At 41.6% G+C, this 72,089-nt stretch overlaps 1 protein-coding gene across 2 annotated transcripts; it reads right to left on the bottom strand.

The window, feature by feature from the left end:
* Nucleotides 1-32,181: 32,181 nt before the first annotated feature.
* On the bottom strand, nucleotides 32,182-56,043 carry PGSIP6 (plant glycogenin-like starch initiation protein 6). Of its 2 annotated transcripts, none has more exons than XM_086788216.1 (11): nucleotides 55,605-56,043; nucleotides 55,105-55,225; nucleotides 54,821-55,006; nucleotides 54,570-54,733; nucleotides 53,308-53,415; nucleotides 53,023-53,160; nucleotides 52,738-52,872; nucleotides 34,765-34,899; nucleotides 33,316-33,475; nucleotides 33,037-33,160; nucleotides 32,182-32,673 (listed from the first exon to the last, which is right to left on the bottom strand). In XM_086788216.1, exons 1-11 carry the CDS (start codon nucleotides 55,923-55,925, stop codon nucleotides 32,532-32,534), a joined length of 1,734 nt encoding a protein of 577 aa, XP_086644342.1. In that variant the 5' UTR covers nucleotides 55,926-56,043; the 3' UTR covers nucleotides 32,182-32,531. The 2 variants fall into 2 exon arrangements, with proteins under 2 accessions (XP_086644342.1, XP_086644343.1); XM_086788217.1 differs by having other exon boundaries at nucleotides 55,105-55,230; nucleotides 55,605-56,032.
* Between the last annotated feature and the right edge of the window lie 16,046 nt (nucleotides 56,044-72,089).

Genomic DNA, 72,089 nt, shown 5'->3' with positions numbered 1-72,089 from the left:
GTCATAAAGAAAGTGGGCGATCTAGCCTATAAACTTCTTCTGCCTCCCCATCTCAAGGTACATGATGTATTCCATGTCAGTTTGCTTAAGAGAACATTGTTTGAATATGTGGAATGATGGGGAAGTGTCGTAAGACTTTAGTAGGGACCCTTTTTCTTTGGACAATTTGGACAAGATTTGGACCAGTTTGGCTCCCTTTTTTATTTAGTTTGATCTAGGAGAGAGCAGAGATAAAAATATCACATTTTTTTGAATTAAAAAACCCAACCACACATGTGAAAAAGTCACCTACCTCAAAGGTCCCTCTCTTCTTACCAAGGTGTCAAAAATGCATCATTTTCTCCAAAATATCTTTTTTTTTAGTAATATCTCTTATTTCTAACTAATAAACCTTGTACTCAGTCAACTCTTCATCTTATGTGAGCATTTACTCATTTTTGGGTATTTTATTTTATTCACTGGATTTCTCTCATCCCAACACTTGGATTAATCCAATTGGCCCATTGGAACCTTAATTGGATCATAATCCAAAAATTTTTGAAAATCTGGACCATTAGGCTAAGGTCCCTTATATCATTTTCAATTAATTCCTAATGCACATTAGAAAGTTCATTTTGAACTTCTGTTTTAGGGGAATCCATTGTAGACACTAGGAGAATTTTTGTATCCAAAGATATCTCAATTTTGAATTATCTCTCTCTAGACATTCTCTCTCTAGGCCAAAACAGGTTAAAACAAGATCTTTCTTCTATTTCAGAGAGGGGAATAATGACAAGAACAGAAAGGGAGGTTCTTACACTTTTATATCTCAAAATTTGGAGGGAGGAATCTTACAGTACTATTGCTGAAAGAGAATACAATTCTTCGGACAAGCATGGTGTGTGTTATAGTCCATCCCTATGGAGTGCAACATTGATTTTTCTCGAGCAAGGTCCGAAGTCATATCATTTTCTTTTGGTAGATAAGAGACACATACCCTATAAGTTTTTTAATGCTTGTATCAGACCACCCATATATTGATTGCAAGTTCAATATGGAGAGGCAAGTGCGTAAAACTGAAACACGTGCTCCATGATAAAGTGGTAGACGAGCAAGCCTACAAAGCTCTTTCTCCTCTTGAGAAGCATGCTCCACACATCATTTGATGTCTTCTACTTCTTGGGTTGTTTCATTCTCCACATCATGATCGTTTACTCCATGGCTTTTGTGGTATAGGGCATCTATCATGTTGTCCATGTCATGTTCTAGAACTTGATCTGAGTCCGTCAAAGCTTGCTCGGGTTCCAATCCCACACCAAGGTTGTCTTTTCCCTTGATCTTTTGCTCCGTTCAGGTTGGATATCCATGTGATCAACCATTTGATTATTTTTTGGGTGCACATTGAGGCCACTAAGTAGATGTTGTGCTTCACTGGAAATATGCCCCATTTTTTGGAATGCTCGTTTGCAAATTCTTCGACGTCGGGTGATTTGGTACTTGAAAATGACCACATGGGTACAACGTTTCTCCTCTAAATTGATAAAATTTGAAATGTTCATAACACTCATGGGCTCCATGATATTGAATATGCATGCGAATTTGGGTTTAAATGAGGGGAGGTGGAGCTTTTTTATAGTTCATGCATGGCCAAATTGGTATATTCTAATTTTTAATGGAAAGATGTCGACCGCTAGAAAATTCAAATTTTGAATGAGAATCTACATGTAAAAGTGATAGGTAGTGGGTGCCAAAATAAGCTACGAAAATTGAAGACTTGCTTCTCGACATTATTTTTGATGCTACTTATCCTTATGTAAATGCATATATATGTGGGTAAAGAGTCTATATTTGCACATACATGTGTACATGGTACTACCTATACATATGAACAACATCTATCTATCTCTAGACATACATAAGTACAAACATAGCATACCTATACCTATACACACACATTTACTTATTTCACCCTCTCTTTGTCGGGTTTAAATAGATGTGTAAGAGGAGGATCTATGGATTTATTAAATAAAGAAGGGGCTAGCATTTGCAAGGCAATTTTGTGAGGTTGGGGAATTTGAACGTTGGGGAGGAAAATTTTTAATAAAAAAATGAAGGGTCCCTATGATTATCAGCTCCATCATGCTTGAGCCGTGCCATGCGATAGTGGATCTAGACAATATGTTTGGAGGTTAGAGCATTGCTCTAGGGGAGCGATGGTGGTTGTCCTTGCCTTGGTGTGTCCGCTTTCTTGCAAAACCCCCTGAGTTGCTCCACCATGATGGCCAATAACATCCCTATGAACACCTTGCTCTTCTTATGCTAGCTGTTGAGCTTGCCACCATGACCTCCCCTTCTTTGTTATTGCAATGCCCCTCCACCACCACAATGGCTATCTCCTTTGCTATAGAGCTTCCTATCCCAGTTGCATAGCCTGTATCCACATGGCCTGTGCTTTACTGAACACCATATCAGATAATTTGGGAAAAATCCCATTCCCATTTGAAAAATGGGAGCATGGGGATGAACTTGTCTAAAAGTTTGTCAAAACCCCCTCATGTGACATATCATTGGAAAGATCTTGAAGAGTAGAATCTAAATCTATGATCTCCGACAAATTTGGAGTTAGTATGTTTAAGATATGTCCAAAACTATATGGAGTAATTGATTCCCAAAATGTGAGATTTTTTCCAAATTACCTAATATTGACTTATTGCCTGTTGACGTAGCACTCACCCTCTCCCTCTGCTTTGCTTTCTGCACTACAGCCACCTACGAGGATAGAGCATCTTCTCTTGTGTTGTAATGCAAATAGAGAGAGAGAGAGAGAGAGAGAGAGAAAGAGAGAGAGAATACCTATCTAAGAGAGTTACATGTGCACAATTTGAATTAGTCTTTTAGAGCTGCAACATAGCCCCCCATATGCACTTTAATTTGAATTTTAAACTCTTTCCCTATAAATAAAGGACCTTTCTCCTCTCCCTTATCATTTGCGTGTGGAACCAAGAAAAGTGAAACAAAGATCTTGCTATTAACTAGTAAATGTCTTGCTAGTAGATGCCTAAAAAACTCACCACATGGTAGTACGAAAAGTCAACATGGCTTTTGAGCACATTCGGACTCGCTTCCCATGCATGTTGTTCACCTTTCTTATTTGATTTAAGTGGTTGAATGACTATGGTCAAATGGCAAAGGTAGTCATATCTATTTTTTGAAAATTTGCAAATTATTGAGCTAAAATATACCTAAAATGCCATGAATTTCAAAGATTTTAGCTCTCCACCAGTGCAGGCTCCTCATCCTCTGCTTCGACCGCTATGTTGACGACTGGCCAGTGGAGGTGAGGGGGACCGCCTGAGGTCTCAGTATATGGAGGTAATTAGATACACTGAAATCATCAAACCAACCTCGGCTATTGTTGCCGTTGCGTTGTACTCTCGCCATGCTGACCTCCAGCTCCACGAATGCAGGCAACTTGGTTGCAAAGCGGGCGGATGGTTCTGCTCTGCACCGTGCGCTGGAGAGTAGGCGCATCGAGGCCCTTGGAGGGTACGTTGATGGCAATGGTTACCTCAACGGAGAGCTCAGCATCGCACGATCGCTGCAAAACGTGCAGGCCTGCGCACATAGCCGTGTAGTGGGCCTTCTTGGAGACGGACACAATGTTCGAGCCGGGGCTTGTGGTCCTTGGACATGTCCACCGCCTTGCCACGCCGGCACAACACAGCCCGATAGTCCCCGGCGTTGCCCCCGCCTCAACACCACAGGCATGATGGCTGTGGCTCCGAAGGAAAGGCTGCCCAGTATTATCTCTAGCTCCGTTGCGCAATGAGCAAAACAAGTAGGCAACCGAAGCTCTTAGATTAAAGCAAAAAAAGAAACAATCAAACGACGCTGCGCAGACCAATATTAGTAAGGCTAATCGCGCGCACCTTGAGAACGAAGTATGGCCTCCAGCTATGACCAGTTTAGTGCCCATCTACTTGAGCCCTACTACACAGGGTGTAGCAGCAAGCCCTCCTGCTCAACACGTAGGCTAATCGTGCGCATCCTGAGAAGGTCAGGTGTAAGTATGGCCTCCAACTACGACCAGCTTAGCGCCCCTCTACTCGAACCCTACTCCACGGGGTGGAGCAACAAGCCCTCTTGCTCACCACGTAGAAAAAATAACAAAATTGAGCTTCAACGACAGATGAGAGAGAGAGAGAGAGAGAGAGAGAGAGAGCGCGCATACTTATTAATCAGAATAGCCCTTCAACTTGCACCTGCACACAAAGGGCGATAGGAATGAAAGAGAGGAGAGAGGGAGGGAGTAGAGAGCTGCAAACACATGCCACACACATTAGAAAGACGGAGAGAGGGGGCCCGCCATGTCTTTTTACTGCCATAGCCGCTTGGGTAAGGCAATTTGAAAAAAGGAAAGAGCCCTCAAGTATTTTATTAATAATAATCCAAGCTCTCGCTCACTCACAGGGGCGGCTCTAGCCTGCAGGGGAATTAAAACACCATTCCAATTTCAGATGCTTGGAAAGAGAGAGAAACTAAGGGCGTCTCTAAAACTCAATGCCGTAGAAAGAAAAGTTAACCTTTTTTCCTGTTATATATTATAAATAAATCTTTGTAAAACAATTTTGACATATTGTTTCATTTTGATTGTCTTGCACCAATTAACCACTGTTACACCCCTCTACAGAAGCGTGTCCCAACTAACCACTGTTACAACCCTCAACAGAAGCGTGTCGTCCCAAGGGTGACCGATGAGCAGCCGGATGCAGGTTTGAGTGCTATGGGAAAGGGTACTTGATTCATACACACAGCGTCCACAAGCAAAGCAATCAAACGTGACCGAGCATGCCAACAACGCGGCCACCTTCCGGCAACGATGCGATATATTATTATATTATAACAAGACAAGAGATACAAATCAATCGAAAACCCTTGCGTAGAGCATCAGCACACAGCACACCCTGACCTGCTGTTTAAAACAAACATTCGACACGACAGTAGACACGGCTTATTAGGAATGTGCGCTAGGAGGGAGCGCAATAAGCACCGCAGCGGAATTGGCAATCGAATCGGCACACAAACCTCCCTCGTCCTTGCAAGTGGCGCCCGTTCTGCCGAGCAACCGCTCCGCCGCCGCCACCCCCTCCTCCTCCTCCTCCAGACCTTCTTCCTCCACCACCGCCTCCGCCACCCCCTCCGCGACCTTGCCCATTGCAGATGCCGATGCAGATGTTGCCACCACCACCTCCTCCACCACCGCCTCCACTGCTTCCACCACCCCCACCTCCACCACCCCCACTGTTGCCACCTCCGCCCCCTCCACCTCCTCCACTGTTACCTCCGCCACCACCTCCGCCGCCGCCGCCAGTATTGCCTCCGCCTCCTCCCCCACCTCCGCCCCCGGTGTTGCCTCCTCCACCGCCTCCACCCCCACCACCGCCCGTGTTCCCTCCGCCCCCGCCTCCGCCTCCACCACCGCCGGTGTTCCCTCCGCCCCCGCCTCCGCCTCCACCACCGCCAGTATTCCCTCCGCCACCGCCTCCCCCCCCTCCTCCACCGGTATTTCCTCCGCCGCCGCCACCCCCTCCCCCACCGGTATTTCCTCCGCCGCCACCCCCTCCTCCCCCACCAGTGTTACCTCCACCGCCGCCTCCGCCCCCACCACCACCACCGCCTCCTCCACCTCCCCCTCCTCCCCCCCTGCCGCTGCAGAAAAGCGGACATATCAGTGGAGCCCCCCTGCACCGACCGAATTGGCAAACCTGGATCTTCGACCCTCCGAACTGCTGTGCCCGAGCTCTGTCATCATCATCTCGCCTCTTGTCTGGCTCAGCTCCACAAGCAAGTAGGAAATACGACACCAGCAACAAGGCAAGCCAAAACTGCCTGCACGCCATGCGCCTCGATGCTCGGCGAAGTAAAGAGAAAAAGGCAGTGCTATACAAAAGCAGCAACAAACTTCACCTTCAAGCTTAACGAATAACAAAGCACGTCATTGCAAGTTAAGCCCCAAGCTTTAGAGAAAAGCAGGGAACACGAAGGAAGCTCAAGACTAAAGAGTCAGGGATATCATCGATATAGGCCTTGAATTAGAGCGAAACATGACTGATGAATCATGGAATGGCAAAGATGGCAGAGGAGCTTTATATAGGTGGGGAGCAGTAGTCAGCGATCAGATAAGGGCTGACCAGGTTCCGTGATAACTGGTCGCATCATGCAGGGTTAAAAAGAGTAAAGCCGCATGTTAACGTCGTATGCATTGGAAGCGTGTTCGACTATCAACTTCCTGCACAGTCACGACTCACGAGTTACGGCTCGCGGCCATATAAGTCTTTATCGCGAAGCGTAGGCTGCTAAATTCTAACCTCCAGGGGTCACGTGCAGTAGCATAATACGATTTTTATACCTGAAGGCTTAAACCTTTCTCAGACTTTACTTAATAGTGTGCACTGTGCACCAAATTTCGAATTAGTTTGTAAAGCTAAAAATCGAGGATCAGCTTTCGCATGATCACGATTTACATGACACATACTCACACCTTGTGTCATGGGATTGGTGACCTTGCAAATTGCAAAGGCATGCAGCATTGCAGATTCCAGAATGCATTGCGATGTTGCATGATCGCAGAGTGCAGCATCCAAGTCAATGAGCAGCATTAAAGGCTCGGCTCGTAGCGTTTCGGTTACATGAGTCAATGACAGACGCGTCCAGCTGTCACTTGTCTTTGTCATTTAAGGCGAACGCGCATTAGTTCACCGGCCCCTAGCGGCCGTATTACTGTCACTGTTGTGTGCACAGTGTACACTGTCTCGTAGATTTGGAGGTCTTGAGGTATGCCGTGTCCACGACTCATGAAGCACTGGAATTTGACGGTTGACGGCCAACCGTCGAATGCATGCGAATGAGAGGTTACACACTTGGCCGCTGGCGACCCGGGCCGCTGGATTTTTGCAAGTATTTTAAGGCCCAAATGTTCTGGTATTTTACACATGGTCCATGGACATGATCATGCAACGAGCTTTCCCAGTGTCGAACATAAACCGTCCTTTAGCATAATTTTCTTAGCTCAAATTGAGAAAAACCGATTGTAATTTCACCTATCCTTGAATTTAAAGACTCAAAGTTTTGTAATTTTAGTTATCTATATCTATTCTTCATTTTTCACTATTTGCATATCTTACATGTAGCAGGTTTGAGAGAGAAAGAATTACATGTGGGTTCACCAGAGACAGAAAGAGCTTTTGTATATATACCAAGAATTCTTTTTTTTCCATTTAAATGATTGAATTCCAAATATGATGGGAATTCCTCTTTCATCATTTAAATCTATTCATGCATAAAATAATTTTAACTAAAATTTCTCTTAAAAATTACATTAAAATATCCATTAACCCTAATATGACAAGAACACTTTTTCCATTTAAATGATTGAATTCCAAATATGATGGAAATTCCTCTTTTATCATTTAAATTTTTCCTATGCATAAAAATAATTTATCTAAAATTCTTCTTTAATTTTAAATAAAATATCCATTATTTTAGTATTCTAAATTTTCTCTTTCTACATTGGAATACATGGATCTCCATTATCATGGGAATTCCTCTTTTATCATAAAAATGAATTTACTAAAAATTTATCTTTTTCTCTAATTAACTATTTATACATAAACATTAAAAATCAATTTTCCATGGACATGATGAGAATGCTATTTCCAAAGTTGGTTCTTCATTTATAGCACATGCGCGACCAACTGCTCCACGACCTCTGCCACGTCCACCACCTCTTGAACCTTGGTGGATGGGGAATCCACGGTCCTGATTCGCTCAACCACTTTGAGGAAAGGATGTTGCAAGCTTAGGAAAATTGGCTTTAAAATGTCCGGGCTCATTGCACTGGAAACACACAAGGGCCTCTCTGAGAAGCATTATACTTGCTCTATATTTATGGGGAGCAAAGAGATTTATTGGTCGACCTCGGTTGTAGTTGGGAGAGTTTGGTTGGGGCTTCTTGTAAGATTGGTCCTTAGGATTTGATTTAGGGTAAGATCTCTTATGGGGCCTAGCTTTGCCAGACTTCAGCTCTTTCACAAGGGGTCTGGCTTGTATAAGAGCGTCTTGCAATGTTCTCGGCCTCATTGCTTTGAGGTGGGAATCCAAAGGTTCATTCAAGTCTTGGCAGAAGTGGGCCACCTGCTAGAAGGTAGTCATGGGTGGGACATACTTCTTAAGAGTGATGAACTTAGAGTAGTACTAAATAACTACTTGAGATGAGATGTTTGAGGCTAAAGAACTCATTCATCTTAATAGATCATGAGATGGGGGAACATACCGCTCCTTCACAGCTTGATGTCATTCTATCATTCTAGGTTTGGGAGTGTTCAGCAACTTCTTTATCGCAACACCATTGCTTCTACTAGAGCTTAGTGTCCCCAGTGAGGCAAAACCGTGCAAACATGGATTGATTTTGTAGCTCCAGTATCAATTGAGAAGTAATCTTCCATTGCTTCAATCCATACTTTGGCATCCTTCTCAATTTTTGAACCTTCCCCTTTAAAGGAGGGAGGTTACATTTGTTTGAGTAGGAGCTTCTTCTCCTGGGTGTCTGTGTATAGCACATTGGGGGGAGAAGATTGATCGTCCTGTGGCCATTATTGCAAGATAAAATTTAGGATCACGAAACTTATACTTTACATTATGCTCATGATATAAAAGTAAAACTTATACTTTACATTATGCTCATGATATAAAAGTAAAACCTTGAAATCATTTTATTTCTCAATTCAAATATTTATAAGGACAAGATTAATTATAAGGATTTGAGACTAATGTATTTAGTCTTATTCATCATAAAAGAGACTCCTAGGTTTAGCTAGGACATAAGACTCGAGCGGTTCACGTAGGTGAAATAAGGGGTTCCACCATGGTTTATAAGATACAGAAAATCGATGTAGGGGAAGTAGACTATGGATTGTATTATGTTCCATACCAACTACCTAGTCGGCAGGCAAGTTTTGCATTACTTGGTCATACACCCAATGGTTCTGTGGTATATGGTTTCCTTCTATGGTCATGTAACTGTCTGGTCTAAGGGTACCCATAAACCAAAATAAGCGAACCATCTTCAACTTCTCGATCCAACGAACTTGCTTCAAATCAATGGTGAGATTCCCAATTCGGTCTTCTCGGACGATGAAGAACCTCGGCCCACGATTCCAAAAGTATTATCTACCCCATCCTCTTTGCATATGGGAGGGATGAGGGCGGGACAACTTCTCGAGTATTTGCATCATCATATTGCAAAATTTGAAATTTAAGGAGTGATAAGATGTCTAGAAGGCTAGGAATCTAGAGTAAGCATCTTCCTCCTCCTCAAATCATTCAATCACTAAATCAAGTTATAATAGTAAGGTATTTTTTCAAAAGCAACATCTAACTGAGGTAAAAAATACACTTTAAAACAACAGCTCTCATCACAGCTACCAAAGGTATTGCTCCAAAATCAAAGAGAGAAAGAGATGGAAATTTCCATGTACCACCTCCTTGCTTGCCTTGTTCTTGCCTCTTGCTTGCCTCTTTAGCTTTCACACAAACCAGAGGTCTATTACCATAAAGAGACTGTGGGGGAGAGGAAGAGCTTGAGTTCCTTTGCAAGCAAACACACACACAAAAGAGAGCAAGACACAAGAAAAATGGATGGCTGAATTTTCTTCTATCTTCTTCTCTTCTCTATAACCATTAGCATAAAGAGATAAAAGTATATACTATAAGGGAAAGTACTCTCTTACTATAACTTATAATGGTCAATCCATAGTGTGAAGCCAACTACATGAGATGGTGCAATAACTATTCCATAGTACTCCAAATGTGACTGTCACATAGCCTGTCATCCACCACTGGTGGCAATAACTATTCCATAGTACTCCAAATGTGACTGTCACATAGCCTGTCATCCACCACTGGTGGCATATCAACCATAATCTCACTAACCATGCTAGTGACATAAGTGTAGATGCTATCACCGAGGTAGTTGCTTGGCTGCTTCTTCTTATTGCTCCAACTCATAGTAGCAGCACTCCCAAATGAGAACATAATACCACTGGTAAATCTCCTGTCTACAACACTACCAGCCCAATCAGCATTTGTGTACCCATGTAGCTGTATCTCTATACCAGCCTCATAAAAAAGTCCAAAATCAACTGTGGACTTTATGTACTAGTTAGAGTATCCGTCTAGCCGCATCCAAGTGCCAAGTCCTGAAAGTTGGGAACATTCTCTCTAACTACAAATGGAGGTCTTGAATAGCTTGTACTCTTTGCCAAACCCATTCAAATAAACACTAACCAAATCATCATCTTCCACCGATACATTGATAGACCCAAGGGATTCAATAATGCCCTTGATCTTTAAAGCATACTCATTGATAGGCATGCTCTTCTTTTCCACTATATGCGGATCTTGTTTTAGCTACAATTAACTTGCCTTTGTATTAGTTTGGAACATCTGCACCAAGTTCTGCCATCAGTTGCTAGAGTGTTGGCATCTTGTATATGTCCTATCATTATGTTTGTGACACTAAAAGGAAAGACATGACTTTCCTTGCACCCTAATTCCAATCCTTAAATGCCTTTATATCTTTTAGAGTGTCATTCTCTTTGGATAACTTTGGAGGCTTCTCATTATCTCCTTCACCATAGTCCAAAAATCCTTTACCCCCATTAGAAAATTAATCATTATGAACTTCCAAGCATGGAAGTTGTTCTTGTCCAGCTTCTCACTAATAATCTTATTGAGTCCATCATACATATTAGCCTGCTAATAATCAAAAACTTGCAAACATGTAATTTGCAACCTCTAACACAGCAATATGTTCTGTGCTGTACATCGGTACTTTAGCACAACCTATATGTCACAAGATCTGACCAAAGTACATGTATATACACTCAATATCAATAATACATGTGTAAACACTGTCTACACTCCCAAAATACACTGCTATACTGTAATAACCAGAGACAATTCTCTACCCGAAACTTCCCAAAACTACCAAAAATATCTTGCAATGACCAAACAGACACCAAAATGGACCCAAAATACGAATCTAGATGCAAAACTTATGTGTGTACAAATAACTACATACCACACATGCACCTGCAAGCCTGCGAAGACAGCTCCTCAATTGGAGATGTGTAGCTCCTGGAGCTACTAAGGGGGTGTTGTATCTAAACAAGGAGGGGAAGAGATGATGATGCCCATACCCGTGTACCACTTCCTTCCTTACTTATTCTTGCCTCTTGCTTGCCTCCTTAGCTCTCACACAAACCGAGGCTCTGATACCATAAAGAGAATGCGGGGGCAAGAGAGATCCTGAGTTTCTTGCAAGCACGCACACACACACACACAAGAGAGTGCAAGACACAAGAGAGAGAGATGGATGGCTAAATTCTCTTCTATCTTCTTCTCTTCTCTACAACCATGTAACTAAACGATAAGAGGACATATACATAAAGGGAAAGTACTCTCCTAGAATAACATACAATAGTTGGTCTATAGTGTGATACCATAAAGAGAATGCGGGGGAAGAGATGATGATGCCCATACCTGTGTACCACTTCCTTCCTTACTTATTCTTGCCTCTTGCTTGCCTCCTTGGCTCTCACACGAACCGAGGCTCTGATACCATAAAGAGAATGCGGGGGCAAGAGAGATCCTGAGTTTCTTGCAAGCACGCACACACACACACACACAAGAGAGTGCAAGACACAAGAGAGAGAGAGAGAGAGAGAGATGGATGGCTAAATTTTCTTCTATCTTCTTCTCTTCTCTACAACCATATAACTAAAAGATAAGAGGACATATACATAAAGGGAAAGTACTCTCCTAGAATAACATACAATAGTTGGTCTATAGTGTGAACCTGATTATACGAGTTGGCACTATAACTATTTATTAATGTAAGTAGCACTAGTAGAGCTTGATATTTCAATTGATTGGCATGTGGGGTACACACACACAGACACACAGGAGGAGGGGGGGCTGGGGGTTCACGAGGGTGGTCACAAATGAGGTGAGAGGTGAAGGAGAGAGAGGGAAAGAGATAAGGATGACGAGAGACAGGGAGAAGGAGAGAGATGGAAAGGGGTCTGGTGGTCACAAACAGGGTGAGAGAGAGGGAAAGAGATAAGGAGAGAGAGAGAGAGAGAGAGAGAGAGAGAGAGAGAGAGAGAGAGAGAGAGAGAGAGGAAAAAGGGTTGGATGGTCAATGGGGTGAGGTGAAGGAGAGAGAGGGAGAGAGATAAGGGAGAGAGAGAGAGAGAGAGAGAGAGAGAGAGGGAGGGAGAGAGAAATGAGTTGGGTGTCGATGGGGTGAGAGGTGAGTGCTTTTTTGTAATAAAAAAGAAAAGATAAAAAGGAATAAAATATTCTTAACTTTTAAAAAATGGTAACAATAATAATCACAGAGAGAGAAAAAACACAAGGAGACAGAGTTTTTCTTTTTTGTTTTAAATAATAATTTCATTAAGAAAATGAAAGAAGAATTAAAAAAAGATAAATAAATTTAAAAAATATAAAATTGAAAATAAAAAAAAAGGAAAGATAAGAATGATAGAATCAAGGGGATTTTTGTATTAATTCCATTTAAAAAATATTAAGTACATGGAAAAAAATTTAAAAGCAAAGATAGAGAAAAGGGGGGATCTTCTTTTTTTTAAGCAAAAGAAAAACATAGAATAATAAAGAAAGCGAGATAAAATTAAAAATCAAATTTAGAAAAAGAAAGAAACCGGGGGGATGCATATCCATGAAAATAGAGGGGAGAGCTAGGGAAGAGGATACAGTGGGAATGGGCCATGGAGAAATGGGGGAAGAAAGAGAAAGGGATCCTTGGTGGGGGGGAGCAATTGAGAAAGATGAGAGAATTTTAGAGAGAGAAGGAGGAAGACAAAGGTGGAGAGCGAAGGGCCGGTGGGACGGGGTGCCACCTTAGTACGAAAGTGAAAAGAACTAGGGCTAGAGTCTGAGCCACTGGGACATTGGAGCCTCCTGGCCTCTCAGTCTTTCAGAGCTCCAAAGCCCCAAATCTCCAGGCCTCACAAAGCGCTAAGGAAGTAAATAAGAAAAATCTATAAGGGAGACCCAAAAGGAAATGGAATTTAAATGGTAAAAACAAGTCCCACGCCCCCATCACACTTGGAGAGATTACTCATTGAAAGTGAACTTGTAGATGCCCATAGCTCCATTGGGGCTCTAATTGTTGAATAGGCTTGGCATAGAGTATGACCAGTTGTGGTCATCTATCCAAACTCAAGAAAACTTCCCAAATGTTAATGATCTTAAAACCCTTCTTATCACACTCAAGAGATGAATGTCAAGAGTAAATCATCTTTTGAGAATATGTAAGTGAGCAGGCCTTCTAACACAAACACAAGTAGAGGTAGAAGTATTTCATCATCTAGAGGCCAAGGTGCAAGATGTTTTGAAAAAAAATAACAATAACATGAATCTAATGTAAGAGGAAGACTCCACTCTAGAAGTGAGTAGCTTTTTGTGATGCAATATATGCATAGTTCTATGACTTGTAGATGCAAGGAACCCTAAAGAGTATGGTATGTTGATTCGGGTGCTTCTAACCAATCATGACCCAATCATGAAGAGTGATCTAGAGCTATGAAAAATTTAAAAAAACTAGGGTAAGTGGAAACATGTGATGATACTATGCATCCTACTATACGTGTTGGTAGGATGCCACTGTCTAGGATGGAAAAATGAAGTACCTAGTTGATGTACTTCATGCAAAAATTACAAAGAGCCTGGTGTATGTTGGGAAGAAATAGTTAAGCAGGGCTTACAAGTGAGGTTTAACCGTCATGGCTATTATATAGAAGATTTCAATAACCACAATTGTGTGGTTATAAAGGGAAACAGAATTGGCAAAATGTTTATGTGTAAGCATGCCTAAAGTGAAGGCTATAATGTTTACACATGGTATATGTGTGATTACAGACATTGACAATTGGCATAAGCATATTGGTCATGTCAAGATAATGCATGTATGGGCATACACATGCATAGATATTAATAGAATTCACATCAAAATGGTTTCACCCTAAACAAGCCTAAGCTAATTCAAAAGCATGTCTAACTTAAAGCATAACAGTTTAAATCACACTCTGGAACCTAAAATGGCCTACGACACCTCTCTCTCATCCTCCATTGCAATTAAGAATTTGGGGAAAGACCATGGGATGGCTAAATTCACATGCCCTTGTATAAGACTCCATTATTTCCCTACTAATATAATCCTATAAAAGGGATCCCTTATCACACTTGAATTAATTATTGCCCTACTACTATAATCCTATAAAAGAGATACCTTATCACACTTGAATTCATACACATGTATTTGTCCCACTTACATAAGCATATACGTGCATTAGCATCACTCACATAAGCATATACATGCATTAGCATCGCTCACATATACATGCATTAGCATAACTCACATAGGCATATACATGCATTAGCATGGTTCAAGAGATAATCATAATCATAATCAAGAGATAACCATGCATTAGCATGGTTCAAGAGATAATCACATAGGCATATACATGCATTAGCATGGTTCAAGAGATAATCATAATTAAAACATGGAAAATTCCACTCACAACGAATTCAACTAATAATAAATCCAAGTTCTCACTTCTCTCATCTATATAATTTGAATTAAGGAGGGAAAATCGTGGATGGATCAATTCCCCATGCCCTCATACATACCATATAGCCTTACTTTAGGTTACCCATGCACTTGAGAGCAATAATTAAACACTTAGGACATGAATTAATTTAAGAAAAACCTAATTTCATACCAATTTGTTAACACAAATCGATTTGATTAGGTATATAGAGATTTCAAGAGCTAGAGGTAGGGGCACCTTGATAAATTTGGGGTAGATGGCTTGGTGTTGAGAAGAAGTAGATGGCTTGATTTGATGTAACAAAAAGTATCACAAGTGTTCAATCTTTACCTTGATGAAGAAAAACTTACCCTCAATTTACGTTATGCTTAAGGATTCCCCCCCTCTTATGCTAATTGGGAAGCACCACACATGTAATTGGGCAAGATTAGAGAGAGGGTAATTCACTGATTTTGCTATAGATCTTGTGGCTGATTAGGAGTGCTCTAATTAAAATTAATTGGGCAAGATTAGAGAGAGGGTAATTCACTGATTTTGCTTTAGATCTTGTGGCTGATTAGGAGTGCTCTAATTAAAATTAATTGGGCCACTTAGAAATGTTAATTATAGCATATAAATAAAGCAATCAATTGGGTAAATCAATTAGCATAAGAAGAGCTTGAGCAAGGCACTGAGGAGGGGATTGTAGGCGAAAAATTACAGTTTTCACCCAATCTTTAAAATGTATCTTTATTGGATACTTCCTTGAGTAGAAATGTTATAGATGCTAGCAGAGATATTATTTTTTATGAGATGAGTAGCAGCACCACTAAAGGATTCTATAAAGGCCTATCTAAACAACAATGTGGCTATAGGCAAATGGAGAGCAACAATCTCATGTGCTTAGTGGACCTAGAGAGTCCTCTAGCTCTGGCTCTATTTAGACCTTTGTTAGGAAGGTTGAGGTAGAATTATAAGAATTCTGACTCATCATTTGGTGGTATTACAAGTGCTAAAACTTTAGCAAATTCACATGTATCACATGTTTCATAATGCCTAATGTGTTTTTGCAGGCCATTCATTTGTTAATGGGGATAGCGACTCAAATTAGAGCAGCATTGATGAGGAGTTTGGGATCTTGAGTGTTTTTACACCAGATACAAAGAGCTAAAGAACACTTGGCAGTGATTCGAAGTGTACATTGGTCTACGAGGGTTATATATCTAGTGGAAAATTTGAGATATAATGGATATACAACCCATCATTATGCTTACATGGTCAAAGCAATACAAGAAATAGAACCCACATTACCATGGATGAAAAGATGGTTGCATTGGATGTAAATGAGACGTGGGAGTTAGTGCCTTTGCTTAATGAGAAAAAGGTAATTAGATACAAGTGGATCTATAAAAGTAAAGCAGAATTCAAATGGGTCTATGACTAGGTACAAAGAAAGATTGGTAGTAACCAAGGGATATACACAAACCTATGGCATTGATAGTAGTCATTACTATGGCTACAGCTAAGAAGTTCTCTTTACCTTGGATGGATTCAAAGAATATATTTCTACATGGTGATTTATAGGAGGAGCTCTACGTGGTGCAGTAGCCACCAAGATACACATCTAAATTTTCTTTACACGTTGTGTAAAGCCTTGTGTGGCTTAAAACAAGCACCTAGAGCATGGCTAAACAAGATAGGAGAGTATCTTGTCACTATTGGATATTATATATCTACATCTTGTCACTATTGGATTTCATGTATCTACATCATATTTTTCACTTTATATGAAAAATACTAACAAGGGGGCATTTTTCTAGTTGTCATCTATGTTTATGACTTTTGATTATCATCACAGGGGACATTGATGGTGAGACTCCATGAGAGATAAAGATGCTCCTTAAGAGGAAGTTTAAACTGGATTTGGGTAAGACGTGATACTTCCTAGGTATAGAGGTGATAAGATCACATGATGAGATTTTGCTATTATAGAGGTAGTGAGCTTTGTACATGTTGTCCAAGTATAGGATAATAGGTTGTAACACAATCTCAATGCCATTGGAGCAAAACACACAATTGTCTATAGATACAGGTGATCTTTTAGAGGACCTACTATGTATAGGGACATTGTAAGGAGTTTAATTTACATGACTATCACCAAGCCATATTTGAGCTACGATGTTGGGTTGGTGAGCCAATTCATGCATGCCCAAGGAAGCCACACTTGGATGCAACTAGGAGGGTACTCAAGTAGATTAATTCTACACAGTAGACGAGTACAAGTATAGGTATGTGGTGGATATACAGATACATTGGGCTTGTAGTGTCTCAAACATGAGATCTACTAGTAGCTTTATGTTTTCTTTTGGAAGTGTTGATGTTAGCTAGAGTAATCCAACAGTTTCTTTGTTGAGTACAAAGGCTGAGTACAGGGGTGTTGCTATATCAGTATGTGAGGTAGTTGTTTGCAAAAGCTACTAGAAGATATGGGTGAGCCCATGGATAGGGCTATTGTCATTTATTGTGACAACATTATAGGTGGTAAGTAACCCATTTATCATGCTACGATGACAAAGCACATTGAGGTGCATTATCACTTTGTGAGGGAGAAGATTCTAGCAAGAGATATCATATGTAGCACAGAAGATTAGGCAGTTGACATCTTCACAAAGGTGTTGGTGGGTACATATAAGCTCCATAGAGGATCAGGTAGCTCACATCTTCACAAAGGCATTAGGTACATAGAAGGTCCATAAAAGAGGATTAGGCAAGTCGACATCTTCACAAAGGTGTTGGTGGGTACATATAAGCTCCATAGAGGATCGGGAAGCTAACATCTTCACAAAGACGTAAGGTACATAGAAGGTCCATAAAAGATTAGGCAATTAACATCTTCACAAAGGTATTAGATACATGGAATCTCCACAAGTTAGGAGCTTACTTAGAGTGCAGGGTATCGAGTTGAGCTCAATGGGGAGTGTTGAGATATCAAGATCAACTAGTGCATATATGGGTGACATGCCAAGATAACTCTGCACTTACGCCACTAGCATGGGTGGTGCGATTATGGGTGAGATGTCACCACGTTTACAGGCTGCGTGATAGCCATTTTGGCTTACTAGGGCTATGGCATGGTTATAATGTTAGCTCATGTAGTCGAGTTCACACTATGGACCGGCCTTTGTATGTTATAGTAGGAGATTACTTTTCTATATAGTATATAGTCTTACCTTTATGTTATGGTTGTAGAGAAGAGAAGAGATAGAAGAAAATTCAGCCCATCAATCTGTCTTGTGTGCTTGCCTACTCTTGTGTGTGTGGATGTTTTTCGTGCAAGGAGCTCGAGCTCGCCCTCTTGCCTACATGCTTCTCAACTTGGACTAGAGGGGTAGGATGTGTGTCATTTGTGGATCATGGGCATATGTGAATGTTGCCTAAGGTATAGGATGAGGGGTTTGGGCATAAGTGGCTATATTTGAGGCCAAGTAACTCTGGCAGTATAGCAACCAAAGCAAAGTGGTGTTCCAGGAAGGATACCACCAAGCTTACCCACTCGTACTACTTACTGAGTAAGTAAGTAGTGGGGGCATATGTAGACCTCCTCGTAATCCCATGAGACACCCTAGTGGTGGTTGGAGACACCCTAGACCCTAGTGGTGTGGTGGTTGGAGACACCATCATGTAGTCTTATGCAAAGGGATTTAGAGGGGTAGCTCTTTGGTGGAACTGTTGTGCATTAGCCAAAGACAGTTGGTATAATAGCATTCCTTGATCATAATCCCACTAGACACCCTACTAGTGGTGGTTGGGAAACCCTAGTGGTGTGGTGGTTGGAGACACCATCATGTAGTCTTATGCAAAGGGATTTAGAGGGGTAGCTCTTTGGTGAAGTTGTTGTGCATTAGCCAAGACAGTTGGTATAATAGCATTCCTTGTCTGTGTGGCCACCTTTTCTAACAAATGAGCAAACAACCATTCCTTGTCCATATGGCCACCTTTCTAGCAAACGAGCAATACTTCTTGGAAGAAGGACACTCATTTCAAGAGATGGCCTTAAGAGTTGCACACCATGTAGCTTTGGTATCTTTGGTCTTGAGTTCTTTAATATCTTTCCTAAGGGTTGCCCATGACTACATTGTCTTGTTAAGATCTCTTATAGTCTTTAAGCTCTTTCTTGAGCTTATCTAGGGAGGTTGACGTAGAAGCTACCATAGGAGCTAGTAGGACAACGGGTGGAGCCGAGGGGCAGACCGAGGATAATGGGAGGCCATGAGAGGTACTATGCTCTACTATGATTGAGCATTTTCTAGTTGAGTGGTTTGATCTTGAAAGTCTTGCAAGGTGCCTTGTAGAGGGAAGGTCTCTCTCAACTTCTACTTTGTTTGATCGAGGAGAGCTCTAAGTAACCATTGTTGTTACAACATATAGTTGCTACCAGAACCTTTACCCAAGAATTTTTTACTTGAGTGGCCTAATCTTGAAAGTCCTACAAGGTGCCTTACAAAGGGAAGATATGTCTCAACTTCCACTTTGTCTATGTGGGGAAGGCTATGAGCAACCATTGTTCTTTTACAGCATGTAGTTGCTAGGGCCTTGAGAGGTAGCCTAACTACCATAACCTTTGCCCGAGTGATGAGCATGGGCCATTGACTTATTGTCCTTGATAGAAATTTGATTCAGCTCTTGGGTGATAAGGTCATAGTAGTTCCCTAGCTGGAATGAATCCAAGAACTATTACCTTAGAAAATCCCAATCTAGAAAGTGGTTTTGGTAGGGAGCTGACTATACCACCAATTTGCACTTTCTTCCAAGGTAGTTGGAAACGAGAGAAGTCATGCATCATCTTGATTGAGCCCATGGGAGTTACACCACTATGAGAAGTTGATGCACGTGATCTTCAACATCTTCCATGACAACCCCATCGAAAGCCCTAACAGCTTCACTTGCACACAACTAAGCACTACGGCCTTGAGCAACCATAGGGATAGGATAAGTAGTCGAGGAAGAGTAAGGGAGAGGGGCAAGACCCTTACAATTAGTTTGGAGAGGAGGAAATAGAGGTGGATACCACCAAAATCTCTAATTTTTAGGGCCATACACTACCCTCATTCAACACTATCCTACCCTCGGCACTATCCTCACTCGATACTATCGGTGAGGGCAAAAGGACAAAAGGACCTGATTGTTATATATACATTATGTGTGCTATGTTATATACACATTATGTGTGCATATACTAGGAGGCTAACCCACATTAGGCTTGTGAGCATGGGAGCATGGGAACAAGCTCTAGTGAAGCATGGGTTAGGACTAACCTTAAGGGTTAAGGTTAGGGTCAGGCATACAAGGGTCACACATGAGAAATGGAAAGTCAAGAGTCACTTGAGGGCCTTCCTATATAATAGGGGCATGGGGCACACTCAAGGGAGCTGGGGAGGCTTGGAGGCTTATGCTATGGTCTCTTGTGTAGAGGTCCATATCTACTCATCTATCATTTTTAGCTACATGCTATTGGATTGGAGTTATACCTCTTGATGGTATGGGACATCAAGGTAGAGGTATGATGTATTTCATTATTATTCATGTGTGCATCCCTTGGGCTCGGGGGTGGTTGGGTGGTTGAGTTTATGCCTGATTTATGCATGTTTATGCATAACAATTATCTAGAGAGATCTTAGGGTTTTAACAGTGGTATCAGAGCAATCTCTATTTAATTGTTATTTTTTTTTAGTAAATTTTAATATTTACTAATAAAATGTTATTTTTTGTTGATTTGTGTTGATGAATTGCACATGGATCATCGATATGGTGATTGGAACGTGTGTAACTACAATTCAATGGACGAATCGACGTTGCGGGGGAATACCGTGAGTTAATGCTATTTTTCTCTATTTTTTATGGTTAAAATCGAGCATTAATGGAATTTTTTACAAAAATACCATAAAGTTTATGGTGGATATTTTTGTAGAATGGATTCCCTGAATTTCTTGAATTTTCAAAAAAAAAATTCTAATTTTTTAGGAATTTTTTGAGCATTTTTATGATTAAAAATATATTTTTGTACATTTTTGCGAGTTTTTTCCGCGGGAATGCGATCAAATTTCTGTCAATTTCTACTGAAATTCAGTAGGGGACAGCGTGTTGATGCATGAATTGCTCTCCCATGTGCGTGGGGTTCTCTCCGCCTCTCAAATCTGATTTTTCTTTCTCTTTTCCGGGTGAAAAATCTCTTTAAAATGATTTTTTTAACATTAATCATAATTAATGATAATTATGATTAAGATATGTTAATTAAAAAGTTAATCAAAGGATTAAGTTAATCTATGATTAACAGAGAAGGGAGGAGGAAAGAGAATGGAAAGAAGAGGGAGAGGAAAGAAGGGAGAAGAAGGAGAGGAGGGAGAGGGGGGCTGCGCGTTGCAGAGCCAGGCGAAAAAAAACGCCCCCTAGAAAAAATCAAAATGGATATGAGCTAATTAAAGCTTTTTTCACTTTTTTTTCATTAAAAAAATGAGTTTTTTATTTCAAAAAAAAGAAGCTTTTGAATTTATTTCAAAAAAAGCTTAGAAAATGCCTGAAAAATTCAGAAAAATTAGAATTTGAGGTTAAAAAATCTCTGAAAAATTCCTGGAATTTTCTTAATGAAATTTTTTTGGCTTTTCATCTTCCGGAAAACCTTTGGCTTTCCGTTTTCCCGAAACCTTTTGGCTTTCCGAATTCCGAAAAAACTTTTGACCTTCCGTATTCCGGAAACCTTTGACCTTTCACATTCCGAATTTTTTTTATCTTTTCGTTTTCCCAAAACTTTTGGCTTTCCGTATTCCGGGAAAACCGTTGGAATTCTGAAATTTTTTGACCATTCGTATTCTAAATGCGTTCGGGATAATTTAAAATTTTCAAAAAAATCTTGAAAATTGGACAAAGGTTATTTTAAATTTCGGGAAAATGTGGGGTTAGTGTTTGGCATGTGGTGTGTCCATTCAGGCACCCGTGACCATTCAAATTCCTTTAAAAATATATTTTTTGATATAAATTTAAAAAATCCATTAAAATTAAAAATTTTCATTGGATTTGAGAATTGTCGAGCGAAATTGGAAATTTCGTGAATGATGGAATTCTTGGGAAAAATTAGGAATATTCTAGATATTATTTTTAGAAATCCTAAAAACTGATATTTTTTAAAATATCAATGGTATTTTGGCAAATTTAATTGCTAAAAATTTTCTGGAAAAATATAGGTTTGGACTGCCATAAGATAGGTTTGGTGGAATTCAAAATTGTTATATTTTGAGGCCCTAGAAAAATAGGGAAAATTTGAAAAAAATCATGATAATTATTTTTCTCAAGAATTTAATATTTTTGAGGGTTATTTAATGTTGAAGTACGTTTTCTCGTGCTGACATTAGATAGATGCAGGTTATTCGCATATTATTAATACGATTATATCTCGTATTAATGGATATTTATGTTTGGATTAATTCTAAACGATGTATTCATGATTTTTTACCATTGTTTAGCCATTCTTTTTGGACATGTTCCTTAATTTCTTTTGATGGCTATAATTTACGTTCAAAGTGTGTTTCACCTTTGACACTTTTTCATGATAATTTATTTTACACTTATTTAAGTGTGGATTGTGCTTAATTTCTTAAGCCTAAGACAAATTCTATCATGGGTTAGTTGATCGGTTTGTTTTGGTGGATTTTTATTGGATATTTTTCAAGTTTTATATGGACTCGTCAGGTTATGCCTAGATCACTTATGTCTAGGGTTTTCTTATTGAGTGCTACACACATGTGTTTCACTTTCTTACTTTGGAGTTTTATTTGAACAACACAACGTTCATATACTCTGGATTGATGAGTTGGCCACCAATTTTAATGCTTCTTTTAGCATGATTACTGTCCATTAGATGGTATGCATTGATTTTTATGATCAACTATGGTGTTTATGGATTCGAGGAGCTTCTATGCTTTTATCCATGGTTTATAAAGGATCTTTTGATCTTTTGAATAATTACATGTGCTTTGAAGGTAGCATTTGCCTTCATTTTTTACACATAATTTTGGAGTATATTTCTTATACTCTTGTATATATTCCAACTTAGATACCTAGTTGCTTATATATCTAGGTGAGTTATATATCTAGTTGCTTATATATCTAGGTGAGTTATTTTTCTACCCTAACTTTATTGTGTTTTGGGTAGTTATCATTAGAAAGGCGTCAATAATACAATTTCTTTTCTAATGATGTACTCAGAAGGAGTTATTCCTTGATGTAGTCTCAAGTATATAGAGACAGGTTTAGTATGTGAAAGTCTGGATAAGGCCATCTTATTCCTTTTACACAGGATTTTATTCATATGAGCATGCACATACGCTCATGCGTGCACATATGCTCAAGGAAAAAAAACCACATGAAGAGAAAAAAAGTACCCTAATCCATTATTAGCCTATGTCCACACCTTACCATATAAATGGCTACAAATCCCCCCTACAGAGTGAATGATGTGATTATATACAAGGATCATGTGGTTGATCAATCCCCAAATGCCAATAAGCCCAAAGATTTGTGAAAAGCTTCAAACTTCTCTCAATGAGTGAGCCTTCATGAACATATCTACCACATTGTCATGTGTGTAAAGACATAAGCTAGGCTAATCTCTCCAACAATGAGCCTCTCCTTGACATAATGATAATGCACCTCAATGTTCTTTGTGTGAGCATGAAACACTAGGTTCCTTGCAAAACGGCTCATGCACTCTGGTTGTCAATGAAGATGGAGATGGGGGACTGTTGTCCTAACACCAAGATGGAGGTGGGGGTCTACTATCCCCAAAAGTTATTTGAGCTATACACACTCCACAGTCACTGTAAAAGCTACCTTATACTCAGATTCACAGCTCAAAGTGGCCACTATCGGTTGCTTCTTTCTGAGCCATAATATACATGAATCACTAAGAAAAAAGGAAAAGCTACTTGACACTCACGTGTCATAACATACAGCCCAATCGGAATCATTTGATGAATGAAGCTAAATATCACCTCCCTTAGCATAGAATAGGCCAAGGGACTAAGTGCCCTATAAGTATATGAATACTTGCCTAGCATCTTGCTAATGCTTACTTTTGGGACTATGCATAAACATGCTCAACTTGGGGACTATAAAATGAATGTCTAGCCTCATATTACATAGATAGATGAGGCATCTAACAACCTACTGATAAAGTGATGCATCAAATGGTTCACCTGCATGCTGGAGACTAAGCCTAGAACCTATCTCTACTGGTGTAGAAATAGCCTTATGATCTTCAAGACTAAGCTATGTAAGTAGTCTTTGGATGTACTTTGATTGTAACATCATAATATCATCATCATGTTGCATAAACTGTATGTTAGGCACCCAACATCACTTCCACACTCGAGGGCCATATCAACACTAAGTGAAGGGAGTGAAAGAAGTCATCATCAAGTAATAAAGAATGAACGAAGCTAAACAAACCTATGCAATCATGATCATGTAGGCTATGAAGTAGCTATATGGAATCAAGGCACCATGTCCCATGTGTACATGATGTTTGCTTAAGCAAGATATGATTAACTCAAGGCAGCATATCCCATGTGTACATGCTTGCTCAAGCAAGATAAGATTAACTCTATTGCATTATAATCTTGCCTAAGCAAGATAGGATTCACTCTATTGAATTGTAATCTTGCATAAATTTCACTTTAAGTTATAACTTGAGGGATGGCTAGGCCTTATGTGAAGCAAGCATCCCGTGCACCCACACTTTTGTGTCTACGTTAGATATAAATTAGACTAAGGTCTACTTGGGCACCCAAAAGTTAATGAGTTTGTGATGCCTCTAAGACTAATAAATGACTTATATATAAGTGAACTTATCTAATAAGAAAGGGTAATTCCCTTGGGTTAGATTGAGAACTAAGATCTTGCCTCTTGTTCTTGCTCTCTCTAGCTCTATGCCCTCTTGCCTCTTAGTAGTTCTATGCTTGTGTGCGTGGGTGTGAAAGTGTGTATGCCATTTCTTCTCACCCATATGCCTTTCCATTGATGCTAGTAAGAGTATGAGGTTGTGTGTAAGGAGAGGGTTATTGGCTTAAAGCTACCTTGGATCTTTTCAAGCCATGGGAGTCCCAAGCTCAACATAGAAAATCAAGTGGTGACAATGGGAGATGGTCTTCTCAAGTGCTAGCCTACTACAACACAGTTGCCTCTTCTCCAAGATAGATAGGTAAGCATCCAAGTTCCCCACAACATGAGAAAGGTAAGTGCACTTGGTCACATGTGGTGTTGTATTCGATAAAAGATCCAGTGTTGGGTTTGATTTGGTTTAAAACGGAGGATTAGAAAGGATACTTTGATAAATTGTTATGGTTGTTATGATTTTGGGTATTATTGTTAGTATTAGTTAGTGCATAATTAATCATGTGTTTAAGTGTTAGTAGGATTTTAATCATGAGTTTTTTTGTTTTATCAAGGTAGTAGTGTATTATTAGGAAATGGATGCATTAGGTAGTGCATTAAATCATTAAAAACACAAATTAAAAAAAGGATAAAGGAAAGGGAAGGAGGAAGAGAGGGAGTGTTGTGGCTTCCAAGTGAGAGAAAAGAGAGGCTTCGGAGAGAGGGAAGGAGAGTGTTGTAGCTTCCGAGTGGTTTTCAACTAAGAAAGAGAGAGAGTAATCTTTGGTTTGAATTAAGGAGGATAGAGGAAGGGGGATCGAGCATAGAAAAGCATTGAACTAAGGAGGATAGAGGAAGGAGGATCGGGCTGACACGTTTTCTCTCTCTCACACACACATGGGTGCAGCTGATGTTAATCAAGTGAAATCAAGTTTAACATGGCTTAATTAGTGCCTTGTTGGTTTGTGGTTACTTAAGATCAAGATCAAGTTTAACATGGCTTAATTAGTGCCTTGTTGGTTTGTGGTTACTTAAGATCAAGATTAAGTTAATGATGGCTTAATTAGCATCCAATAGGTTCCTACTATAATCGACTTGTTGGTGATCAACTTGCGATATGAAATGAAGCCTACGTCCAGATCCACATATTCTCTGCAAGGCCTGCGATTATAGTACGATTGTGGGCGATAAGCTTCCTTACTGTTTTGGGCATATTGGTAGCTGTCAGACGCTTCCTTTACATGCTTTCTGATAAGACCTACAATGTATGCCCTGAATTCGACCAGCCCTCTTGGATGCCTGACATGTGGAGCCTTATCTCCACTGACCTCACGGATCGCCTCACAATCCAACCTCACGGATTGCCTCTACTTCACGTGACTCACCTCAGAGGTCACCACCTCATGACACTTCATGGATTGCCACCTCACAACTCCACTTCATTATTCACCTCACGGATCGCCGACTCACCACCTCACATATCGCCTCATGACTCAGGATTGTGACCTCACAGATTGCCTCTGACACCTCACAATCCAACCTCACGGATCGCTACCTCACGATCCCATCTCATGATTCCACCTCACAGATTGCCTACTCACCCTTCATGGATTGGCACCTCACAGATCGCCTACACACCACTTCATGGATCACCAGTCACCACCTCACGATTTCACTTCACGAATCGCCACCTCATGCGACTTCATGGATCTCCACCTCACCTCCACTTCACGGATTGTGACCTCAGAGATCGCCTCACGATTGACTGGTCGCCTCACAACTGATCACCTTCTGAGGGCGGGTTCACATTGGAGCGGCGGAAAACATACTCTCAAACACACTTTTCAAGGTGGAACTCTTACAAAATGCACACTTCCGCCGTCCAAATGTTCACATAGGGAGGGGGAAGTAAAAGGGAGCCTGACTTCTTCCGCCGCCCACTGTGAACACTGGGAGGCGGCGGAAGAAAGAGTAAACACCATACCAAAAACCATAGAACAAAGCTATATTATGTCCACAAAGCATAGTGTAACTACAAAAATAAAGAAGCCACACTACAAACCACAATAAGCCAGACAAAAGACTTGTATTACAAAGGCTTAATCGGAGTTGGTAGGTGAGTCCAGCTCCTCTAAAGCCGCCCTTCCAAAAACTTGTAGGACATTCATCCTTGCTTGCTCTCTATACATTGTTCGGACAAGACTATCTCGCCGCTCCGAGCCAACTCCAAGGTCACTCGCACCCCCTTCATTGCCTCCTTGAGCGCGCTCCATTGCATCCTCTATGTCAACTTCACGTATTGCTTGAAGCTCCCTCATGGAGGTAGCTATTGCTCTTCGATCCTCTTCTACACGTCCAGAGCATGCTGACAATTCTGCTTCCGCCTCACGTACCCACTCCATATCAAAAGACTCTCCATGTTGGATACAAATGTTGTGTAGCACAAGACAAGCCGCAACAAGATCTGGGACATGACGTAGATTCATGTCACATCTTTTTAGCAAGATGCGAAACCTTGCTTTGAGCATACCAAACGCTCTCTCAACTGGCATCCTTGTGCTCGATTGAATGAAATTCCAATGGTACTTTAGACGTGTCAACCCTTCCTTGCATCCTTTGAAAGGCACTAACATGTATGGCCGTGCGGGGTAAGCACAATCGCCAACCAAACAATAGTTACCCGGCTCGCCCCTTGCACATGCTTGCCCTATATCACTTCTGGAGAAGTTCAAGGAGTCATGCGCTGATCCGGCCCAACCGACATCATAATTCCATACTGAGCAATTGGCGGCTACTGTTAGTTGTAGCAAAATAGAGTGGAACCCTTTCCGATTGAAGTAGTCAACATGGTTGTCTCGGGGTGCAATGATGGGGATGTGAGAACCATCTATCGCACCAACGACGTAGGGAATTCCCCTAAGTGCCTCAAACTCTCGTGCTAAAGTTGCAAGCCGAGATCTTGAAGGCCATCTTATGTACATATTCCGGAGACCCGATTTCACAATTGCCTTGGAAAATGCAAGGATTATTTCACAACATGTGCTCTTAGCGCAACCATAGGTGTCACCAAGGCCCATTAGTCCATCTCCTGTAGCAAGTCTGCTTAGAGCAATGGCTACCCTATCTTGAATAGACACAGGCACACGGAAGTTTGTGGTTTTCTTTTGCATGAATGGTGCTAGACTCCCACAAAGGTAATGAAAGGTTTCTTTGCTAACCCTAAGACGCCGCTTGAACATGGTAGCACTATAAGCACTTAGGAGATAGCATTTTACAAAGCCTTGAGGCCGTGGATATGCCCACGCTTGTCTGTGTTCATGACCCCTCCTACGGTTCGCAATCTTCCTCAACCTCACAGATCGTGCCATGCATTCGGTAACATGCAACCAAGTCTGCACTATGCACTCATCATTGTGCATGCTTGGTTCTTTAAGCAATTCATAGATCGCTATAGAACACAACCACACACAATAGAGTGCAATGTCCTTGGACATGCCCATTGTCACCTGCAAATCCAAAACAAGTTGATACATATTAAATTCTCAGCTTATATGGCTTCTTAGGAGCTTAGAAACATTCATAAATCCATACAACGCATAGGAACAAAGCAACGTCGAGATCCCAAACTTTATAAACTCATACAAGAATAATAACAAGAATTTCCTCCGCCAAGGCTACTTGTTGCCCCCCCTTCCTTCCTTAAGGAATTCACTCATTGTGGCATGCAATCCTGCCAATATCTTCAGTCGCTCCCTCTCCAAGGCAACATTTTGGCTAGAGGTCTCCTTGAGATGGTCCAATAGATGTTTCCCAGTATCGGCCATTGTGGCCAAAGATTCCTCATACTTGGGAGTCACTCGACGACTTGAGGACATGGGTGCTTGTGGCTTCTCGTCATCTAGTGCTATAGTTACTTCATCCTTGTCACCGCCGGGGAAAGTAGCATCATCCATTGTTGATGAAGAAGCGTGGCTAAGAGGAGTGACCGTGGCTCTATCGTGGTAATACTCATCCACCACATCGAACCATTTACATGTGTGCCTCCTGTCATTGCCAGATACCGAGTTGTGAGCTTTGTCCACTCTATATTTTGCTAGCACCGCTTGCCACTTCTTGCAACAACTTTCACTATCCTTATTGAAATCAGGGTAAATGCCGGCTAGCTTTGTGGCCACCTTTGCCCACAAGTTGACCCCTTGTTTCCCAGGATTGTTGAACTCCTCACTCATGCCCCCCCGACATGAATGAGTTGGTCAACCCAAAAGTCTTGCCACTTGCTTTTCTTATTGTCGTTGTCGTCATCTTCCCCCAAGTCCACCACCACCTTCTTTTTGGAGTTCCTGGGTTTCTTTGGCGCAGGTTGGGTCTCTGACACAATCTCCTCATCGCTAGGCTCCTTCCTCATGCCACGAACTCGCTTTGGTTGAGAAGATAAAGGGGGTTTATTGAGAGCGAGTTGGGTGATGGTTGGCTTCCTGGGGAATTGGGAATGGAACCCATGTTTGGGATACCTAGGGGGGATGATCGATTAGGAGGTTGCGCTACCATAGGTGAATGGGGGGGGGCGAAACATGAAGGGAGAGTTTGGAGAAAAGGAAGGAGAATTGAGCATGGCTTGGAAGCCATGAGGTGGCACATGAAAAGGAGGATGGGGAAATGAATAGAAATTAGAGTGCGGGAGAGAAGTTTGGGAGAAAATAGGATCATCGTCGCCTCGTTGTTGCGATGAATCAAATTCATGGCTCGTGTTGGAATCCATAGTACCTACATCAAACACGAAGAGAATATTAGCACCACATAAATTAAAAATACATAGATAAGTCATGATAATCGAAATGCGGTTTGTGAGGGGTCACCTTATGTGCTCGCTTCACGTTGCCTCCCGCCCTTTTCGCACACCCCTAAAAGAAAAACAAAAGCACACAATGTCAAAGGCATGGCAAGTGTACCACAAAAACATTAAAAGAAAGGTAAATGGGTGGATAAAAAGAAAGCATGATTGAAGTGCATGTAAAAGCACCTTGGAGAATGGAACTTGTGAAGCTTATTATGTTCTCTAGAAATTCTAGAGGGTACAAAATCTCACCCTAAACCCTTTAATTTATAGGAAATTGAAGGGTGTTGGGGGGGGAGGGGGGGGTTTGTACGTTGGAAAATGAACGTTGGAAAATGAACGTTGGGAAAAATGGAACGTTGGGAAAAATGGACATTGGGAATTTCAGGTGGGCTCCTCCTGCACGTGGAGGGTGGAATACGTTTTGGGCGAGGGGGGGGGGGGTCGGCACAACATCAACGCCCTTCTTCCATCACGTGGCAAGGGGGGGGTGGATTTCCACCGCCCACTGTGAATGAAAGGTGCCATGGGGCACTCTGCGATTGCAGCGCAGGCTGGCGACAGCTTGGCTGCCGCCTTATCTGAACCCGCCCTGAATCCACTTCAACACGCAACTTCACAATCCCGCTTCACGACTCACCTCATGGATCGCCGACTCACCACCCCACAGATCTCCCCACAGCTTCATTCATGATTCTATTTCATGGCCCAACCTCACGCTGACTGATCACCTCATGCCTAATGACCCAACCTCATGTCTCACGTGACTGATCATACCATGCCTCATGTGACTGATCATGTCATGCCTCATGACCCGACCTCATGCCTCACAACTGATCACCTCATGATTCCACTTCATGACTAAGGATCGTGACCTCATGGATCACCTCATGATCCCACATCACGACTTGACTTCACCATGATCCAACTTCATGATCCCACCTCACCACTAATTACCTCACAGATCGTCTGACGACTAATCACCTCACCATTCCACATCACGACCTGGCCTCACAATCCCACTTCATGACTCGCCTCATGGATCGGCGATTCACCACCTCACAGATCGCCTCATGACTGCATGACCTAACTTTGTGATTCCATTTCACAACACGACCTCATGATTCCACTTCACGACTTACCCTGACTCACCACCTCACCGATGGCCTTCATGATCCAACGTTTTTCTTACTCCAAGTTTAATTCCCCTAATCTCTTAATCATGAAGTTCATCACTTAATCTCTTAATTATCCAAATCTCTTAATCATGGAGTTCATCACTTGCTATAAACCACGGTAATTTTCACAAAAACGAGACAGAGAGGGAAGGTAGTGAGCAACACAATCGACTCTAGCAAAGAGACGGTTATGCAACTTCGACAACTCCAACGGCCCAACCCTCCTACACAGTTCAAGACAGAGAAAGCCTTGCAAGAGAACAACTCCGATTTCACCACGCACAACAAACAAACAACTCATTGCTGAATCATACAACATAATGGAGCTCTTCCATCGAATAGTTTTTGAAGAGTGCTAGTGGGCAGCATGGCATCGAATAGTTTTTGAAGAGTGCTAGTGGGCAGACCCATGCTTTCACACATCTTTTCAAGACCTCCAAATTCAAATTCTACCGGAACCTCCTCAAACCTCCTCCCCAACCGCCAAATTCTTGCTACCTGGTAACTTTGTGAAACTCTTCCTTTATATAATATATATATAGTGATATAGAAAAATATAGAGATAAGTCAAGAGTCCCCAATAGAAGTTCTTTCACATGCACAATAAGTTTAGTGTATTGGGATGTTCGAACATACATGAGTTTCATTCACACCGCTCCATTGGGTTTTACATCAACATCAACTCAAACATCGAGGGCAATTTAAACCAAAAACTTTATTTAAGTCGGATTAACCAACAATGAGTTCTTCCTCAAACTTTTCCTTGGTACATAATTTTGCTTGAAACCATTCGAAGCAACCAAGAAGAGTCAAGAAATGTGAACCACTTTATGCATGAAGATTGGGGGCTTATGTTATTCTTCAATGTGTAATGCAATTACATGATACATTCGAGTTCTCACAAGAATAGGGACATTAGCACCTAACCTTGGTGCGCAATCTAATGTGACCCTACAATGTCACAAGCAGTTTATGAATTTCATCCCCTCGTCCAAGATAATCTCGCCCAAGGGTGGTAAGAGATTTCAACCCCTAGTCACCCAAGGAAAAGACTCGCAATTCCCAAGGAAAAGCATTGAAATATCGCGTGCCCTTATTTATTTGCCATTTGTAACTTCAAAAAAGATGTGTGCTCTCTAGTTTGGTACAAAGGAAGACAAAGATTCTCCATATTATGTGTATGGTTCATTGTTTCTAAGATTTATTTCAGCAAGCAAATAGGTAGAAGAGTCTCGAGGAATAGTAAAAAAAAATGTGGATGTAATACACATTTAGGACCACATGTTTGGAATGGTTTTAGATCACTTATTTATGTGGTGTGTATGAGCGCATTGCAGCTATAGAAATTGAGATAATTGGGTCTTTACAAGGCAATAAATTGTGTTTGGTTGTACCTTGCTCAAGTCTTCTCTAATCCAAACATAATTCTCCTATATTAATCATGACCTAGTTTGCACACTACAGCACAATTCATGATTGCTGCATGACACATTGGTACAATTACTTTACTTTTTTGCTTTTCTAGAGATGCCTCATGAATCTTCCACCACAGTTGTGCTACCCACTGCGTCCTATTTTTGGTCTCATGGGCTCATTTGAACCTCTAAAGACAACTTTCTTAATTTTGAAAAAAAAAATCTAGAAATCAATGCAAGACAGTTTTGTGCTTAGCACCAAAAAAATGATACAACTGCAAGGGAGAATGATTTCTAGCATCATATACTACAAAAAGAATGGCTTGTTGTGTCTCCACAATTTTGCATAACAGCATAACTTGACCAACCAATTTCATCAAAACTTGAGGCTTTTGAGTCTCTCTTGTTGTGTATTACACATGAATGGAGAGCACACTCACAAATGACTCTCCCACATGCATCTCTAATCTATAGCGCAATACTGTGTGGAACTTCCATATAGGTCGACAAAGCTCGATTTATTCTGTCACAATCTACTCAAATCAGAGGTGCTGCGAGCTTGACTGCCACTCTCTCGCCCACGGAGAAACCATCGAACCGCTAGGTGCTCGGATGCATACGTCATGAAAGCCACCAATAGCATGGCCCCTCCAATCACCATGCCAAGTCTGTATCACCAGCCCATTTATCATAACATAAACTTATTTCAAATCTAAAAGATACAACAATTAAATAGCAACTAGCCAAAGACCGAAGACACAGAAACACAGTAAATTGCATGCATGGTTACATGGATGTGTATACGAGCATATGCATCATGCTCATCACATGCATGCTTTGCAGAGATGTGCATACATACATATGCACTGGTGTGCAATAAAGACCACATAGACATGCATTTAATTATCCATATGCATATGAATGCATGTTTGCACATGCATGCATGCATGTACTCAGTTCGCATGCATATGCATTTGTACCACCATGTTTTGACTCTCTTGCTATGAGGGTTAAAGAGAGAGTAGCCTTACCGCGAGAAAAGAGCAGTCACACCAAAAAAGAAAGGGAGGCATGGTGCAAGTACTGCCAGGCATGCCATACCAACACAAAATAGCACCGTTTGACCATCCCAGGAGGTCAAATGTTTGGTGTTACCTGCATAACAAAAGCTTTTTTTTTTTAATGAATATTTTAACAACGTATGAAAAACCATGAGACCAAGCCCCCCCCCCCCCCCCCCCCCCCCCAAAAAAAAAAAAATCACAGGCAGCTCCTCAAAAACTCTAATACTTCTGGGTTGGATAAAACACCTTTGCCAGAATCATACTGAAGTGAAACACTTGCTGTGATTGATGATCCTAGTGACATTCTACCCCATGTAGACATGGCCTCCAGATACCATCCATACATTAAGGCAAAAAGGAAAAAAGTCCATTCATATAGAAGTAGCAGCCCCGTCAAAGGCATGATCTACATCAATAGCATAAGATGTCAAAAACACACAAAATCCTGGTCTTGTAAAGTTCATACTATTTCAATTCCACCAGAAATTAATTTATCCAAATACCATAAGCATCAACTTTTGATAATTTCTTCGAACTTTTGCAGCAGGAGGATGAGTTTGGTTTGGCAACATACCACAACAGCAATAATATGGCTGCAATTAGCACCTCAAAAATGCCTTCACAAATCTTCATGTGACAACTAGGCAGACTTTTCTAGCGGAACTTCTGACAAAGGTCATCATTTATTAGGCAGGTCTACCGCTGCAACCAACAGGAATTGAGCCCATAACACCACACTCACGTTAACCAACTATGCCACTCCACAGGGAAAGACCTCTCTAGTTCTGATCAAGCTTAATCTGACGTTGCGTTTCTAACCTGCCCAGCTTGCTAACCAACTTTGCTCTCACCAGTTGAGATGCAGAAGTCTCAACCTGGTTGGCAACGGCTTCTCTTGTGAAAATAGGGCTGGGACCAAGCTTTGACAACCATGTGAGATCCACTGACACAATAAGCTATCAATTAAGATGGTTGACCTTTCTGTCTCCTTCCCTCTACTGTTATGCGTAGTGTTATTTGCCTTTAAGGTACACAACGTCCTTTTAAGTGCAAATGCACTACTTACAATTCACTCACTGGCCATACAATTACTGTATGCATCCATGTCTAGCCGTAGCCCAGTTCACAGTCGAGATGCAGAAGTCTCAACCTGGTTGGCAACAGCTTCTCTTGTAAAAATAGGGCTGCGACCAAGCTTTGACAACCATGATGAGATCCATTGACATAATACACAATCAATCAAGATGGTTGACCTCTCTGTCTGCTGCCTCTCTACTGTTATGGGTAGTGCTATTTGCCTTAAGGTACACCACGTCCTTTACATGCAAATGCACTACTTACAATTCACTCACTGGCCATAGAACTACTGTATGCATCTATGTCTAGCCCTAGCCCAGTCCACATGCATCTAATGGAGGTGGTGATGCATGTAATTAGCCACAACACTTCAGACCACTGTGTCTCTAAAAATTGGAGGGAAAGAGGGAGAAGGGAAAGAGAGAGAGAGAGAGAGAGAACCCGGAGGGGGGGGGGGGGGTGATGGGGGGGTGTTTTAGGATTGTTGTTGTAGCAAGTGGGTGCATCTGTTTCACTTTTCAGTCATCTTAATGCTTCTGTACATCAACCTTGATTAGATATAAAACACTTCTGCCAGAGTACAAGCACAAGCGCACACATAGAAGCATAAGAATCTACCTGTCTTGGTATAAGAAACATAGCCACACCAAAAGATATTCCTGCAGACAAAAAGCAAGCACCCACAGAAAGACTTCCAAGAGATGTTGGTAGTTTCATGTTGTTGCTGCTCGATCCTGATGCCCCATTTGTGTACTGCACCACTCAATTGCCACGACATCATTACAATTGAAATCAACCAAAACAAAAGAGCAAGATCAATTTAACATCACATGAAATCTATTTGACATGATCATTTTACAGATTAACTACAATTTTGTAGTCAACCCAGTACTGCTGTCACAAAATACCACAAATGTTTAAATAGGTCTAGGTTGAAGTATGTGTAAACAGCAGCAAGATTTATTCAGCGATAAGACTAGAGATGTCATGACTTCACATGCACCAGCTCCGACACTTAAATAGTATTACTCATGCTAGTGGGGTTAGGGTTCAGCAGAATAAACAGCCATCCCTAATATTAAAAGGAACAAAGAGGCTATGAGAATTTTTAAGAACGCTACACCGTAGGCTGCCCTCAAAACTTGCACAAGTGAGTGCAACTGCATTTGATGCTAAAACACAATGCAGCTAACACAAAATAACAGTTAACCCAAGTAACTCTATTTTTTGAGAGAGCACATCTCCCACCTCATTCTACACAACTTCTGCAAGTCTTTTGGAGCCTCCAAGGGAGATGAAATGAATTTAAAGAGCGGCAGATTCAAGATAGCAGCAATTAATGCATAAGCCGACGGCTTCCTAGTGCATATTTCAACAGTTAGGAGTCGATTACAGAAGGTTTTTTTGCTATGTCCACAGCCTTGCTCTTTGAACATAGTAAGCTTGGTTCTTAGTGAATCTAGTAAGACTCTTCGTAAGTTTGTTTTTTCAGCAATTTACAAAAGATAAGGTTGAGAGAATCAAGTGTTTACTGTCATCTCTTTTTCCTCTCTTCCTCTTCTCTATGTTTCTCTTAACCGTGTTTTCTTAATTTTGTGCTTCCAACTAGTTCAAAGAACCATGCTTCTTTATAGTGTATTCTTGTCTTTAGTATCCAAGCTTTTTTTTTTTTACTACCATCTGACAAAGGTACCAGAGTAGGTCCAGCAAGCCAATTTTCAGCCGTGATTTTTTTTCTTTTGATGAGAGATTCCGTTGCAAATCAGAACAGCCTTGGTTCACTGTGTTTGTATTATCAACAATTCTTTTATACAACCACCAATTCCAAATGCCATCCATGCCCAGGTCTTCAAAGCCGCAGATGGTTATGCACATGACGCAGCAGCATCACAAGTGGATGGAGCAGCAGACCGCATGGAGCAGCATACGGCTCAGTCAGAGAAGCGTTGAAAAGAAGAGTAAAGCAAACCAAGCCAGCAGTAATAGGTTGGTAAGTTTGGGAAAAAGGGAAGAGTTGAACAGTGAAAGCTGCAGCCAAAAAGAAACTTACAAGCAATTTTAGAAAGGCGGATTTTAAACCCAAATGAGATGAAGAAGTACCAAGGTTCAGATCCAGTTTGCAGATGACCTGGAGTTGAAAAGAGCAGCACGGTTGGTTTTTCTCCAAGGGTTGGAACTCAGCATACCAGCTCCGAACTTTCTTCTGCACTGTAGCAAGTGCCTGATAAGAGACACCCTGACCTTACCTTGTGAGACGAGGACAAATCAGACCCACAAATTCAGCTTCCAATGAGCATAGTTAGTTCCATCGACCAGCCAGGTCCCATGGAGATTGGATCGCACACAGACAGTTACCCCCGGAGGTAGGCCTGACAAGAATCCAGGGTAGAGACATGCTCAACATTGATATCAACTCAGCTATCCCTCAGGAGTGGCTAACTCCTATCCCAGACCCGACCCCCCAATGTGCCTAGGTGTGTTTACCAAACATGATATTCTAGTGGCAGTCCACGGTGCAGATGAGGACAGTGGTCTGATCGCTTTTTCTATTGGATCCCATGGCAGACTGGAGAGATCCGAGCTCCCCTTAGAGGACTTCAGTGGCTGCACCTTGCAAAGGGTGAGGGTGATTGGTTTTCGGGCACGGGAGTGGCACATTGACCCAACACCAACCAAAGTGGCCAAGGAGTGCCAACCTCTCACACGCCTACAATGGGACCCGAGAGAGTGGACTTGGCATGACCCCGTAGATTGAGAGGAGACTCTGGATGCCCCCTTCTTTGCATACACAGCGCGGCTACACCACCCCGACAGCAACACATAGTTGCATCCAAACATTTGGAACGTTCAATAGCATTTGGAAACGTAGTGAACATGCACTTTTGATTTTATAGGTTATAAAATCGGACGCAAGTCAACGTCGTCTTTTTTTCGCTTTTCCTTTCGTGCATGTGGCAACCTCTATGCGGCACTCAAGTCTTCTCCCGCGGGAGTCTCTTTGCGGCGCTCAAGTCTCTCTCTCTCTCTCTCTCTCTCTCTCTCTCTCTCCCCCGCACATATCTCTCTCTCTCTCTCTCTCTCTCCCCCTCTCTCTCTCTCTCCCACACACGCTCAAGTCTCTCTCCCCCTCCCGCAAAATTGAAACTAAAGGTTGTATAGTATTAGTAAGTGCTTTAATGTTCATTGATGAATCTTCAAACTTCATATTTCAAAATTTTATAAGTAAACTATAAATTTTGTATATATATATCGGGGGCAGCGTTCACTACGTTTGGGATCTTTTCAGCACGTTTTCCAAACGTACTAAACGTATCGTTCACTACGTTTGGAACCACCTTGTAGTAGCAACACATTGGCAGTCACAAGGCCTCTCATAGCGCTTCCTTTCAGATTTCTAGATGTAACATGCAGAAGCTTCGGGGGAGATCGGTAACTTCAATGCTCAAAAAAATCAGCACACTTGTCGCGATGAAATTAACGCACAAAGCTGAATATAGATGTGCGGAAAAATAGAGAAAGAGAGACAGGGAGAAGAGGACACAATATTGGGTCCTGAATACCCTCTGTAGGGCCCCCACCACGAATGGTGTATTTGCTTTTATTAGAATGATGTAAAATACTGAAATAAAAGACTGACTGAACCTTTCTTGGCTGAGAGGAATCTCTGCCCTTGACCTGCAATCCTTCACCCCTTCTGCGTTAGCTTGATCTAGGCTGTCCTGGCCCTTGGTTCAGCTTCAGCGCTTGGCAAATGATGAGATCAATGAACTAAACTGAGGCATGGGTATTTATACCCCTCTAGACAACCAGTTAGCTGGTTTACACCAGTCGGATGTCTCAAATCTGCCCCACGACTGAATAAATACATTAAAAAGTGTAATAAAATTATAAATGCTATGCAATACTCCACACTAGGCTGGGCACTTATGCGCATGATCAAATGGCTGCTTGGCACTTCGCATGGAAAAAGGGGCTGGGCACTGTGCGCCTGCTGTACTGGAGGCTGGGCAGCCAGTATGAGCTGCCCCACACTTGCCCTACAACCCTCCTACGGCTGGATAACCAGTCGGCTATCCTTGCAAAGCCCCTAGGGCTGTCCTACAACCTTCCCATGACCTACCCATGGCTGGTGGGTACACCCAAGGCCTTCTTGGCCCTTATGGAGATTGTCTTATCCTTTCCCCATGCCCACAAGAGTCCTGAGGTAGCCCTATGGGCTGGCAAATGCAAACCCTAACTGTCTACACAGTGTTCTGGCATCCGGTATCATACCAGATACATAGAGTCACTGACATCATTCCAGAGGGAGACTCACAGCGCAGACTGGCACTGTTTCATGTGCAGGACAATGCACACCTGTCAAATCCCCATAGGATCTCCTCGTAGAACGCTCCTGGTACAAGACTCGAAACCTGCAAACAAACGAAACAAACATGACGCGGGTGCAGGACTGGCTCACCTCCCAACCTTGACAGCCGTGGGCAAGCCCACAAGTCTTGGTTGTCCCTATCAAGCCACGAGCTGAGCTAACTAGATGGACGTATCAACCAATCTCTACCTCGTGACGTCCCATACCGCCAAGAAGCTGTCCTTGCGGGCCTCGAGACTGCTGCCGGCCTTGACTGCATAAAGCAGGTGCACGTCTACACTAGATCCAGGCTCCTGACCATAGAGCTCTCACAAAGACACGTGAGACTCTATATGACTAATGACTAACCTTGGCCACCCTTTTATAGGCTCTTGGCCGGTCATCGGGCGTCCACACTGGGACGCCCGCCCGTCTATACTTGGGTGTCCGCCCGTTAGTCTATCCCTAACTCAACTCGTCAATCAAACTGCCTAGCTCCAAGCTTCCCCAACCTCGAAGCTAGTCTTGTGTGCGTGTAGCACACGGTAGATATACACTGTGCACATGACATACTCCCCTTCCTCTAAGAGCTCACTCCTGAGCTCACTAAAAAGCCAGGGTAATCTCTCTGAAGAGTAGTCAATGTCTCCCATGTAGCGTCCTCCTCCACACGATCCTTCCACTTGATCTTGTATTCCGTGATAAGCGTATTACGCAATCTTCTTTCACGAAATCCCAGAATCTTTTCAGGTTCGTGTGGAACAAATGTCATGTCCTCGATATCTATGATTTCTTGAGAAGTAACTAACTGATCTATTCCACCCAGTACTTCCTTAAGTCTATTGACATGAAATACAGGATGAACTTTCACATGAGAAGGCAAATCCAATTCATATGTAACTAAACCAATCCATCGTGTAATACGAAATGGTCCACAGTATCTAGAGGGTAATTTCAAAGATCGACCTGTCCGTACAGTCTCGGAATCTTTCGAAACTCGCAAATACACCATCATTCCTTCAGAGAACTCTTTGGGTGAACGATGTCTATTAGAATAAAATATGTCTCGGTCTTGAGCACTTCTAATAGATTCCTTCGCAACTTGTAACATTTCTCGCATATCTTGCAAAAAAATTACGTGCTGCATCATGCTGAAGTCCTGAGAATCCCAGTGTAACAAGTGATCTAGGTTGAAAACCATACATAAGCATGAAAGGACTAAAACCTGTACTCGTATCCTTAGTCCTGTTATATGCAAATTCTAACATAGGAAGATAATCCTCCCATGAACTCTGCCTTTTGGATACATATACTCGAAGCATATCCTCCAAAATTTGATTCACTCTTTCAGTCTAGCCATTAGATTGAGGATGATCTGAGGAACTCAAATTCAAAGTTGTTTTCAACTTCTCAAAAACAAGTTTCCAAAAATCACTCGTAAACTTAGAGTCCCTATCACAGACTATGTCCTGTGATAACCCAAACAGTCTAAACAATTACTCAATAAACTGCCTTGCTAACTGCGTAGCTGTAATGGTCTTCCGGATTGGTAAAAATCGAGTCATTTTTGTCCAGCGATCTACCACAACCCAAATAGAATCGTGACCTTGATATGTTCTTAGCAATCCGGTAATAAAATCCATGGAAATACTTTCCCATTTATTACCTGGGATTTGCAAAGGATGCAACAACCCAGCTTGTCTAAAGCGTTCAGCTTTATTTGCTTGACAAACTTGACACTTGAGAACATAATCTTCTTCTACATACCCTTTCAGCTTTGGCCAATAAAAAGTGTGTTTCGCTAACGATAATGTCATGTGTACCCCAGGGTGTCCAGAAGAAGGGACGTCGTGACACTCCTTAAGAATCTTGGACCTAATGTCCGGGATCTGTGGTACACAAATTTTGTCATCACGGAATAGTAAACCATTCCGAATCATCCACTGACCTCCTACAGCCTGAATGATACACTGCTCAATCATTGAGTCTTGGTCAATCAATGAGCTCCCGTCCTGGATCTTCTGCCAAAACGGACCAAAATAACTATCAGTCCTCCAAAGCCCTCTCAATGACTGAAATAAATCAATAGAAATCTCGATGAACGACAAAGTATTCACCTCTCTAATTCGACTAAGCGCATCTGCAACACTATTCATGGACCCTTTTCTATAACGAATCTCAAAATCAAAATCTTGCATTAATTCAATCCATCGAGCTTTTCTTCCTCTCAAATCATCCGTATCACACACATACTTGATTGACTGATCATCAGTCAATACCACAAACTTGGAGCCATATAAATAATGTCTCCAAACCTTGAGAGCGTGAATCACAGCATAAAGCTCCTTCTCAAGAGTTGGCCAACGAGATTGAGTGTCGTCTAGCTTTTTACTTTCAAAAGCAACAAGTCTACCATCTTGAAATAGAGCAGCCCCGATGGCATAGTCACTGGCATCAGTTTCAAGAACATAAGTCCGACTAGAATCGGGTAATGCTAAGATAGGTGCTTTCTTGACTTTATCTTTCAAAAGTCTGAAGACCATATCCAGATCATTATTCCAAGTGATAGGCTGATTTGACTTACGTCCACGACCTTTCAACAAGTCGGTCATCAGTAGTGTGAGCTGAGAGTACTCCCGCACAGATTTTCGAAGAAAAACAACAAAATCGAGAAAAGAACGAAGTTGTTTCACTGTTCGCGATATAGGCGAGGCCAGAACCTTCTGAACTCGGTCATAGTTAATGCTCAATCCATCTCTAGTGATCTTGTGTCCCAAGTAAATGATGTCTGTCATGAAAAACTGACATTTACTTAATTTAGCATATAGTCGATTCTGTCTTAAAATAGTTAAGACAATCGTGAGGTGTCTAACGTGATCCTCAAGGGTACGACTATATATTAAAATATTATCCAGGTACACAACCACAAATTTTTCCAAATGTTCACGAAAAAGATCGTTCATCATTTGTTGGAAAGTGACTGGAGCATTGGTTAACCCAAAAGGTAATACGAGAAACTCGTAATGGCCATACCTAGTCCGAAAGGCGGTTCTTTCGACATGCCTTTCATGAATACGTATCTGGTGATAGCCAGTACGTAAATCTATCTTCGTGAAATATTTCGCTCCTGCTAACCGGTCAATCAGGTCATCTGATCTAGGGAGAGGATAACGGTTCTTAATTGTCAGCTTGTTCAATCTCTTGTAATCTATACACATTCTCCAGGTGTTGTCCTTCTTTCTCCTAAGCAACACAGGTGCACCCCAAGGTGATTTACTTGGACGGATTTGTCCCATCCTCAAATAATCTTCGAGTTGTTTAGCCAACTCATCTTCCTCAACTTGGCTCATCCTGTAAGGTGGAATACTAACAGGGTGAGCACCAGGGATCAGGTCAATACGATGATCTACTGCCCTTTCAGGTGGTAAGCCCGATGGCAGTTCCTTAAGAAATACATCTTGAAACGAATCAAGTATCTTCTGTAATTCTTTGCTTTCAAATACACTTAATTCATTGACATCCATAGAAGATATGAGAAATGAAGAAAGTGGAATCAAGACACAATGGAAAGCAGTATACAAAGAAGAATCCATTATATTACCAAAATCAACTGTATTTACAAGAGGTCCCTAAGAGGGATGTATACAATCAGCTAAGATACTATACTGGATGTTCCTACGTTTAAAAGAAAAAATATGACTAGACCAATCTATCTGGACTTGAAGAGTCTTAAACCAATCAAATCCCTAATAACATGTTCTAGGTACATAATATAGCATTCCAGAGTATCTTTGTAGTCCTGAATCCGGATCGGTAGCGTCTCCACCTTTCGATCCCATACTTGCCGACCCGCAGGTAGACGTACCTCATATGTATGATCGCTGGGCGTTGTATCAAGACCCAATTTCTGCACAAGTTTGTAATTAACAAAATTGTGTGAGCTGCCAAGATCTAGAAGAATGTGGATTCTATGGCCATTCACTTCTCGAGAATTTATAGGCTTTCCCAAAAGCTTACTTAGCTTTTGCTTTTGTGTTTTTTTTTGTTTATATATATATATATTTTGCTTTTCTTTTAAAAAAAACACTTGAAAAGTAATGAATTTTTAAAACCCCTCTTTTAAGGTTCAAAACAAGCAAGCATCGCATGGGGGTTTGTTTTTTTTTTTAATAGCAAAAGCTAAATTTATCATTTTAAAAAAAAACCACCACCCACTATTGCTTTTGCACCTTAACGCCACCTGTCTGACACCCGTCGACTGCTTGCCTGCCTGCATGTCTGCCCGCGTGTACGAGCCCGACTGCGAGCGTGTATGTAATATGCGGAAGCTTCGGAGAAGGATCAGTACTTCAAAACTCAGAAAACAGCACTCTTTTCGGGACGGAATTAACGCACAAAACTGAAAGACGATGTGCAGAAAATATAGAGAGAGAAGGGGGAGATGGAGAAGGACACAGTATTGGGTCCCAATTACCCTCTGTAGGGCCCCCACCACGGATGGTGTATTTGCTTTATTAGAATGATGTAAATCTGAAACAAAATACAAAGTACTTGACCTTTTCTTGGCTGGAAAACCTGCCCTTGACCTTCAGTCCTTCACCCCTTAGCTTTAGCAAACCCTTGGCTGTCCTGGCCCTTGAATGCTTGATGCTCTTGGTGAATTATGAGATGGGATGAATGAATTATGGGCTGGGCTTTTATACTACTCCCTTCATGCAGTGGGCTGGCTTCAGGACAGCCCACGACTGAGTATTTTTAATAAAATACTCACACACTTTAATAAAGTGTTTTCACACTTGTAATCCCTGCTGTCCAGCCTGCGCATGCTTCTGGACAGCACCCTGGCTGCTGGGCATGCTGCGCATGGGTGTGGGATTGCCCCCCACACCTGGCCGCCTGCTGTTTAGGGCTTTAATCTCTGTCGGCTGCCTGTCCAGAAGCTCTGGAGCTGGCCGACTGTCCCTCCAGCCCTTGCCTTGGCTGGTGGGCAACATCTTGGGCCCTCCTGGCCCCTTGGGAGTGGTTCTATACCTCCCCCATGCCCATACTAAATATGCCAATGCAAAACCTTGCCCTGGGGTAGCCCTATGGGCTGGCCCCATCTCTACATGCAAACTACATGCCTACAGAGGCCTGGCATCCAGTTGCAAACCAGATACTCAGCACATCTGACATCATTCCAGAGGGAGACTCACAGCGCGGACTGGCACTGCTTCTTGTGCAGGACATTGCACACCTGACCTTGGACTCATGTGCAGGACAATGCACACCTGACCTCGGACGACTGAGATGGATCCCTGGCTGACTCGTCCCGGACTGGGCTCACATGGGACCAGTTCACCATCCCAGGTCCTGCACCTTCTGTACAGAAATGTCTACGTGGCATCCAAGTGCGGGATGCACGTGACATCCCCTTCTACTTAACTTGACGGAAGCTACATAGCCTCCAAATAATCCGTCAATAAAGCCGGATAGTCTTCGAAAAATTCTTTGTCGAGCCATACCGCTTCATGAGTTCCTCGGTCCTGAAACTTCGTGAGGAACTGTCGTAGTCTTCGGCCTGAGCCATGCTTGAAACGGTGCAGAAGGATCTGTTCTGGAACCATTACTTCTGCTTCATCAATGATGTCTGGTTCCGCTTCGTCTTTGACCTCTGAAGGGGGTGGACCTGCATATGGCTTTAACCAACTGACATGGAATACATCGTGCATAGTCCAACTCGGAGGTAGCTTTAACTGCATAGACACCTCATTAATCTTTTTCCGGATGGAAAATGGTCCGAAGCTCCTGAAAGACAACTTTGGGCATCGCTTGTCCACCTGCTTTAATCTTTGCTTCATAATCCGAAGATATACCCAATCTCCTTCCGAAAACTTCATGTCCCTTCGGTCTTTATTGGCCTGTCGAGTGTAGGCCTCTTGCGCTTTAGCCAATCTGTCTTTGACGGACTCTAGTATCTCCTGGTAAGACTCCGTCACTCTGTTCGCCTCCGGTACTGAAGACGAAGTCCTGGTTAACAACGACTGGAAAGGTCTTCCAAACGTTGCCTCATATGGAGTCCTGCCAATAGCTGAAGAAAAAGAGTCATTTAAAACAGCTTGAACTAAAGGCAAAAACGATTCCCACTTACCTTGCTGATCGTGGACATAACACTTCAACACATCAAAGGCCAACTGGTTGTATATCTCCGTCTGGCCATCTGTCTGTGGGTGGAATGCACTGGAAAAATTCAACTTAGTACCAAAATTATCAAACAATGCCCTCCACAAATGACTGGTAAACTTGGCATCTCGGTCTGACACTATGGTCCTAGGAATCCCACCAATCGGGTACCAATGCCGAATGAATAGCTGGGCAACATCCTCGGCGGTCACAGTGGCCCTGCAAGGAATAAGCATCACAAATTTGCTGAACCTGTCAACAATAGTCAAACACTGTGTATTACGCTTACTCGGACTGGGAGGCAGATTTGTGACAAAGTCCATAGAAATGTCTTGGAAAGGACCCTCAGGAATTGGCAAAGGCTGTAACAACCCTATCTTCTTTCCACGAGGAGCTTTCACCTTTTGACAAATGTCACAGCGTTGTACATAAGTAAACACATCACGCCTCATCTTTGGCCAATAGTATTGCCGTTCTAATTTCTCCAAAGTCGAATTCATGCCCCTATGACCACCTGTAATGGCGTCATGGGCATCATGGAGAAGAGCTGCCCGGAATGATTTCATGACACACAGTCGGCCTTTGTAATAAAGCCAACCATCGCGTATCAGAAAATGGCATGGTCCTGTGGCATCCAATGCCTGTTCCCACTGCGTACCGAATTCCTCGGAATCCGCGTACGTGTGCTTCATGTCTTCTAGTCCAGTACCAACAAGGTCCAGTCTAGTGGTCTGAATCGCAGATACTTGTCCCTTCCTGCTCAAAGCATCGGCCACTGGATTGGCCTTTCCTGGAAGGTACTCAATCATACCACCGAACTGCTGGAATATCTGACTCCAGCGGTGTTGTCGATCACTCCACTGTGCACTTGGCATCGTCTGAATCCAGCGCAATGCCTGATGGTCAGTGCGAACCTCGAAGTCACGGCCATACAGGAAATGTTTCCAATGTTTCAAGGCCTGAATGACTGCTAGGAGTTCACGATCATAGACTGAGTAATTCTTTTCGGCGGGCAGTAACTTACAAGACATATAAGCTACCGGATGACCATTTTGTTGCAATACACCTCCAATTGCGATGTTACTCGCATCGGTGATCACCTGAAATGGTTCGTCCCACGAGGCAAGGGCTAGACAAGGCGCTTCTGATAAAGCCACCTTGAGGTTCTGGAATGCCTCCAACGCTCGTGGAGTCATTCGAATCTTTTGCCTCCTTGTTTTCACTCCCTTTAGCAGATCGGTGAGGTCTGCCGAGAGATCAGAAAACTTGTCAATGTGGGTGGAATATGCCTGGCATATACCCACAAATGATCTAATGTCATAAGCAGTCTGAGGTACTTCCCAGTTAACAATCTCGACCACTTTAGCCGGATCAAGTCGAATGCCTTCGGCACTGATTATATATCCCAAGTAATGTACCTGGAACAGATAAAATTCTGACTTCTTTTCATTGTCATGCTGCTCAACTGTAGCTGAAAATATGAGTACGTCGTCCAGAAATGCCACTCTTTAAATCCAATTTAGAGAACACCTTAGCTCCATTCAGCCTCTCGAGAATATAGTCAATTCGAGGCATCGGGAATCTGCTCTTGATAGTCAGCTTGTTGAGTGCACGATAATCGACACACAACCGAGAAGACCCATCTTTCTTCTTGACAAATAAGATCGGTGCTGCAAATGGCGACACGCTGGGGCGGATGAAGCCAGCTTGCAACAATTCTTGGAGTTGGCGGTCCAACTCCGATTCCATTGCCTTAGAAAGGCGATACGGAAACTTGCTCGGGGGTTCCGAGCCTGGGAGGAGGTCAATCTTGTGATCCTCCGGTCTGGACGAGGGAAGCTGGGGAGGGAGACTGTCCCGAAGAAAAATCTTCTGGAACTTTTCATGGAGAACCGAGTACTTCTCGGAAGCACTGGCCACTGTCTGGGCTGTCTGGATGTAAATCATCGCACACTGTGCGCCTTTCCTGACTGCTCGCTTAGCCTGCAAGTGGCTTATGAGCGGAAAGTTTGGAATACCTAGCTCACACTTAATGGTCACCGGGGTGTTTGACACATTCCGATCAATCTGGAACGTGTGCTTGTCCCACTTGACATCAGGAAGAAACTTGTGAAACCACTGGATACCCAAAATTATGTCTGCTCCTACAAGAGGGGCAACCATAAAGTCACGCACAAACTCTATGCCCTGAATCACTAATTTAGCACCTAGAGCTTCATACTTGACGCTCGTAGTCATACCTGTGCTAAAACCCTCAACTTGTTTGTCCACCGGAGTTAGCTCGAAACGGGCACGCCTAGCGGCCTCTTCCGTGATCACATCCTCCGTGCTGCCGCTGTCAAACAAGACAACGACTCTCTGGCCACCTATGTAGCCAAAGGACTTGAGCAATTCGTTGCGCTCATACTCCTGGTCATGGGCGCCCTTCTGCTTATCTTCGAGCTCCCGGCTAATAATTGCTCCAACTGAAGCACCGGGGGTTGAAGAACTAGGGGTAGCCACTGGGGTCTGTGTGGGAGCTGTGCTCACCACAGAAGCTGTGGAGGCGGCGGCGGCGGCCTTTGGAGGCTTCTTCGGACAATCCCGAGAAGTATGTCCTTTTGTGTGTACAAAAGTAACATCTACCCTCCTTCCTGTACTGAGCAAGCTCCTCAGCACTCAACTTGCCACCTGTCTTGCCTGCCTCCGCTTTCTGGTCTGGAGTAAGCTCAGACGCATTGTTCGAGTTCTTGGAGCCAGAGGCTCCCGGGCTCTGTCCTGGGGAAGACCCCGTCTGGTTCTGGCTTTTGCCCCCCGAGGTGTTAGCCTTGGGAGAAGCCGGCTGGGAAGTCTTGGGCTTGCCACCATTGTGTTTCATTTCTGCACTCTGCGCAAGCGAGAGTGCGTCCTCAAAGGTGGCTGGTCTAAACATACGCACCTCCCATTGGATGTGCGTGTCCAGGCCATACAAAAACTGCCCTTTCTTGTCCGCATCAGATAAGCCTAATTGTAGACACAAGGTCGAAATTCTATTGGCAAACTGAAGGACTGGTTGCGCATTCTGACGCGCACCCCTGAACTCGTCTTCGAGTCGCTCAAGGTAGTGGGGCGGTAAAAACCGCTGCTTAAGGTCACGGACGAACTCGTCCCACCCATAAGCTGCCATACCTGATCTGGTGTGGGCATGAGCCCACTGAGTCCACCAAGGAATGGCCTCACCTTCCAAATACCAACTGGCTAAGATCACTTTGTCAATATCTGATTTCCTAACTGCGGCAAAGTAAGCTTCAAATTGATGTAACCATGAATACAGAGTAGTGGGATCGAGTTTACCATTATACTTACTGAAGTTCATTTTCTCGGGAAAATGATTCGAGGGCGCCGCTGGTGTCAATCTGGCGTCCAAGGCTCTGAGGTAACGCTCGTGTTCCACTCGTCGCATGGCTTCGTCTTCTCGTTGTCGAATCTCCAATGCACGCATCTGCATCTCAAGCAAGGAGCTTGGCTGCGGCTGTGACCCCTCGAGAGGGTCCCTGTGACGAGGATCTGGTATCTGGGGTACGGAAGGAGAGGGAGGAGGAGATGGAAAACGCGACGCTGGAGAGCGAGAACGCTCCTCCAGAGCCAAAATCCGCGCCTTCTGCTCATCCAACTTGGTTGTCTGGTCTGCGATTGCTCGCATCATCTGCTGGAACATGTCTTGTACACTCAAGCCGGGTGCCCTAGCTGGGCTGCCTGGTGCACTCTGGTCCCATGGTTCTGGTTCTCTCTCGTCACCAAAGCTCGCCATAGCGGGAATATGCAATTCCTTTCCGGAACGCAATCTGACCATCCACTATCTGTGTGGGAGACTTCCGGAGGCTTCCGGAGGCAAAAAACCAACCGTCCTTCGAGGGACAGGAGTCACTCCGAAAGGGGTAGTCCACCGGCGTCTAAAAACCAACCACACGAGCGAAAAAATTTTCTGGTTTTCTTTGCTGAATCTTTGTCCTTGAAGTAGGCTCTGATACCACTGTAATATGCGGAAGCTTCGGAGAAGGATCGGTACTTCAAAACTCAGAAAACAGCACTCTTTTCGCGACGGAATTAACGCACAAAACTGAAAGACGATGTGCAGAAAATAGAGAGAGAAGGGGGAGATGGAGAAGGACACAGTATTGGGTCCCAATTACCCTCTGTAGGGCCCCCACCACGGATGGTGTATTTGCTTTATTAGAATGATGTAAATCTGAAACAAAATACAAATTACTTGACCTTTTCTTGGCTGGAAAACCTGCCCTTGACCTTCAGTCCTTCACCCCTTAGCTTTAGCAAACCCTTGGCTGTCCTGGCCCTTGAATGCTTGATGCTCTTGGTGAATTATGAGATGGGATGAATGAATTATGGGCTGGGCTTTTATACTACTCCCTTCATGCAGTCGGCTGGCTTCAGGACAGCCCACGACTGAGTATTTTTAATAAAATACTCACACACTTTAATAAAGTGTTTTCACACTTGTGATCCCTGCTGTCCAGCCTGCGCATGCTTCTGGACAGCACCCTGGCTGCTGGGCATGCTGCGCATGGGTGTGGGACTGCCCCCCACACCTGGCCGCCTGCTGTTTAGGGCTTTAATCTCTGTCGGCTGCCTGTCCAGAAGCTCTGGAGCTGGCCGACTGCCCCTCCAGCCCTTGCCTTGGCTGGTGGGCAACATCTTGGGCCCTCCTGGCCCCTTGGGGGTGGTTCTATACCTCCCCCATGCCCATACTAAATATGCCAATGCAAAACCTTGCCCTGGGGTAGCCCTATGGGCTGGCCCCATCTCTACATGCAAACTACATGCCTACAAAGGCCTGGCATCCAGTTGCAAACCAGATACTCAGCACATCTGACATCATTCCAGAGGGAGACTCACAGCGCGGACTGGCACTGCTTCTTGTGCAGGACATTGCACACCTGACCTTGGACTCATGTGCAGGACAATGCACACCTGACCTCGGACGACTGAGATGGATCCCTGGCTGACTCGTCCCGGACTGGGCTCACATGGGACCAGTTCACCATCCCAGGTCCTGCACCTTCTGTACAGAAATGTCTACGTGGCATCCAAGTGCGGGATGCACGTGACAGTGTACTACCCGCCTACGAGCACGGACTGGAGTGCTGCCTGTGTGTTCATACTCGCCTGCCTGCCTGTGTATACCGCCTGCCTACCTGCGTGTACCAGTCCGGCTGCCTGCGTGGATCAGTTTCCCTGCCTGCGTGTACTGATGCAACGTTCTTGCAATTGGCTTCTTCGCTCATAAGAGCTGCACAACCACACAGGAGTCACACAGTTACAGCCATCGCTACTTCTCTCTCTCTCTCTCTCTCTCTCTCTCTCTCTTACAAAGACTCTCTTCAAACTGTTCATACAGTTGCAAGAAACACATCTAGCCTTCTTCTTTGCAAAGCAAACAACCAAAACTAGACCAAAACCTTCTTCACGAGTTCCTACGATGAAAAAGCAACATGTTGAAATTGAAAAAACAGCAGTATGCACAGAAAAAACAGCAAGCTTCTCGAACTCATACCTTTTCTTCGACCTCTTTTTCTCTACCTACCGACTTGCTCGTTCACGAGGCTTGCTCTGATACCACTGTCAAATCCCCATAGGATCTCCTCGTAGAACGCTCTTGTACCTCCTGGCACAAGACTCGAAACCTGCAAACAAACGAAACAAACATGACGAGGGTGCAGGCCTGACTCACCTCCCAACCTTGACAGCCGTGGGCAAGCCCACAAGTCTCCACCGAGCCACGAGCTGAGCTAACTAGATGGACGTTCTGACCAATCTCTACCTTGTGACGTCCCATACCGCCAGGAAGCTACCCTTGCGGGCCTCGAGACTACTGCCGGCCTCGGCTGCATAAAGCAGGTGCACGTCTGCACTAGATCCAGGCTCCTGACCATAGAGCTCTCACAAAGACACGCGAGACTCTATATGACTAATGACTAACCTTGGCCACCCTTTTATAGGCTCTTGGCCGATCATCGAGCGTCCACACTTGGGCGCCCGCCCATTAGTCTATCCCTAACTCAGCTCGTCAATCAGCCTACCTAGCTCGTCAATCAGCCTACCTAGCTCCAAGCTTCCCCAACCTCGAAGCTAGTCTTGTGTGCGTGTAGCACACGGCATATACGCACTATGCACATGACAACACCTGACCTTGGACTCATGTGCAAGACAATGCACACCTGACCTCGAACGACTGGGATGGAACCCTGGCTGACTCGTCCCAAACTAGGCTCACATGGGACCAATTTACCATCCCAGGTCCTGCACCTTCTGTACAGATATGTCTACGTGGCATCCAAGTGCGGGATGCACGTGACACTAGAAGAGCCTCTAGGACAGCTTTCGGCCTAGAAAGATCACCCTCTTTCTTTGGTTGATGACACAGGAGTTTGGCGGTCGGTACTTAGCTGGCAATTGGAGGTCGGCCAATACCTTGCCCGTGGTGCGGCCACCCTCAGGAGTCTCAACGACATTGTCTTTGGGATTTCTCGAAGGCTCAGCAGATTTCACAACGGATTCTCTGAATCTTCACTATGGACAGGATCAACCCAGATCATTACATGGGGCACTATCGCTTGGGCTACAGAGGCTGGAGTGGTCAGGGCTTATGAGGAGGATGGGTGAGGGCTAGCCCTTCAGGTCTCTCACCATCATATTACAACAGTACCAATCACGACCCCACCAACAAGCGATTGGTGTCCAAGCTCATGCCAGAGATGGGATATTTGCAGTAGCATCGCAGCCTAGCACATTTGGCGAGCTAGATGCAACGAGGCCATCGAGGGTACCCACACTCCGCTAGCTGAGTCTATCAGGAGCATATGGCTCGATATCATTCACACTCTCCGCGGTCAGTGGGGGAAGTTACAAGGAGGTTCTAACCGCATGCAGAAGCGGCGGGAAGCTTTCTTGAGGCTTTGGATGGCCCATTTGTCACTCACAATAGAGGTGGTGACCCCATTTGGCAGACCTGTGTGGTTGTTTCCCCCCCTCTCCCCTTGTATGAGATAGCCTTCTCCTCACAAAGCGGCCAACCGAAGGAGAAATGTCTCTTCTGTTTTTGATCATTTGGTTCCCGCCCTTAAATGACGCGAGTTTATATTTAGCCCTTCGTGTTTGTATCTAGCCCTTTGTGGCTGTTTTTTCATTAACTAATGGAAGGATCTTTTTCCTGGGAAAAAAAAAAGTTAGTTCCATCGAGCTTGTCCTCCTTCGAACAGGGCGGATCCATATCCACAGCAATGGTCCATCTTCTGCAAGCAAGCCTTTGAATTCACTGTATTTCTTCAGCACTCCAGGACCAATCTCCAACACTCTCCAACAACACGAACCACGAGAACCTTTCAGCCCCCCTCAGAAAACTGAGGTAGAAAAGGGACTGGACAGCAGCAAGCAGGGCCACAAAATCCACGGGAAGCAACCAACAGGAAGGGAGGGTAGCCGGGGAAGAAGCTGAACCGACAACACCGCTTATCGGGTTGCTCTAGGTGCAAAGAAGTCTCCTCCAACTGCTGTCCAGGTGGTAAAAGCAGCCCACAATTTTCACCAACAGCAGCAGCAAATTGCTGAGGGAAGCAAAAACACAACCCCCTCAGGATTGCACCTTGACTCTAAGCAGAGACCGGAGGGGGGCAGGAGTGCCAGAGAAGCAAAACGCTGATGAAGAAAAAACACAGGTACAGCAGAATAAAATGCAGCCAACTGATGATTTCCAAAAAAAAACGCTGCTGTATGAGGGAATAACTTCGCAGAAGAGGGCAGCCATGACCTTGGGCGATGGGCGACTGATACCAAGAGTTGCACGATGCAGGAGCAAAACACAACAGGGAAGATCCCTGCCCATGAGGGACAGACGTGTGAGATCACCCTTTTCACAGGACATCAGTTATGAACTTATGTCTGTAAAGACTCTTAATGCAAAATCAGCTTATAAAGCCTGAGTTGAGTTTGCAAAGGCACTTAATGTGAATGTAACTTACAAAACCAAAGTTTTCATGCGACTATGATTCAATAGCCATGATTGCATGTCCCTGACAGCAGGCAGTCACTAAAGTTTGTATGCTGACCTGTAAATTTGAAACATGAGGTGGAGATCCATTCATAGTTGAGTAATATGGCAAGCTGTTTCCAGTCCTGTACTTCTGTATGTGGTGCCTTGTAAAGCCAAAAACCGATCCATTCCACAAAAGGGACTGATGGAACTGGAAACAAACATTAGAACATGTTAACGCAAACAACTTTGCATATGATGCATGAAGCATGTATACACAGCACAAAAGCCAATTTAACCCTTTTAACACCCTACAACAAGGCAAGACTACTAGCCTCTGAGATGAGATTATAACACTTGCCTGGAAAAGACAATGACGACAAAGGAAGAGCAGAACCAGAAAGGGACCTGCAATCAAAACCCATACAAAAAGCTGTGTACGAGGATCTTGGCCACCTCTTGTTCCTGGCAATGAATCTTCCAAGGTAACACGAACATCCTGAAATTCCAGAGTTGAAAACCACAAGCCACATCATGAGGAGAATACGCTAAAATGGGTACTGAAATAGCTAAGGATACTTAATTGGCAGGTATTCCAAGGCACCATTAAGGATGCAACACACACTTGAGCTTTCATCAGCTATACCTGCCAGTAACGAACTGGCTCCAAAAGCCAAGCTGTCCACCAGTCCCATGGTTTGAGTGGCCCAAGTGTGTAATGCACAACTCGCAGTTCAGTCTCGTCGACCATCCACTGTTAAAACACATTCAAATCAAGCAAAACCGTTCTGGTTGAAGAAAAGAGCAAACAGAAACTTGCAAGACGCAAAAAGGTGTGTAGCGTATATAAACCGACTCAAAGTGCAAAAACAAGGTGTGCCACATAAATTAAACAAGTGTCAAGTATTGCCAAAATGATAAGGTTAATATAGCTTAGCAATTACTTTTGTGCCAAGGTTGTCAACACACATTGCTTGATAACAACACTGTAACATGTTCAATACTCCACACAACAATCTCATTTAATAAATGCAAAAGACAATTTATGAGGCACTAAATGTCCTGAGATTTCCATTATGATCGTAACTCCCACACTGAAGCATATCAACACATGAACATGCAACAGTATCTTCAAACAAAGCACACTACTCAAGCACCTCCTGATGAACCACCTCCAACTTCTGAAAATTCTCCTTTACAAGCACCAGTTGAGACCTCTTGCTGAGAACTTTCCACAAACTTGTCCTGATCGATAACTTCTGCAGGACCCCCTTCAGAAGACAAGCCTGTGAGAAATGCTCTTGCATGTCACAATGTCATGCAACCGAAGATCACTGAGATCCGACTAGACCTCATAATCTAAAGAGCATTCATTGTACCTAAAGGGATGAGAATTGTTGTGGTTGGGTGACCACGACAAGAATAAGGACAACATTAATGTTGTTGACCTTCTCTTTTCTTTTTTTCTTCCAAACCCCCCCTCCCGAGTAGACCCTTCTATGGTAGCAACTTGAGTGCCCACCTGAAGGCGACTTGGCATATTGTACAGGAAACCCCAATCACTTGTCAACCCAATTGAGGCAGAATCTATTAGATTAATCAGTTGATTAATCTACTTGCTTGCGATGAGAAATTGATGCCAGTGTCAAGTTCTTGCCCTGTGTGGTTATCAAGGGGAAAAAGGGAAGGGAAGGAAAGGGGGGGAGAATTGAAGATGACAGCCTAGTTCTTGTCTGATGTACTTACTACTGTGCTGTGCATACCACATCTTGCTGCACCATGATTCAAATTCTTTGATATCTGATCTAGTTAAGTGAGGGAATACATCTTGTGAGGTATCTCTTTTAAGAAGCAAGCATGAATGAGTTGAATCGCTTTTACCACTTTAAACAGATGAGACGCCCTTACCTTGTTCGCAAGCATGTAAAGACCAACATCTGCATTATAAAGTGTAGAAAGTCTTTCCATGGTTGGTGGAGGCCTGCTACTCCTGTCTTCTTCAGACAAATCAGGGTTGAAGAGATGGGCATTCGGAAAGTCTGAGTAGTAAGAATTCAGAAAGCCTTGATCCCCTGTGCCAAAAAAGGTAGAGAAAAAGTCAGTTGGGCGTGTATGTCGTTTTGAATAACAAACCGTGATTGCACATTAAGAGGGCAAACCTCCTGTGTAAGATGGTAAAGTGTTCACTTTTGTCATCATGTCATTGAAAAGCTCCTGAGACGGTTCAACAACCATCACTCCTGAATTGAGCCTCTCAGAGTGTTTCAGGTTTGCACAAAACTTCTCACACAGGAAAAGGTCTTCAATGCTCTTCCGCACTACAGTGTCAGCATCGAGGTATACAACTGCACCACATTGAAATCCCCTCCGTGTAAGAGCAGCCCCCAGACAAGTGCAGTTTTCTTACAACGACATACAAAAAAAATTATTCCTTTTTAGCCACCTTTTTTGTAATTTGTCATGTTGAATATTTTTAACTTAGTGTAAACACCCCAAAAGCGCTTAGGCCTTTTACTGTTGGGGTTAGCTAGCAGCTCAATTCTCTCGATGATCCAGCCATCCGCCTGTCCTGCCATGATTGGATAAAGTGAGGGTTTTAATAACAGGGTTTTTTAATTTTCAGATGAAGGGAGCATAAGAAGCATATCATCATGAAGCTCTTTATGCTAAGACATGCCAAACCTACATACATATATATTCCAACACCTGTGTGTGTGTGTGTGTGTGTGTGTGTGTGTGTGTGTGTGTGCACGCGCACGCATGTAATGCGTACATACATACACCCACAACCCCAGCAGATACACAAAATATGCATGCATATACATGACACGTGATACATACATACATGCATACACATGAACACACCTACAAAAATCCATGCACAAGCATGTACCCACATACGTTAATGTGCGTGTACATATATAGAGAAAGAGAAAATGTCACCTGTAGTAGATGGATGACTCTGTTGGAAACACCTTGTGAAACGAGAGCCACCATGTCCTTGGTGGTTCCAGTATCTCTGATGGATTTTCCAAGCACACGGATGCCGAGTGCGAACTCATCTCCATAGAGGAGAGTGACATAGGCTTGAGAGGACTGCTGCGATCTGAGCCTGGAAGGGCTCTTGAGGTAGAGTTCTCGATCACCTGCAGGCCCTCGGGCAAGGGCTTGAACGAACAGAAGAGCACAGAAGAAGAAGATTAATGGTGATGATGATGATGGTGAGAAGGCTAGGGAGGGGGGCGATTGGTGTGCTTTTTTCATGATGGGGTATGAAAGCTCTCTCTCCCGCGCGCGCGCTCTCTGTGTGTGTCCGTCTCTTTGTGCGCCTAAAATCTCAGCAGAATCGGTCTTCGCGTGCTTTTGATCAACAAGAGTATTTGAAACGAGTCGACGACTTTCTCAGCTTTGCAGTGGAGCACTGTTCAGGCCACACCTTGGGCGGACACTGCACCCCTGAGTGGAGGACAATCCTCCGTTCACACCAGAACATGGTACTCACTTTCTAGGTAACCCATTTTAACCTACAAAAGAAATGCACCTTTTAATATTGGATTTCAAAACCCAAGTCAAGGTTTTCAAAATTTCAAAACCTTTAATCTTAAAAATTTTGAAGTCAAATGCAGAGTTGCATATTTAAGCTAATGCTTTAATATATCGTATCCTTGTCCACATCCTATTTTAGAGTGAATAGGTATGATTCATGGGTAAGTTATTGGAATGGATTGAAAGGCCAACGCATTAATAAAAAAGTTCACAAACAAACCGCCAAATAAACCAATGATCTAATACGTGCTAAACGAGTCATCACACTCATAATCACTCATAAATTATGAGAAGTAACGACAATCATGTTTGAGCCTAACCCCGCCGGCTCTAGTGGTCTAGTTTGGCAAAAGGATGATGCTAGAATGATATCATGACCACTGCATATATGCCTAGGGTTGAATAACATGTGTATGAGAAACATAAGGATGTGTCTTCACTCACAAGCTTGGAGAAAGACATATAGATCCACTTTCTACTCTATTTTTGTCTCCCATGTTAGCTACCTTGAATATTTCCACCTCTCCTATGATTTCTCATCCGCACCAACAACTCACGCAACTCCTATCAATTAAATAGTCCAATATTTTTAATTTTAAGGTTTCACACACCCTTTCTAACTTTGTAACATCACCCAAGTTTTTGGGGGGGGGATTTTTGGCGAGCATTTTCCAAACAAGCGATTCCTCCAAAATGGCGAGCGCTTTTTTCTCTCTCTACTCTCACTCCCTCACTCTCGCACGCTCTCCCTAGGACCCTCTTTTATTCTCTCTCTCGATCTCACTCTTACATCCATGCTCTCCCTCTCTCTTTAAACCCCCCTGTCTTATTTTCTATCTCTTTACACCCCTATGCTAACTCCTTATCTCTTGATGCAACTCAAAATTACTATACAAGGTATAAGATACACCCCTCCCCTCTCTCTCTCTCCCTCTCTCCATGCATGAAAAAATTACAATAGATTATGTCATGCAAATTACAATTGATGATTCAAAATATCAATTTAAACCCTCAATATAAAACAATTACAATAGACAATGTCATGCAAACTACAATTAATGATTCAAAATGTCAATATAAACCCTCCATTACTAGAGTCTCATTCATACAATGTCAAAAGAATATGCCATGAGAATCGTAGTTCAAAAGTAGATGCCATGAGAATATAGTTCAAAATAACAAAATAAAACCTCCATTCCTAGAGTCATTCATAAATAACAAAAGAAGATGTCATGAGAATTGTAGTGCAAAATAATTCCTAGAGTCATTCAAGTATGTGGAGGCATACTCAAGCTCCTGATTCTGTTATGTGGCCCTTGAGAAGGAAGGGGCTGTGATGGTGCTATCCAATTTGGAGGATATGTCGGGATTGGCATAAAAAGTGGAGGAACATGATAAGGAAATGGTGCATTAGATGGCAGTGGATAAAATGGAGGTGGCATAGATGGGGAGGGATGTGCATATGGCCTAAGACCTTGATTCCATGGTGGCAAAGGTCGCAGAGTTGCCATCATAGGTTCCACTTGTGCCCTTTGTAAGCAAATCATCCTCAATGCTTATACAATGTTAGAGCATCTGCTTGCATGCCTTTACCATGCTACCTGAAAGCAATCAAGAACTAGGTCCCCCTCCATGGTGAAAGTTCCAAGCAGCCACCTGTAAAGTGAAAAAAATTAGATACATTCCCTACCATCTTGAACATGATTTCATAAATTCAAATTATTAAAAAGATATTTCTTATTTCATACCTTGTAGTAACCAATGGTCTCTTAGCTAGAGCTCGTATAGGCTTACGGTCCCTATTATCAGATTGGGTTCTCTCCTGTTGTAGTATTCACACTCTGAAACAACAATGGAATGTGGCCCAAAACCTTTCCCATCCACTACATCATTTCCATTTTCTCGGATATATGTTGGGCTATATCTACTTGGTGGATTGCATTCAAACACTTCAATAAGTATAATGGGCACCTACCACACAATTATAAGTTATACATTTTTGTTCAAACCATTGATAAAACTATTATATACTTATATGTAAACATAGTCTATGTAGGTCACCTCCTCAGTTCCATCATCATCAATCTGATGGGGTAAGCTCCTTGCATCTCTAGATACAGTGTCCGTCAGAGAGAGAGATTGTGAGATTTCGCAACCTCCACAATGGTTGGAAGATGATTAGGATTGCTTGTTGTTGACAAATGTTCCGTTATCTTTTAAAAACTCATTGGCTAACACACATGTTGCAACCATAAGCTCCTTCGTCCAAGCATTCCATCTAGGCACAACGGGATAATCCGGATCCACAATCAATGATGTTGGGAAATCCACCCACACTAAAGAGCATCCCTGAACTACCAAGGCCGAATGAACAATACTCCCATACTTGTTGAGACCCTCAATATACCTTGCCATATGTGTGGCCCTCCTACAAACAATCATAAAATGTCAAGGTCAATTGTTATCAGTTTTAGAAGACACAAAGCAATGATCTATTTGTTTGAATAATTGATACACTCACAATGAACTAGATCCTCCAAGAATTGTATCGACCACATAAACTATGCTTTCTTCTATCACCATATGTCGTGGATGAATATCTTAAGATGCTATTTTAAATCAAAATAAAATATTAAAAACCTAAGAAAAGAGTGTTGCATGAAACTTGCAATGATTAAAATATTCTTAGAAAGAGAATGACTTATTAGGTGGAGGACCAGCAAAACTAGATGTATCCCTATTGGAGTGCGATGCTCGAGATCTTGATTGTCTTTTTGTCGAATGCCTAGATTCGGAGTGCACTTCATCTCCCTTCTCTGATGGGCCAAATTCCGATGGAGACTCCTCTCTCTCTTCTTCACTGCTTGACTCCCTTTGTTGGCCTTTCCCCTTCTTCGTTTAAGTTTTTGCCTTTTTTATTGGAGGTCTCTTACCCTTTTGGAGCTTTTTTGGTGCTTGCTCTTTGCCTTTGACTTGTGGTACATTTGCTTTTGCTTTATCTTTGAAGCTTTTACTTCCATGAAGCCCTACGCCAATACTTATCATTATAATATGATGTCAATATGCATTGTTGGAAAGAAATGAATACTACTTCACTTTACTGGTCCATAAATCTTTCTCTTTGGGTGGACATGTGTTTTTATCTTCAAGATGTCAACAAAGGGACCTGCATTCAGGTGTTGATCTTGTAAATAGAATGAGGCATTCTGGAAATGGTGATCCAAGGAGAGCTTGGATACAATTTGACCACACACATCCTATTTTAGATTGGGTGACAATGGCATGCCATGTATATGATCCAAGGTAGCAAGGAATTCATTTAGAAAACACAATAATAGCATTAAATGTACATCATGTCATCACTTTTTTGTCGTTTTTTGTGTGGTAGCTTGTAGGAGCTTCTTATAGTAGCTACATGTGAAATGAAAGAGGAGGACAAGACCTCCCAAGTCTTATTTGGGGAATGCTTGAATAATGTTATGGTGACACATGGATTTGAGAAGGGCGATTTTTTCGGTTCATGGCAGATGAGGCCCAAGTAAATTAGAATGCCATAAGAGAAGTATACAATGAAGAGCTAGAGATGAAGGGTCGAGAACGGTCATGCTTGTTCCACTAGGCACAAAGCCTTAACCTTCATACCACAAAGTATGTCGTGTAAGCAGTCCAAGGTGTACACAAGAACATGTGTGAGCAATGGTAAATGGCAACGAAAAAAATAGTAGCATAAGCGCAAGCTCGTTTCATCTGACAATGGTGGTGAAGTGGCAATGTGAGTGATCGAGACATACCTGCTATGGACGTATGGTTCAGTTGTTGGTGGGAAATTCGTATTGCCCATTGGGGCAATATAATGATTTTTGTATGACTACTACCCCTATCTCTTGTTAAGTTTGGGTTGTTGGAAACATAACCTTGGAGAAATTATTGTCATTGGCTTATTTGAGTAATTATTGTAGGTAGAGAAGAGTAGTGATCAAGCATGCACACCATGCTCAAACTTATCAAAATCCAAGCATGGAAGTTGGCTAGCCAGGGAGGGTTTCAAGCAAAGAATATCATTATATGATGCTTGTGTTACAGACATGGCCAATGCCCTCTTGCCAAGTGCAAAACAGAATTCTTACAACCTTGGCAAACACACTGGAGCAGGGCCTAGTCTTGAGAAGCTTGTTGAAAGGGAAAATTCTACCACTCCTAGTCCACCAACACATGTCATACAGACTATGAAAAGCAGCACTGTAGGTACTCCCATGTACAAGGCACTAACTCCTTTAAGTGGTGATCGAGAGTCAACAAGGTGTAAGAGGCATGAGGATGATACAAGCCATAAGCCAGAGTTCAATGTGCATATTTGAGATAGAAAACCAATTGGAAGACCTAGAAAGATTCATTTCTTAGATGAAGAGACAAGTGTGGGCAGTGAATCCACATATACTAGTGTGGTGGAAGCACCAATACATCAAACCTTCTAGGTAATTAGGAGGACTCCAGAAAATAGCAAGGTCAAATGTATGGGGCATTTAGGAAGGATGGAAAAATGTGGGCAAACTATTGTGGGATGTGCAAAGGGGGCACCTGCCCCCTCGTTTTTTTCAACAAGGTCTCATGTGGCTGGGAAGAGTAGTCAGATGATGTGGTTTTGCAACACAGATGTAATGCACGCATGGGCCATTGATAAGAACATTGATCATCCTCCACACAAAGGCCCTTCAGTTTGGCCTGTGGGGCAGAGGGTACCAAACTCTCAAAAGATGAGGTCGATGCATTACTTCTTGCAGGTTTCAATTTGCAAATAAAGAAAGTGGAAGGAAAGATATCCTCCTCTACAATACAAGGAGTGAGCCAGGAGATTTGAGAAAGGAGGAAACAACAGTAGCAAATGTCACATCTCGAAAGGGGCAACACATGAGATACAAGCTTAACATCTCAGAGCAAGCAACAACAAGAATTAAAAGAGCTCTCAAAATGAAAGTAAGAGTAACACAAGAAATGGTGATTGAGTCTAAACAACATGAGGTTTTCACTGTAGAAACTTTTGGGGAAGACATAGAAGTTGGTGTTTATGATATACATATCAAAGGCCATCCAACATGCACTTGTCCAAATTTCATGAGAAGGATTGAAAAGAGGAAGCCATATCTTGCATGCAAGCACCTATACTTTATGTACCTCAGGGTTCTTAGCCTCAACCAAAATGAGAATATGTTTATTCATCAACCAATGTTGATTGAAAGGGATGTCGTCGAGGCTCTAAATAGACACATGACATACCCAGAGTTGGCCTAGAGCGTACACAAGTACAAACATGTATTAGGTTGATCTTTTTTTGGTTTTTTGAACTTGGCTTGTGAATAATATGGATGCAAAGGGGTTCCAAAACTTCAATGGCTAATGTCCTTATCCACTTAGGGTTAGGGTATGAAGACCTTTTTTGCATGTAATGACATGACTTTTTATTAATATGTATGGAAGGGATTGCAACACTTTAAACATTGTGTGTGATTAATGGATGGAATAGAATGCTACACTTTCTTCACTAATTTATTTGTCCATTTGTCCACTTTTTTGTTTTGCAAGGATGTTGTACTAACATTTTGTTCTAAGTATGTGGAAGAATAAGTGGAAGGATATTGTACTAACATTTTGTTCTCAGTATGTGGAAGAATAAGTGAGGGGGAGAGAGAGAGGTGGTGTATAGAGAGATGTTGTAGAGAGGAGGAGAGGGAGAGTGTAAATTAGGGAGTGAGAGAGAGAGATGGAGTGGGACAATAGAGAGAGAGAGAGAGAGAGAGAGAGAGAGAGTAGGGATTGGGTATGGAGAGGAGAGAATGTGAGTGAGCGAGAGAGATACATACTAAAGAGAGTAGAGAGAGAGAGAGAGAGAGAGAGAGAGAGAGAGAGAGAGAGAGAGAGAGAGAGAGAGAGAGAGAGAGAGAGAGAGAGAGCGCTCACCAATTCAGAAGATTCGCTCGTTGGAAATTGCTCGCCAAAAAATGCGTTTAAGTTTTTGATACACACAAATTTAACCCCAACTCACAAAAATGTGAAACACTTAACCCAACACTCACTCTTGATTTGAGCATCCATAAGGCATACCTCGCTTTTAATTTTTCTCTCTCTCAAACCATGACACCAGCTTAGTTGGGAAGATATTTTATGGCAAAGCACCTATGTATGATCTTTTAAGGATCACCCAAGGTTATTATCTTTTAAGCTTCCATAGCCAAGTGAGAGCACATAATAAAACACAAAAATGATCATCTAAGCTTCACTAGACAAGTACAAACCACATGGCCATACATCATTTCGCAACCATAATCTTGGGTAGAGTACCCGTCAAACTTGGATATCATAATCTTGTGGCAAACACATGGGCATAAGCAAACATGGCCACCCTAACAAAGGCGAGAGAGCACATCTAGTTCAAGAAAATAAATAAGAATATCCACTGATTTGATGTAGACACAAGCTTTTTTCTTGTTCACCAGAGTTACTTAGCTCATCACTTTTTAAAATGTGACATGCCCAATTGTAATGATCAGGTGCGTTTGGGATATTACTTAAAGCATATACACCAAAAGTAAGCTAAAACATATTTTTCTTTTTATTTAAAGCATATAAAGCCCAAAAAAAACTAAAATAGACCATCCAAGTTATGAGTATTTGCCATGTAGGCTAAATCGTTCGTGTGATTAAGTGATAATTTGTTCACCTAACAATAGTAGGAAAATGAATTTTCTTATTGAAGTGTAACTTGCATCATAGGGGAGATTCTTACAAAGGCATGACTTGAGTTGATCATGATTTTATTAAATATTTATGGTAGTACTATGTTGAGGCCATGTACTTGTTATGGGAATATATTTTAAGCCCTCTTAAAAATATTATTCTACGCTCTCTTAGATAATTCGGGGACGCTTGGATTATCTTTGCGTCATGCCAAATTATGGTAATATCATGGGTGATACCATTATCAAAATTAATACGTTTGGTGGTTATTGACGTATGCTTGGGGTCTCCAATGTTTGTTTCAGGTGGTTCGTATGTAGAGGTGATTTTCGGGTTACTTACGCCTGGCAAACATGTGTGTGATGATGGTTTGTATGCTTATGGAATATTTATTTCACCAATTTATTGTGGGTTATTTTATAGGTGAAGAGGATTTCGAGGATTGAGGAGAAGTCGCACCAATTTATTATTTGACACATCATTTTTATAAACAAGCTTGTAAATACATGTGCTAGCTTGTGCACATTTTGATTTATTTTGTATAGTTTATCAAGCATAGACTTGATTCTTAATATTTGGTAAAGCGTGATATGCTTTAAACTCAAGCCTCAATTTATGGGCACTCTATTTTCGAAGATAAGAGTGTCTTGCAAGAAAAACACCACTTTTTGTATTTTTGGAGGCTATGGCCTAATTTGGAATAAAATATCTCGTAAATACTTATGTGGGGGGGAATCAGGCCATACACACATGAGGGGGGATGATTGTTCCCAGTATTGGAGTAGCATCTTGAATATTTTAATCGACGTCGCATCTTGTGAGCTAAGTATTTTCATTTGTTTTTGAATATTTTAATCGACGTCGCATCTTGTGAGCTAAGTATTTTCATTTGTTTTTGAATATTTTAATAATGGTCATGTGATGTTTGATGAATTTTTAAATTTAAATCATTTTCTTATAAATTATTTGATTTCTATTCTCCCTAGAAATTTAGGTCCCTTGACAATGGTATAGAGCTAGATACCTAGGGAGAAAGAGATTCCAAAATTGAGAGAAAATAATTGCTAAACACTTGAGGGAGGAAGGAACCTATAATGGACTATGTACAAATCTCCTATAATCAAAATATGGAGAAATAAGCTTCTGTAGGGAAAATTTCTGAAATTAATCTTTTGATTAATCAAAATATTTTTTTTGATTAATCAAAACAAAAATTTGATTAATCTTTTGATTAATCAAATCTCCTATAATCAAAATATGGAGAAATAAGCTTCTGTGGGGAAGATTAATCAAATCTCCTATAATCAAAATATGGAGAAATAAGCTTCTGTGGGGAAAATTTCTGAAATTAATCTTTTGATTAATCAAAACAAAATTTTTCTATCCTTCTTCCTCCAACTCACGGCCATGAAGTATTGAAGCCTTGGGAATTTTTTTTTTCTTCCCTCCCACGACTACCCGGCCTGTGGCCTGTGCTGCATGCAGAGAGACGCCGATTTGCGCTTAATTGAGCTTAGTGCCATTGAATAAAAGCTTTGTAAGCTTTTAATATATATATATATATATATAAAAGCTCCTGGATTTGCCGTGCGCTGATTTTTTCCTCCAAAGCTTTTATCAAAGCTGCGAATATTGATTGGCTGCCTAACCTTTTATCAAGCTGCGCTGATTATTGCATAAAAGAAGCTTTAATTCTTTACATAAGTAATTGTAAGCTTTAATTATTAAAGCTTACTTTTAAATAAAAGCTCTCTTAAGCTTAATATTAAAGCTTGGAAAAACCCTCTTTTGTAACCAACCTTTTATACTCTCTTTTTTCCATTACCATCTATTTCTCTCTCTCTTTTGGGTACATTTCTGTGACCAAAAATTTTAAGAGAGAAAAACCCAGAGTTATTTTAATACCAATTTTGCAACAAGGGTTTTTAAAAATTCCTATCCTCTTTTATCCTCACAAAAGGTTATTATTCAAAAAAAAAGGTTGCAATGGCTGATTTACCCATTCTACCCACGGTTCAAGAATAAATCTCTGCACTTCAAGAACAAATTGCTAACGAACGAGAACTTCGACGACGCGAGTTAGAGCGTCAAGTCAAGCGTATCGAACACAACACAATGCCTCTGATTCTTCTAACTCAGATGACGAAGACAGTGACCAAGTCAGATGCACTGTTAATGCTACATTGCATGCTCAAAACTCCAAGAAAGACTCTCGCATCAGTCGAAAGGCATTCACTTTCCAAAATTATGATGGCAAGAAAGATGCACAAGTTCTCATTGCTTGGATCAGCCAACTAGATGACTATTTCTCTGGCGAGAAATTCTCCGAAAAAGATAAAATTAAATGTGCTTGTAATCATGTAATTGAAAGTGCGGCTTTATGGGTGGTGGAATGTGATTAAACAAGGTAAGCATCGACCTTCAACTTACAAAGAGTTTCAGAAACTCTTAAAGAAACATTTTCTACTATCTCAGTATACAAAGCTAAAGCACGTTAATGATGGGACACTCTGCGCCAGATTAATAAAGAGAATGTCCAAGCTTATATCGATAAGTTTTGGGATATTCTAATGCACGTTCAAGTCATTGAGAAAAGTCCAAGAAAAAGAGCAACGTAAAAAGTTCATTGCATGACTTAAGTCTACCATTAGGGCTGATGTTAACATGTTTCGTCCACATGACCTTAGCACTGCTATGGACCTTGCCCTAAATTTAGAATGTAAAACAGCTACATCTAGAGATTTCAAGACTCAGGATAAATCTTTTACAAAATCTACAAAATCTTCTTTCCTTGCTAGTACTTTTGATAAATCCAGGATGCAAAAGGATAAAGATGTGACTAAAGGAGGTTTTTGGAAGGACAACAACAACAAATGGACAACCAAAGAATCGAATCGTCAGATGCTACAACTGTCATAAGGAAGGACACATCGCGCCATATTGCCCTGACAAAAAGAAGAATTCCACTTCCACAGCTCGACTCAACGTCATTGAAGAAGACAATGAAGATTCTTTCAAGCAAGAGGGTAACTCGGATCCCGACTATTCAGATTCAGGTAAGCTTTCAGTTCATGCTTTATTGAAAATTTAAGGAAAAATAAAAAGAAAATCAATTTCTATATTGCACGATGATGGTAGTTCGCATGATTTCATTTATGAGAAAGCATTGAAAGCACTTAACTTAGATGCATCATACTCTAATTATAAAGTAAAGGCTGCATTTCAAGGTACTATAAGTACAACTGCACTAGGGAGGTTAGAGATTTAGAATTGCAAATGGGTTCACTAAAAGAAAAGAGAACATTCCTAGTGGCACCTTTACAAAGTGTGGATGTCATTTTAGGTATGCCATGGAGACATGAGCATAACGCCCATATTGACTATGACACCCATACCATGAGGTTAATAAAAGATGACCAAGAAATTTGTCTTCAATGCCAAAACAAATGTGAGTTAGGCCCATTTTTGACTCATACCCAAGCAAAAAGAGCTGTACGAAAAAAGGAAAAGACATTTTTGATTTTAGTAAACGAGCTTACCTGCCGAGGATGACTCCAAAATCAAATATGTCTCATGACCCTTACATCTCTAAATTTTCTAATTGCTTTATAGATGACTTACCACCACCTGGCTTACCCAAACCTCGCCCAGAAGACCATAAGATAGAAATAATTCCTGGTAGTTCACCGCCATGTAAAACTCCTTACAGAGTTAACATGCTAGAACAAAAGGAATTTCAAAGACAAGTCGAAGAACTATTAGATAAGGAATTGATTTGATCTAGTAGTTCTCCATTTGGTGCTCCAGTTCTTCTCGTTAAAAAGAAGAATGGTACATATTGATTGTGTATCAATTATCGTGCACTAAATAAAATTATTATTAAGAATCGATATCCAATACCCCGAGTAGATGACTTGCTAGACAAACTTAAAGGAGCCCGAGTCTTTAGTAATAAGATCGACCTAAAGTCTGGTTATCATTAAATTCGAATGGACGAAGGAGATATCTACAAAACTGCTTTTAGAACCCAAACTGGCCATTATGAGTTTTTACTTATGAAATTCGGTTTGACTAATGCTCCAGCTACTTTCAATTGGATGATAGATATGATATTCTTGAAATATCAAAACTTTATTGTAGTGTTTTCACATTACATCCATCCATTTATCTGATGCACATCACATCTCATCACATCTATTCATATCACATCTCATTTCTATGCAAGTTTTCAGTTTCATTTTCTTTTGAATATAGTATTTCTTGAATCAGTATTCCCAAAACTTCTTGAAGATTGGAGTTTTGAATTTCATACCAGAATTCCTCGAATTCACAGATCAATTCGAAGGGTCTCAAACTTAGTTTCAGATTTGGCGGGAGATTTGAGTGTATTTTTCTAAACTGGTCACACCTTCTTTCCTCGAAACTGATGAAAGAGTTTGGTCTTGGTCATAGTCTGATTCAAGGTTTGAGTCGGATAAGAATTTTCCTGAACTATCTTTCTCGAAAAGGTTTGATAATTCAGTTACTATTTTACTAAATTTCTTTCTTTGAATACTCACTTAATTGATTTCTAAATTAGTTACAAATTCCAATGAGGAATAGATTAATCATTTATCTGAATATTTTGATCTCGATAGATTTCTTGAATTCTCTTTTTATAATCCGTGTGAATATAAAACGATAGAAATTTCTCTCTTAGAGTATTTAATTGTTCATTTATCAAATACTCAAAGAATTTAAACATAGAATTTAAGAGAATTCTAATTTTGATATAAAAATTCTTTATGCATCTATTTATGCATAAAAATCAACTTCAGTGGGAATAACTCTTTTATTAAAAAATCCTTTTATGCATATATTTATGCATAAAATCAAATTTAATAGGAATAACACTTGTAAAATAAAAAGAGTTTCTTTATGCATCTATTTATGCATAAAGAATTTCTTTACGCATCTATTTATGCATAAAATCAAATTTAATAGGAAAAACACTTTTAAAATAAAAAGAATTTCTTTATGCATCTATTTATGCATAAAAATAAATTTTTATAAAAATAACGCTTTTATAATAAAAATTCTTTTATGCATCTTTCTATGCATAAAAATCAAATTTAATAAGAATAACACTTTTGTAATAAAAAAATTCCTTTATGCATCTTTCTATGCATAAAAATCAAATTTAATGAGAATAACACTTTTGTAATAAAAAAATTCCTTTCTATGCAAAAAAATCAAATTGAATGAGAATAGCACTTTTGTAATAAAGATAATTCCTTTATGCATCTTTCTATGCATAAAAATCAAATTTAATGAGAATAAAACTTTTGTAATAAATTTTTTTTCTTTATGCATCTTTTTATATGCATAAAAATCAAATTTAATGAGAATAACACTTTTGTAATAAAGAAAATTCCTTTATGCATCTTTCTATGCATAAAAATCAAATTTTAATGAGAATAACACTTTTGTAATAAAAATAATTTCTTTTTTTCTATGCATAAAAATTAAATTTTAATGAGAATAGTACTTTTGTAATTAAAAAAATTCCTTTATGCATCTTTCTATGCATAAAAATTAAATTTAATGAGAATAACACTTTTGTAATTAAAAAAATTCCTTTATGCACCTCTCTATGCATAAAAATCAAATTTCATGAGAATAACACTTTTGTAATAAAAAACATTCCTTTATGCATCTTTCTATGCATAAAAATCAAATTTAATAATTAATATCAGTGATATCCATGCATATTCATAGGTGAATATGTACATGGAGTAATTAGAATATTTTTTTTAGATGCAAAAATGGTAGGAATTTACTCTTTTGGAATAACATAAAAACAAACTTTCTTTTCCACAAAATTTTGGAAAATTTTGCCATAACCTCCTTTGTATGGCTGACCATTTCTCATTTTTATCATTCTTTATTTAACTTAAATTAACCCAAATTAGATTTATAGAACTCGAATCTACACAATTTTCTAAATTCAAGAGAGTAAACAAAAAAAAGAGTTTAATTAATCCTTTAGTTAATCTTTCTAGGATTGAGAAAGGTTGGAATGTAACAAGGAGAAGGGGGTGGCCTTTTTATTAAAGGCATAGCATTTGAATTTAATTCAACATCTGCAAAACATAAAAATTAAGAAAACCATAGATTCTTCATTAAACAAGTAAGAAAATTAGCTTACATGGAGCTTCTAAGCTCTCCCTTGGCTTGAGGGATTGAGGGTTCTACTCTTGTTTAAAGCAAGAGTGGCCACCAATTCACTTTGGAGAGGATTAGGCCAAAAACAATTGAATTATTAAAAAATTCAATGTAGATGGCTCAGGAGATAGGAGCAGAGTAATAGTGCATAAACACCATTAAGCTTTTACAAAGGAGGAGGCTTCTATCTATAGGAAAAAATGAGCCTCTAACCAAGCAAACTGATTCTAGAATTTTTCAGATCAGTTTGGTCAATTTTTGACCATTTTTTGGTCAGTTCAGCTTACTTTTTGGATCTAGTTTTGAAATAGGAGAGAGGAGAGATGAAAATATCTCATTTATTGATTAAAAATTATGGGTTATGATGAGAAAAAGGCGCCTACTTCATGGGGGGAGATCCCAACACTGAGGTGTCAAAATTTAGTTTTTTAATTCTTTTCTTTGGTCCTTAGTCCACTCTTCATTTTATTGAGCATTTACTCATTTTTTGGGGGGGGGGGGTTCTTTTCTTCTTCAATTTATCCCCTCCCTACATTTGGATTAATCTTATTGGTCCATAAAAACCTTAATTGGACCAAAATCTAATTTTTTTTTGAAAATCTGGATCCTTAGGCTAAGGTCCTTTATACCTATTTTTAATTAATTCCAATTACACATTAGAAAGTTCTTTTTGAATTTCTGTTTCAGGGGAAATCATTTTAGACACTAGGAGGATTTTTATATCCAAAAATATCTCAATTTTGAATTACCTCCCTCTAGACATTTTCTCTCTTTAGGCCAAACATGATAAAACAGGATCTTTCTTTTATTTCAGAGAGGGGAATAATTATAAGATTAGAAGGGGAGGTTCTTACACCTGCACACCTCAAAAGTTGGAGGGAGGAATCTTACAAGTTGAGTCAACTGTCAGCCAACCACTATCAACAAAATCAACAAATCAGCAATCGGGCATCAACGATCAGATCGGTCAGATCGGTCATCAATAGTAAGGAAGTTGCGGACAACAAAGAGTCTTTGGTTTTATATCTCCATCAAATTAGGGTAGCCTAAGGGTTAGGAAGATTCGACGGACAAGTAAGAGAAAGTTCTTGATCCAAGAAAGGCATTTGAGTTGGTTCTGTCACACCGTTAGGTGAATCAAAATCTGTCAAGACTTGTCGGATTAATGTCAGCAGAAGATCCACAAAGCATTAAGGGAATGTTTTAGTGTGCTTTTGGGGTTGAGATATTAAGGTTAGCTAGACCTGGAGGACAATAGGAGAGCAAGGAGGACTCATATGGGATCAGATTCTGTGTGAATCATTTGAGCGAGTTTATAGGCAGCTAGGGTAGACTAGTGTTGGCAAGATGTCAGCAAAGGAGAAGTGACAGGTTATGAGAAGTTTTGGGTCAGGTATTTGAAGTTGGATGACATTGGAGGACATTCTAGAGGTCAGGCAGACACATTTCTACTGACTAGGATCGACAGCAGGAATCCGCCTAGGCTATAGTTAGAATTTGATCAATTCTATGTTAGCTGGGAGAGATTATGGTCAGGCAACTTATCAGGGGAAGTTAGCTAAGGCATTTAGGCTAAAGATCTGAAGTCTTGGTAGTTTGATCTGATTAGGGAGGACAATTGGAGGTGACAATGGAGCTAGATTAAGGGTGTAGAGGTGTCTGTTTGTGTCAAAAAAAAGGGAATCATTTTTGTCAAAGCTAGATATGACCATAGTACCCGTGGACATATTGGTGAGCCATTCTCGATTGAAGTTCATGTAGAAAGAGACCGTTGTGATAAAATTCTAAGGACTGCTGAGTCAGACAAGGGCTACAAGGTCTACATGAAGAAATTGAGAGGCTAACTAAGAAGATTGGGAATATCAACCTTGCCATGCACATCATTCAGAATCAAGTCTAAAGACCATAGGGAGAAAGACCATAGAGAAATAGAATGGAGAACTTACAGTGCTTTAACTATGGGGAGGGGGCACCCAATAATTCAAAGGCCTGAAGGAAATAGAGGAGTCAACAAAACAGGGATGTGAATAATGGAAACCAAGGGCTAGTACAAGGGTAGATACCACCTCCAGGTCCTCTGGGGAGACTATACATATTCTTGAGACCATTGAAGAAGAGGAGGAAGATGAAGTTGACATGTTGGCTAATAAAAGAACCAGGTTGTAGAGGTCAGAGTCAGAGGGAGCTAGTAAGGAAATAAGGGTTAAAAAGAAAAGGGAAAATGGAAAGACACCCATGGAGAAGCCAGAGTCTAGTAAGCAAGGGGGGATCTAGAGCAGCCAGAAGGAGGAAAATTGGTATGAAAGACTTTCAGCTGGGAGAGGGGGAATCCCCTTATAGTCTCATGTCAGATGTGAAGAATAAGAAGGAAGATATTACATATGGTTAGCTTTTGCAACCAGATAAACTCAAGCATAAGAAGACAGTGGCATAAGCTAGCTAGTGTCACAGAGACAAGTTAAGGTAAGACACCTGAGGCTAATGTAGTTCAACTGAGTAGAGTGTCTGACATTCTACCTATAGTAGATGTCTAGATTCAGGGCAGGAAAGTAATCAAGGTGTATATAGATGGTGGGGCTCAGCAGGTGTATATAGATGGTGGGGCTTAGGTGTGTGTTATGACAAAGGAAGTAGTTCATGATTTGGGTTTGAAAGTGACAAGAAAATCCATATTCAGTGTTAAGATAGCCAACAATTCAAAAGTCAAATATCTATGTGTGATTGATTGAGGCCATGGAATTGAATGTACTTGGGCAGAAGGTAGTGATTGACATGCATGTAATGCCAACAGGGGTTGGGGCATATCCCATCATACTGGGAAGGCCTTGGCTTATTGCAATGAGGTCTAGACAGGACTAGTACAGAGGGTGTATAGAATTGTTTGCTGTGAGACAGACCCAAGGGAAAAATGATAAGACATGATCTAAAAATAGGTAAGATTTTGGA

Source organism: Cibotium barometz, chromosome 52, assembly GCF_041138505.1.
Source record: "Cibotium barometz isolate CiBa-2024 chromosome 52, ASM4113850v1, whole genome shotgun sequence".
In the NCBI taxonomy this organism is placed as follows: Eukaryota; Viridiplantae; Streptophyta; class Polypodiopsida; order Cyatheales; family Cibotiaceae; genus Cibotium; species Cibotium barometz.
This window is presented reverse-complemented; position numbering and strand designations above follow the sequence as displayed.

Coding starts and splice junctions, on each gene's coding strand:
- PGSIP6 (XM_086788216.1), bottom strand. CDS start 55,925: ATGAAAAAAGCACACCAATCGCCCCCCTCCCTAGCCTTCTCACCATCA. Junction 53,416..54,569: donor TTTACATGCTTGCGAACAAG/GTAAGGGCGTCT, acceptor GTGTTTTAACAG/TGGATGGTCGACGAGACTGA. Junction 32,674..33,036: donor GTGACTGCTCTTTTCTCGCG/GTAAGGCTACTC, acceptor CTGGTGATACAG/ACTTGGCATGGTGATTGGAG.